This window comes from Ornithodoros turicata, unplaced genomic scaffold (assembly GCF_037126465.1).
Source record: "Ornithodoros turicata isolate Travis unplaced genomic scaffold, ASM3712646v1 ctg00001057.1, whole genome shotgun sequence".
NCBI lineage: Eukaryota > Metazoa > Arthropoda > Arachnida > Ixodida > Argasidae > Ornithodoros > Ornithodoros turicata.
This window is the reverse complement of record NW_026999453.1, coordinates 1-72,089: the sequence shown is the minus strand read 5'-3', so window position 1 is coordinate 72,089 and position 72,089 is coordinate 1. Positions and strand designations below refer to the sequence as shown.

Below are 72,089 nucleotides of genomic sequence, written 5' to 3'. Positions count from 1 at the left end.
GTTCGGTAACAAAATTTTACGAAATATACTTCAATACACTACTCAGGTTACTGTACAAGTCTAGCGGTATGCTACTTTTCGGGCGGTGTATCTACTGTGGCAGCACGTCAGTCTTTGACACGTCCTTGATGGCAGCATACAGCAATGTAGCGTGCTATATGACTATATTCCCCATTTCCGTTTGGGCATTCACACACAACACACTGCATGACAGCGTAACACTCACGCTGTATGAATGATCTCTGAATGAAGCACGTGCATTCGAACTAATACAGACGTCCAGGTATTCAAACTTAAGCACGTTTCCTACGTTCAACTTTTTTTTTTCACGTTTATTGGCACAGCCAAGATCATCACGAAAAAAAACGACACTTCTTATGTCGATATCAGAGTCGTATTCGCTGTTCTACCGCTCCGCTTCGGCCGGACGCTGCTTCCTTTACCTTTTTGGAGCGAGCACATGTCCACTCCAGCAAATGAAAGCCGTTCTTGAAACGTCACTTTTGCGTCATGCGCGGTGACCCCGCGCGCTTACAGAGCGTATATGGGAAAGGCGATCTAATATTGCTTCGGAGGAGTAACCCGCGTCCTTTAGGCGAGTTATTTGCTGATTTACCGCATGGTTGATCATATGGAAACAGGAATTTGTTGCTCAACAGTTTTACAGATACAGTATTATATTTCAGTCAATCAATTATTCTTATGTATAATCCAACATAAAACCAGTGCTAAGCCCTCTGATTGGATGACTGTAGCCCCGCCCCATTATGCTAATTCGCAGGCTTGGCTCCGCCACTTGAAGATGATTTCTCCATTCTAAGCCATGTGATCAGTGTGTGTTGTGGTCGCGCCTCTGCCCCTTTCACCAGCTCCGGTCACATTACACCTATTGGTCCAAGCCTACATGAATGGCTTTGCACCATCACACTGAGCGGTTCATTCTAAGGCTACTTATTCCTGATTGGCTCATCCTCGCCACATTTTCTAGACTTGTAGATCCTCCTGATAGGTCAACCGTAGCTCAGCCCCTGATTGCTCCGTTCTAAGGTAGTTTAATGCCCATTCACGCTGATTCCTCCTGTCTAAGCCTACTGAACACTGATTGGCTAGCCCTCACCTGTATTTATCACTCATACGCGCCTGGCGTTTCTAAGGCACTCCGACATAGACATGGCCTCACCAAATGGTACACAGGTCACTCAGCTGTGGCTTCAGATTGACGCACACAGGAGAAATTCATTTCAAACTATATTCAGTACGGAGATGGTCACTTCCGGTCAGCCCCCTGACTAACGTAATGGCTCCAGAGAAATTGATTTCACCCTTTATTCAGTACATTTTTTAGACAACCACTCGCATTCAAGCCAACTGCTTATTGGTCCAGCTAGAGAGCCTCTCATTGGTCACTTTCTATTATCGCCCTCCCAACCGCTCATTTTCCATCTTTTTGCTAGAACGCCACTCATTGGTGACTTCTGCCCATAGGTTTGTGAGCCCCCTTTCGGCCGCTTCTTGGTTGACACTTCTTGCTACAGAGCCACCGATATCGAGAATTCTAAGCTCCCTCCTACATGCTTATTCGTCCATAACCTATTGAAAAGGATCTCATACGTTACACTCTTAAAAAAAGGGTGTACTTTGGGAGTAGAAAAGGGGTAACGGCTAACTGTTACTCCCTTCTGCTTGTTACTACTCCCCTGTCAGAATTTAGGGCCTCCCTTTAGCAGACGGGGAGTTGATGAAACCCGGATTGAGGTTGCTCGGAGCAGCCTTGCGCACGCGCAGTAGTTGTATCCGACGCCCGGACACTAGCGAGTCGCGGGGCACGTGTTGTGCTACAATGCTTCTTGGTGTTGCTCTCTTCAACTTGTACTTCGGCCTTCCTGCTGCTAATGCATGTTTATATGCAAACTCAAGAACTGCGTGATGTTCTGCAAATGTTTCAAAAGGTGAGTTCACCCATATTTTTAGCTTGTCGCGCACGCTGCCACAGCTCATACAGCTACAGTTTACGGAACACGGCACTAGTGTATTTCTTCATCAGAGTGGAAGAGGTCAAGTAAGAAACGGGTGACCGGATATTCTGTCCATTTCCCTGTATGTCTGTCCGCTGCCATTTGCTGCTAGGCTGTGGCTCTAATGAAGCAATGAAACACACCGCTGTTCCGTACACTTTTGTCCAAAGCTGTAGCACAACTTCGTAGCTGGTTTGAAAGGCGCGTCTGCTAAAACCGTTACAATAATTATGTGTTCGTTTTGTTAAGTTTTGTCATTCTGTTTTTAAACAGGGGTAAGTGACCTCTGGTTTTGTAACAGCACATGTAGGTACCTTGCAGTAGTATATAGCATTTCAGACGCTTCTTATTATAATCTTGCATTGTGTCCAATGTATTTTATGTGATGATCCCGACATTACAGGACATAATCACATACTGTGCTGACAGTTGCAGATTTATTCATAGGGGAAGATGACATTGTTTACCTCCAAACCACAGTGAGTCTACGAAAAAGGCCTAGTGGGTGTCATAGCCTCCCGGAAGGAATCACCTTTTGCTGTCTTGGCTACACACGTTCTGCTCGCGCAGGTGAGTTTTCAAAGTTGCAAGTGTAATTCATAATATCCTTTTTAATGTACTCATAGTGATAGTATCGTAGCCTTTCACGTAGAGGCGTGCGAGTTCAGTGCATTATCTATAAGTATGTAGTATCATGATTCTAGTATTTACAGGATTGCTCTTAACATATGCATTGACAAGGACGAAGGAATAACCATCCCGCAAGACTCAGAGCTGCAACTCCATTGTACAGCAATATGTGCCAGGGTCTGCCAAATATTAATATTTTACTTTGTTTATTATTTCGTGGTAGCGCCCCGGAGCAACTGTGGCTGTATGCTCTGTGCTAAGAGCAACTCAATAGTAAAGAGTAAATTTGAGAGTAACTCTGAGCATTGCTTGTCAAACTTTGGCACACACGCACAAAAGAGAGAAAAAATATCACTGGTCAACAGAAAAGCATGTCTAGAGGACAGAGACCAGTGTCTTCATGACGGTCGGACACGCCTGGGCTTTACTTTGTGATGAAGTTTGTTTCATTTCTTGAAACGTATTATAGGTTGCCATCCGCATTGATCTTCTACTTCCTGTCTGACTACAATGCTAAGTACTTAGTGTGTTAAGCTCAAAGGCCTTGAGAACATTCACACTGTCTTTTCTGTGCATTACAGATTCGCAATGAGTACAAATAAATCATAAATGTGGATGCTAATGCACCAATACCGAAATTTATCAAAGTGTCTGGACACAAGACTTTAAATATGGCATACAAAGGAGATCTTGCAGAGCAGAAGTAAACTGGCTGAACATGGACAGACTCGAAGAGGAACAGGACAGGCAGGACACCTTCATATAGGACTCATGAGTGCTTGACACACGTAAGTGTTAGTTGTCGGATCAGTTAACAGACTTTATTTCATAGTTCCAAAAGTTCTTTCAGTCAAAAATATTGGAGTAATTTGACATAAATATCATATTTCACCAGTAACGGCGGAACTTTATAGGTACTGCTAATAATATCCTCCCAAATTGATTATCTTAATTCCAACACTTTCATCACTGTGCTTAACATGGTTCCTGAAGGAAAAAGTATCGTATCAATATTTGTATGTATTTTTGTATGGATATCTGTATTCTATGAATATCGGAGCTCAAGTGTTCGATTATTTACTGCTATTGTTCTTGTAAATAATTTATGTGAGGAATGAAATTTATAAATTTGATTAAACACATCAAATGGAAGTTACCACCAGCAAGCTTACCAGAGTAAGCCAATTTCCATTTTGGAAATTTGCTTTCTTTTCTTACGAGCATGTGTCTTTCATGTTGCTTATTCGATTGCGATGCAGTGATTTTTTTTAATATCTCGACTGAGTTGGAATAGTTTGTAATCCAGTACTTTTAGCTTCCAGACTATTTACTGTGAGTGTTCTGAAGTGGCTGCCAGCGCTTGTGAAGGAGAATTGGCTCTTTTGGTTCATGGAACTAGTATGAATCTGTGATGGAATTGATCACATCGCGTGTCATGGTCTATTATATCTTTTAGTTTTATCCCCTTGCACTGATAGCCTAGCCTAATCCTTACTGACATACACATGTTGTTGTGAAAAATATATTCTTCCTACCCTCTGCACTGCAAACACAATTGCTTGTCATGCAAAAAACTTGATGGCTTGTAGTCCGAGAAAAAGCCATGGGTGAGAAATCTTCCCTTTTAGATCATGAGTCGCTCAGTAAAAACTATTGTGCTTCATCTGTTACCAATTTCATGTTCTCCTGCATGCATTGCAAGAGTATGGTATAACTGACAAACACTATTGAAGAAGTGCAGCATAGTTTGAGACAAGCTTATGATTTTTGTTGTCTTTAGTGTCTATTGTACAATTTGTGTACCATCTAAATAAACAAAGGTATCACTTATTCAGTATGTCGATTGTTCCATTTGCGTATGTCTTGACTGACTTCCCCACTTCGTACATGCAGGCCTTTCCATAATCAATCTTCCATTCTGCACTGCATGTACTGCCATGTGAAGGGCTGTCCCAACGCACTGCAAATCCCCCTCAAGGTGCAGTGATACTGACTTCGTGGGAGTTACTATGCTCCTTTTTAGGAGTTGTGATACTCTTTTCATGAGTGTTACTATACTCCTCTCAAGGTGTACAGGCAGCCCTAGTAAGGGAGTGAGGAGACTCCCTAACGAGAGTATTCGTACACCCTATGGGGGAGTGCTGGTACCCCCGTTAGGATGGAGAGTAACGGTACACCCCTAAGGGAGTAGTATATGTGGCAAGGGTGTACTCCCAAAAAAGGAGTTATAGTACACCTTTTTTTTTAAGAGTGTACAGCACTGAGAGATCCTCTCAGGCTGAGGGAACCCCTCAGAATAACAGGGTCTCTCTGGGCCTCTCAGAAGCTAGTGCCTTGATGCATCATCGGAACATCAATGTCCAATCTCGGCTTCTACACTGCAGCTGTCGTCACAACGGTAGGATCACACAGTAGCAGGACACACCAGAGATAGAGACGGACAAGTGTACGTCACAAAACTTGATATATATATTGACTTATTTCGTTGGTACAGATATAATACAGGTATGCACGCTGCTATCAAATTACATAGCTGTTATTTCAAGTGGCTTGCAGCATTGTGAATATTTAATATGAGTTGAAGAGTCCCCCAAAAGAAACAACATGAAACGGTAAATAGCAGCAACATAAACTAGATTCAACGCTCACATGTCTATGAAAACGCACATTCATCATCAACAAATGCAGTCGAATTGCACAAAGTGTAAGCTCAATGGAAACAAACTCGCAATGTCCGAATAACGAACAACGACGACGAAAATTCTCGGTGGTACACTTGGGGACGCACGATGCAGCATCCAGTTTGCGTAATCTAACTTCGGTGCCATTGGGTTCTCACCACCAACTTGAGACAAATTCCTTAGACTACGCTGCCTGACACTTCGTACGAGCTCCGTCTGCAAGACATACAATTTCAAAGCGGCAGTTTAAGTCAGTGTGCCGACATCGAAATATATAACATGCCGTTTGTGTCAAACTCTAAGAAAAGAAGGAGTACTTTTACTCCTTTTGGGGACTAAATGCGTTGCCACAAAAAATAATCCCTTTCGGGAGTAAATGCATGGGAGTAAATGAATGTCACAGGGTCGAGGCTGCATTTCACGCGCTGTTGTAAGAGAACCAGGTACATAATTCGTGTGCATGCATGAAAATACTTTGAAGCAAACTGTCAATCGTGATATATCGAGTTATATAAAATTTTGCGTCATACATAGGGCACAAGATGCGCCGTTTCTTACTCTGTGTGGCTGGAAAATTGCTAATTGCTACGTTGGCTGAGTTATACAGCCTTATGCCATCAAATTGATCAAGGGCACATATTTATGTAGACTGTTGCATTCAGGAGACCATTCGCGAAGTTCAGTGTCAATTTGCAGTCCTGGGGAGTAAATGTCGGGACTAAATGGGACGTTAGGGGACTAAAATGGAGAGTAATTGCAGGGGAGTAGAAGCTGCAATTACTCCCCGTTTTACTCCTTTTTCTTTCTTAGAGTGATATCAGCACTCATAATGCATGCTACGAACAGGGGTGAAAGCATAGTGGGAACAGGAATTCCTCTCACTCACGAAAGCATATCTGACACATCGCTTACAGAGTTCGAAAGCAGCTAAAATATCGAAGATAAAACGCGAATTACTTGAGGTCCGCAGCCGGTGTCCTCAAACTTCGACGTGTCAAAAGAGACTGACTGATCCGCTGGTGACTTGCGGAAACGCTTCCACTTATGTGCAGTACAATATTGTATGGATTGCAAGAACAATATCTTCAAGGAGGAGCGGCAATTCAAGGTTCGCACGGCACGTGTACCTTGGAGAAATAATTCACAAACGTGTGACATGTGCTAACTATGTTGCAACCCGGGCGAGGTAGCATGTCCCGCGGCGTGGAAAACATGTATAGAATCTTGCTCTGGGAGTAGCAAAAAAAGCTGTGGGAAAGGTCCTCTCAAACCCCTCACGGCTACCTGGATGGTTCTGCAACACCCACCAGATTTTCTCTAAAGGTCCCAAAAAGCTCTAAAAGGCCCGCATAGGCCGGTAGACTCCAACTGATCATTGGTCCATAATTCTAGCTATAGAGCCACTTATCGGTCACTTCCAATACGTAGTTCGGTAGCGATAGTTCGGTAGCAATAGGAGGCAGCTTAGATGGATTTTTAAGCTCCTTCCCAAACACTTATTGGCTCATATTTGTAGCTAGAGAGCTGCTTCAAATAATCTCTAGATTTCTAAGCTCTCTCATAGGCCGGTAGACTCAAACTGCTATAGGTCCATGCTTCTAACTGCTAGCCACATATATTGGTCACTTCCGATAAGTAGTTGGGAAGGAGCTTATCAATCTAGAGATGTCTAGATATTTAAGCTGCCTCCCAACTGCCATTTACAACCCCCAAATCTTGCGGGACATCCACTCATTGGTAACCTCCACTCATCTTTGGATTTTTAAGCTTATCCCAACCACTTATTGGTTCATATTTGTAGCTAGAGAGCTGCTTCAAATAATCTCTAGATTTCTAAGCTCCCTCATAGGCCGGTAGACTCAAACTGCTATAGGTCCATGCTTCTAACTGCTAGCCAAATATATTTCTCACTTCCAATAAGTAGTTCGGAGGGAGCTTATAAATCTAGAGATGTCTAGATATCTAAGCTGCCTCCCAACTACTATTTACAATCCCCAAATCTTGCTGGACATCCACTCATTGGTCACTTCCACTCATCTTTCGATTTTTAAGCTCCTTCCCAACCACTTATTGGTTCATATTTGTAGCTAGAGAGCTGCTTCCACTAATCTCTAGATTTCTAAGCTCCCTCATAGGCCGGTAGACTCAAACTGCTATAGATCCATGCTTCTAACTGCTAGCCACATATATTGGTCACTTCCGATAAGTAGTTGGGAAGGAGCTTATCAATCTAGAGATGTCTAGATATTTAAGCTGCCTCCCAACTGCCATTTACAATCCCCAAATCTTGCTGGACATCCACTCATTGGTAACCTCCACTCATCTTTGGATTTTTAAGCTTATCCCAACCACTTATTGGTTCATATTTGTAGCTAGAGAGCTGCTTCAAATAATCTCTAGATATCTAAGCTCCCTCATAGGCCGGTAGACTCAAACTGCTATAGGTCCATGCTTCTAACTGCTAGCCAAATATATTTCTCACTTCCAATAAGTAGTTCGGAGGGAGCTTATAAATCTAGAGATGTCTAGATATCTAAGCTGCCTCCCAACTACTATTTACAATCCCCAAATCTTGCTGGACATCCACTCATTGGTCACTTCCACTCATCTTTCGATTTTTAAGCTCTTTCCCAACCACTTATTGGTTCATATTTGTAGCTAGAGAGCTGCTTCCACTAATCTCTAGATTTCTAAGCTCCCTCATAGGCCGGTAGACTCAAACTGCTATAGATCCATGCTTCTAACTGCTAGCCACATATATTGGTCACTTCCGATAAGTAATTGGGAAGGAGCTTATCAATCTAGAGATGTCTAGATATTTAAGCTGCCTCCCAACTGCCATTTACAATCCCCAAATCTTGCTGGACATCCACTCATTGGTAACCTCCACTCATCTTTGGATTTTTAACCTCATCCCAACCACTTATTGGTTCATATTTGTAGCTAGAGAGCTGCTTCAAATAATCTCTAGATATCTAAGCTCCCTCATAGGCCGGTAGACTCAAACTGCTATAGGTCCATGCTTCTAACTGCTAGCCACATATATTGGCCACTTCCGATAAGTAGTTGGGAAGGAGCTTATCAATCTAGAGATGTCTAGATATTTAAGCTGCCTCCTAACTGCCATTTACAATCCCCAAATCTTGCTGGACATTCACTCATTGGTAACCTCCACTCATCTTTGGATTTTTAAGCTTATCCCAACCACTTATTGGTTCATATTTGTAGCTAGAGAGCTGCTTCAAATAATCTCTAGATTTCTAAGCTCCCTCATAGGCCGGTAGACTCAAACTGCTATAGGTCCATGCTTCTAACTGCTAGCCACATATATTGGTCACTTCCGATAAGTAGTTGGGAAGGAGCTTATCAATCTAGAGATGTCTAGATATTTAAGCTGCCTCCCAACTGCCATTTACAGTCCCCAAATCTTGCTGGACGTCCACTCATTGGTCACTTCCACTCATCTTTGGATTTTTAAGCTCCTTCCCAACCACTTATTGGTTCATATTTGGAGCTAGAGAGCTGCTTCCACTAATCTCTAGATTTCTAAGCTCCCTCATAGGCCGGTAGACTCAAACTTCTATAGATCCATGCTTCTAACTGCTAGCCACATATATTGGTCACTTCCGATAATTAGTTGGGAAGGAGCTTATCAATCTAGAGATGTCTAGATATTTAAGCTGCCTCCCAACTGCCATTTACAATCCCCAAATCTTGCTGGACATCCACTCATTGGTAACCTCCACTCATCTTTGGATTTTTAAGCTTATCCCAACCACTTATTGGTTCATATTTGTAGCTAGAGAGCTGCTTCAAATAATCTCTAGATATCTAAGCTCCCTCATAGGCCGGTAGACTCAAACTGCTATAGGTCCATGCTTCTAACTGCTAGCCACATATATTGGTCACTTCCGATAAGTAGTTGGGAAGGAGCTTATCAATCTAGAGATGTCTAGATATTTAAGCTGCCTCCCAACTGCCATTTACAATCCCCAAATCTTGCTGGACATCCACTCATTGGTAACCTCCACTCATCTTTGGATTTTTAAGCTTATCCCAACCACTTATTGGTTCATATTTGTAGCTAGAGAGCTGCTTCAAATAATCTCTAGATTTCTAAGCTCCCTCATAGGCCGGTAGACTCAAACTGCTATAGGTCCATGCTTCTAACTGCTAGCCAAATATATTTCTCACTTCCAATAAGTAGTTGGGAAGGAGCTTATCAATCTAGATATGTCTAGATATTTAAGCTGCCTCCCAACTGCCATTTACAATCCCCAAATCTTGCTGGACATCCACTCGTTGGTAACCTCCACTCATCTTTGGATTTTTAACCTCATCCCAACCACTTATTGGTTCATATTTGTAGCTAGAGAGCTGCTTCAAATAATCTCTAGATTTCTAAGCTCCCTCATAGGCCGGTAGACTCAAACTGCTATAGGTCCATGCTTCTAACTGCTAGCCACATATATTGGTCACTTCCGATAAGTAGTTGGGAAGGAGCTTATCAATCTAGATATGTCTAGATATTTAAGCTGCCTCCCAACTGCCATTTACAATCCCCAAATCTTGCTGGACATCCACTCATTGGTAACCTCCACTCATCTTTGGATTTTTAACCTCATCCCAACCACTTATTGGTTCATATTTGTAGCTAGAGAGCTGCTTCAAATAATCTCTAGATTTCTAAGCTCCCTCATAGGCCGGTAGACTCAAACTGCTATAGATCCATGCTTCTAACTGCTAGCCACATATATTGGTCACTTCCGATAAGTAGTTGGGAAGGAGCTTATCAATCTAGATATGTCTAGATATTTAAGCTGCCTCCCAACTGCCATTTACAATCCCCAAATCTTGCTGGACATCCACTCATTGGTAACCTCCACTCATCTTTGGATTTTTAAGCTTATCCCAACCACTTATTGGTTCATATTTGTAGCTAGAGAGCTGCTTCAAATAATCTCTAGATTTCTAAGCTCCCTCATAGGCCGGTAGACTCAAACTGCTATAGGTCCATGCTTCTAACTGTTAGCCAAATATATTTCTCACTTCCGATAAGTAGTTCGGAGGGAGCTTATAAATCTAGAGATGTCTAGATATCTAAGCTGCCTACCAACTACTATTTACAATCCCCAAATCTTGCTGGACATCCACTCATTGGTAACCTCCACTCATCTTTGGATTTTTAACCTCATCCCAACCACTTATTGGTTCATATTTGTAGCTAGAGAGCTGCTTCAAATAATCTCTAGATTTCTAAGCTCCCTCATAGGCCGGTAGACTCAAACTGCTATAGGTCATGCTTCTAACTGATAGCCAAATATATTTCTCACTTCCGATAAGTAGTTCGGAGAGAGCTTATAAATCTAGAGATGTCTAGATATCTAAGCTGCCTCCCAACTACTATTTACAATCCCCAAATCTTGCTGGACATCCACTCATTGGTCACTTCCACTCATCTTTGGATTTTTAAGCTCCTTCCCAACCACTTATTGGTTCATATTTGTAGCTAGAGAGCTGCTTCCACTAATCTCTAGATTTCTAAGCTCCCTCATAGGCCGATAAACTCAAACTGCTATAGGTCCATGCTTCTAACTGCTAGCCAGATATTTTGGTTACTTCCAATAAGTAGTTCGAAGGGAGCTTATAAACCTAGAGATGTCTATATATTTTAGCTGCCTCCTAACTACTATTTACAATCCCCAAATCTTGCTGGACATCCACTCATTGGTCACTTCCACTCATCTTTGGAATTTTAAGCTCCTTCCCAAACACGTATTGGTTCATATTTGTAGCTCGAGAGCTGCTTCCACTAATCTCTAGATTTCTAAGCTCCCGGGAAAAACATAACCACATAACCACTAAACAACTATCCCGTTATCTTTCGGAACGCTTACCAATTCTTGCCTCTTGTCCCGTTTCGTCCCCGTGTTCGTGAACCTCCCATTCCTGTAACCGGTCTGGAGCCAAGATCCCTTCGTTCACATAATCCTCTCCACACTCAGGCTGTAGAAGCCCGTACGGACCCTTTCTTCCCTCTGGGCTAGTGACCCACAATTCGCATGAACCTTTAACACGTCACACCTAACCGTTTAAATACCATGGCAATGATGAGGACGGTGCCCAGAAGAAGAACAGTCTCTGTTTGAAATATCGGCGGCTCCTGTCCTGAGGCAACCAAAAGCACCATATTCACTGGAACTTTCCACACGATGTACAAAACGGGTAAGATTGATCTTAGTGCTATTTAATTTCTTAGTCATGAGGCTCTCGAACTATGAATAACTTGTTGCTCTACTTTGCAACGAACGTAACCGATGCCTGTTTGCGTAGCACCATACCGCGGAAAAATGAAAAATTTTGGAAGCCTTTATGTAATTCAAGAATTAGAGGAAATCTTCAGTGTCCTATAAAGTTATATTGAACACTCACATAAAACACACACACACACACACACAAAACACAAAAACTTGCCCCGAAAAGTGGATATAGCCCCCTATATATAGGCCCCTACACAGCGCAAAGAGGAAAAATCCAAATTCTAACTTGATCTTTAAGCGCACTGTGAATTTTTTGCCGTCCTCACGCGCAGCGCAATCATGCGGTGTTACCATGTTCCGGGTGTGGCAAAATCGACCATTGTAAACAGATTTTCATCTCCTGCCTTCACATGAAAACTAATTGCTATCACTTGATTACGTTTTAACTGTTTGCTTTCATAACAGTGTTAAAATAGCGTGGTGTAGATTGTGGAGCAACCAGATGTGATCGCATTTTTCACCGGACGTGAGGTAGAGGTACGATGCCACGGAGGGAATAGTGCAGTAATCGAGATGTGTTCACACGCGGTGTATAAACGGGAAGAAATAAATATTGCCGGTTGCGAAATCCTCGATCTCAAAATCACGTTCTCGAAACAAGGAATATCGACGATAATGATTGTTACTTCTTAAGATGGTATACCGCTTTTAAATACAAGACTCAGTGCACTTAATGATGCGACTTTGCGCAAGCAGTCCCTCGGGAGTTAATGCGATTAGAACCCCTCCATGGTCTCAGCAGGTCGAACCGAAGAACATCGACATTGGTCAGCAGCGCCAGTCCTGCTGTTTCGACAAGGGCCACAAAATGTACTAGCAATTAGCCTTGAGTGTGTGCGTAAGACACTGAACAACAACACTTTCATCGGTGCGATTCGGCCGCCCGAAATTATGCGACCGTAGGGAAGGAAACGCTTTAAAGAAACCTGGGAGTGACCGCGGCCCTCTCGACATACTCTGTAAAGTAAATATGGTTTTGTGGCCACGTGAACAAATATACGTCTTAAAAACATGCCAACCGGTCTGTTCTTTACGAGCTCCTATCATTTGCTATTGGCGTGTGACGTGCGGTGAAAAATGCGAGCACATCTAGCTTGCTTCACAATCTACATTCAGCGATTCTAGCAGTGTCATGAACGCAAAAGTTCGGAACGGCTTCAATTCATAGCAAATAGTCATAATCAGGAGACAGAAGCTGAAAGTCCGTTTAGAAAATTCGATTTTGCCACACGCGGAACAAGATGCACCAGCTTGATTACGCTCAGCGTATATAGGACCGGCGAAAAACTCACAGTGCGCCTACCGGTCAAGTCTGAATTTTGATTTTTCTTTTGCATGTGGCATAAGGCTCTATCTACGCCGTATCAAATATTCGAGCAAAGTGTTTGGTGGCGTTTCTTAGCCAAAGGCTTCCGAAATTCTGCATTGTTTGGAGGTATGGTGCTGATCAAAGAGTACGTTCTACAAAGCCTACGTTCCTCATGGAGTACCGCAACACATCATACGCCGTTCGAAAGCTCCATGAATCGAGCAATTAAATGCTATGAAGCACAATCTTTTACCCTAGTCAGACGGCAAACCGAAGTCCGTTAGCGGAAAGACCGTTACTTCGCCTGTATTCCAACCATAATTTCGAATGACATCGTTCTCTGCCCTGACTTGTTGAAAATGGGAGGCGTACACCTTTTTTGTTACAATTATGCAGTTCATAATTGCCGCAAAAAGGGCGTACGCCTCCCGTTTTCAACAAATCAGGGCAGAGAACGATGTCATTCGAAATGGTGGTTGAACTACAGGCGAAGTAACGGCCTTTCCGCTAAGGGACTTAGGTTTGCCGTCTGACTAGGGTATTATTCGTTCTGAACATTGTCTGGCAAGTTGCGTTGAATATAGTACTTTTTGGCGCTGTGAGCCAACTTTTATATATTTTTTTTTCAGGCAAATCAAAACCGAGACGGCACTGTCAACACAGGAGCCTCTTGTGTTTCAGGTGGTCTAAACCCAGAGGAAGTACATGTATAATGCAACAAGAAATAGCCTTGGAGGTCACGCTCAAACGCGCACGCGACAACATCGTCTTCTGAGTGGCAGTTTTTCCGTCCGCTCCTATTTGGCAAATCTTCTAGCACAGAGAATTCCGAAATTGTTAATTTGTTCTAACTCACAAATGGCTTCAACATACGCATTTCCTTTTCCCGTTCATTCGAAACGTGAAACTTACCGGCTTGTTCGATTTGAGATGGAACTCTAATGTGCACTCGACGTTTTTGCATGGCTCTGTTGTTTTGTGCAAAATGTGCAACATATTAAAAATGTTAGCGCTCCGACCGAGTAATGAAAAATCTTCCAAAGTGTTGTTTTACGCACATGACAACATTGTGTAACGTGGATTTCCGATCGATAGCTGAAGGATGCTAGACACTTCAAGACATAATCTGAGTTACATATGTTTCTAAAGTAGTTTGGTCTGCGAAAAGTCCCCAATAGACTATAGTAATGTGCCCCTAATGTATTTGGATATTTCTGATGTGCACGTGCAATGCGATTAATAATGCTACTGCTCTGAACGTGCAATGCAAAAGCTTCCAAGTTTGAGTTCTATGCACGCATTACAACATTGTACAACATGAATTTCTGGTCTATATCTGAACATTGCTAGACACCACAAGCCATCATGCGAGCTGCATATGTTCCTAACAGAGTCGGTCAGCTAAAAGTACACATATATTATTGTGGCGCTAATATATCTGTATGAATGAGCCATGATATTAATAATGTTACTGCTCCCAACGTTTGGTGCAAATCTTCCAAATCGGGGTTTGGCACGCATTACCACATTTTAGAACGTGGATTCCCGGTTAGTGTCCCACGCTGATTCCGTGCCACTACATCCAACGTGCCATTACATCCAACGCGTCGTTACATCCAAAAAACGAGCCGTTACGTCCAACATGCTGTTACATCCATTGTGCCGTTACATCCAACGAGACGTCACATCCATTTTGGCCACTACATCCACGGGTCATTACATCCAACGAGCCAGTACATCCAACATGTCATCAGATCCATCGGTCCAGTACGTCCAACGAGCCATTACATCAACGGACACAGAACACTCGCTCAATGTTCTCGTCGGTGTTCTGTGCTTGTTACGCAGCGCCTTCCATCGACCATCACAAACGCGGTTCATTCCAACATCGCTGTTCTGTACTTTTTTGTCGCACCTACGTCAGTGGCCAGCAAGTGTTGAGGTCGTTAATTCCTTAATTGTTTTCAAACTTAGGAGGAGAGCCTATAGGTGAGTGCGGTGCCCATGCGAATGTCGCTGTTCTGCACTTTTTTGCGAATGATCTCCTTCACCTTTGAGATAGCGTCCTGTGTGTGAATCACGTTGTGTGAATACCAGATAGTGTTGGGAAGCTGCACAAACCTAGTCACCTGAATCCGGGAAAAACCCACGGGTTGACCCAGAAACGGGTTATTGTTGCTGCCTGGACGATTCGACGGATAATTCGAGAACAAATCGAGAAGAATTCCTCCGGTTCAGAGTTTCCATCCCGGGCAGCGAAATGATTGTCTCGTTTGGAGATAGACCTGTTGTCCGGAGATAGTAAATGATTGTCTTGTGCGATACGAGGAGAGTGTCACCCTGTGGTGTTTGCGCTCACCAGGCGACATGACACAGCCGCCCATGAATAAACCCATGATGTAATTCGTGACACACTCCTACGGCGTTTCAGCCACTTGGGAACACTACAAAGCTCAGGTCACTGGATGTTTCACGTCGAAGTTGCAGCTATAAATGCAGCAGTGACAGTGTTCAGCGCTGTACGTGTGAATCAGCCGATAAAAATAAATGGCTGCGCCTTTCATTATGCGAAGGTGATAAATGGAAAGCGGGACGAGCTTTGCTTGAGAACCGTCTGCAGGACAATGAAGAAGTACGAGAGTGGTTCAAGGTGGTAAGGCACCTGCCCTTCCTCCCCGAACATTTCCGTCTCTCGTTCAGCGAGATTTTCATTTCCAATCCACCTCAGCAAGAATCACCTCTTCTGAGCGCTCTGCTGCAGCCCTTCATATCCTACTTCCGCAATTTTGGCTGATATACATTCCCGTCCGTGACGTATAGGACCACTTTAGCAACTCCGGAGCACGCACCACGAATGTGTTTGAGGGTTGGCACAATGAACTCGATGACCAACTCCCGAACTAGCACCCAAATCTCGCGGAACTGCTTGCATTTTTCCAGAAGGTGCAGCACGTTGCAAAGTACCAGCTGCGGCTCTTGCTGTGCGACCCTGCAGCACTGCTGGAGCTACAAACGCCACGAATCCGCGAGAGGAACGCCCGATATGCCGAAGAGATGAAACTATTTCGCCGCTATTTTTTGTGTGCCCCCGTTCAATATGAAGACGTCGCAACGTACCTGAAGCGCGTGGTAGACGTTGGGATTTTGCCATGCACATAATGTTATAGTCCGCGAATGAAGAGCTGTTTGTAACTGATGTACCAGTAAAATATAGTATGCCGCGTTGTTCAAGAAACCGTGATCTTTTGCTGTTAAGTCACTGCTATACCTTTTGTAATGGTACCGTTGCGCAACTATATAGCGAGAGCAGCACACAGATAAGATCATTAAAGACACGTTCATGCTTAATTCATTTAGTTATGTATTTTATTTTCAATGTCTGCCACATGTTTCAGCCACACGTTGTGGACGTGAGGCTGACAGGTTAAGTTAGCGCTTGAGCAGAGCTCCCGTCGTGACGGGTAATCTTATGCTTGTAGAAGCTGCATTGTATGGGCGTGTTTCTTTTCTTTTTTGAGACTGTCTGCGGTTAGGTTGTACTGGTTCACGTTTCAAGTTCGTTCGGGAAAGAATGGGGTGGAAATGAACGCCGCAATTTGATAAGTTTTGGCATCGAATTTGGATGCAGATGTCCGCGCGTCCCATGCCAGCGAGACCGGGAGAAAAGAAAGGATAGGCGGAACTAATACTATTGGTCAGCTACAGTGACGCATTATTGTTGGATATTCATGCACTATGCAATGTGGTTGAACGTACATCGCCACTGACCAGCAACCGGGGGAGGGGGGAAGGGCTGTTTATTGAAAAAGAATCGGGAAAAGGTTAGTCAGGCATGGGCCGGCTTGGTATTCCTTCCATAAAAAGAAAACAAAAAGAAAGAAATAAAAGAAACACACACACAGCAATCGCCTGCGGGTTGTAGTCGTCTTGAACACAGGCGGGTCACCGGTTCACTCCTGCTATTCCTAATCCGGGCTTCTACTCCCGTTGACCTTCTTACCTCCCATCGCCCCCATGACGACCCAGATTTTTTGGCCGTTACGTCCAGCGCGTCGTTACATCCATACCGTGCTATTACATCCAACGAGCCGTTACATCCATTGTGCCATTACGTCCACCGATAGATGTCACGACACGATGGATGTAACAGCTCGTTGGATGTAATGGCCCCGTACCTTCCACGCTGTTAGAGTGCAGTGCACAGTTCACCTTGAAGTGAGCAACCATTTCTGGGCGATGGCGTCTGTGTGATATACCTGTTGCCTCTTAGACTTAAGCTTTGGAGGAGCATGTCAACAGCACCTGGGATTCTATGACTTTGTGACATTGACTATGTACTCTACGCAATGAGGTACCAATGAGGTACCAAGCGGAGGCAGAGTGTCCTTGTGTTTAGTTATTTTAACCCATGGTCACCATACTTGCAGTCCGTTAACATGACAGTTGGCGTAGTGCAGCTGGGTTAGCGCCATATAAACTACCTTTTTCAGATACTTTTCAAAATGAAGAGGCACTTCATTTCTACATTTTTAATGTACATCTTCTACTTCGTCGATGTTGTCCTGAGAAGCTGCTTTTACTTATACCCTGCACGTGACGTGGAATAGCGCACATCATACGACGTACCACTTCCTCTGTGAGCCTTGAGTGAGCCCTGGTAGAAGATACAAAGGCACTTCCTATTTGAAAGGATATATCTACGACTCAGAATGAGTAAGCGAACTTGAAACTATGGTCTGGAAAAACTAATATCTAAGTTTTAGATTCGGAGGCCTAGTCGGTTCGAAATATCTTCCACACATTCCAGTGCTACAGTCTCATATGTCAGTGTCTGTGAGTGACGCGAGATAGCGTATTGCAATCATGTTCGTAAAAGAAGCGGTGTATGCTAATTCGCTAGTCAGGTGCTTGTTAAGACTAAGGCGGTTTGTACTCGGCATGTGCGTTGCTGGCTTTTACAAATCGAAGGACGGAATACAGAACGCAAAATATAATAAGTGTAAGAAAGCGTCTTTGAAAACGTTTTTCTATCGATCTGTAGCGTAACCTGTGGAGCGGTACATTCCATGTACGCAGACGACCCAACCTGTGCTTCCTTTAAGGCCGGCCCGCATGGTTCGTGTTTCTTTGAATATCTCGCTACGTAAAACTCTGCATTGCGACGCACCGTTAAAAAAAATACTCCTGTGAAAAGGAATGGGGCGCGAATCCAAATCACGCTGTTTGACTTGACGTGTGGTGATTGGTTGGGAAGCCCGTGAACTGACTGTTGCGTGAACTATCAAACCTTCCCTGATGCAGTGAATCACGGGCAGCTACGCCATACAAAATTTCGCGCTTGGTGTTAAAACCTTGATTTTACGCAAGAAAGACGTACCGTGCGGGTCGGACTTTGGCAAAGCTGTCTCTCGCCTGCTGCTACAGAGATTGCCTGCTACGCCTAACGTAGATGCAGGACGCGGTCCTGGCAAAGGTACAGCAGTTGATGCTCGTGCAAAGTGGTCCGCTAACGAGTTCACTGGGACAAATTAAAGTAACCATCTGAGCGGGTATGTAACACGTTTTATTGCTTGAAAGGAGAAGCGTTATTTCGCGGAAACCAAACAAAATCCAATTGCAAAAACCGATTTCGCGTCTGAATTGTATTGGACCGCTGAAATCAAAAACATTTATTAGTAGCAATAGGCGAGCAAAAAAGAGCAAATTAACAGCAATTCAGTGGCAAGATTAAACGATAGAAAATTAATTAAATAAGAATGGGCGCACGCACACCGCGCTCCCATTGCTGAAATGACAAAATGCTAGTTTACGCGATATGCTCATTTTGGAGAATTGTGCTCACTTAAACTGCGTATCCATTGGCGAGGCGAGTTGAGGCGAGTTAAGATAACCACCAGCGACAAGGCTGAATGTGCTGTCTCAAGTTTTCCGAAGTCTTTCAGGACGAATGTGAGCACAGTCCCCCTGAAGCCGACACAGGATACATACTAATCCCCATCCTTCCTGCTGTCCCCTGTCCATCTGCCCACATCTGTACGACGCTCATAGCCACCGTTGCTTCGCGGCGCAAACCGGGAAGAAATACAAAATTAAATAAGTTAGGATTACCGTTTTGAGTTTTTCACGGATCGCAGATTCTGTTCACGTAGAGCATGCGGCCATTGCTGAGATTATGTAAGACTACTTTTTCCGTTTTGCACATTTTGGAGACTGTTCAATTACACTCCGCATCCATTGCCGGGGCGAGATAAGGCTACTGTTTTTGCGTTTTTCACCTTGATCGCTCGTTCATTGCTGTGGTTGCATAAGCACATTAAGCTTGTTATGAATTAAGCTTATTCAATACGCACATTTTTGCACATTATGGAGATTGCGTTTACGGACGTTGGGCATTCTTTATTGATGTCAGATCAGGCTGTTTGCGTTTACCGCACCTTGGATATCAGAGTTCTAGCGCATCGCTCGCTGTCCTTTACGTACGCAAAGAAGATAGCGTTCGATTCACTCTGTCTCACTACTTTGTTGAGATAGACTGCGTATGCATAGTTCAAGTTTGATAAGGCTACTTACTGCGTCTTGCATGTTTTTGAGAGCGTGTTCCGTGTTCACGTACAGGTTGTGCTTCAATTGCCGTGGCCGGATCAGGCTGCTTTTTCTGTTGTGTATCCACTGTAGATTATGTTCGCCCAGATATGGATCACTCTCCGAGCTTGGACGAAAGTAATTTTTATAACATTTTGAAACCCCGCGCTTTCGTTTGCCGGTCGCTTATTTACTGCAAAGAGGGCGATGTATTCCTTGCAGAATTATCCTTCGGTTCCTGCGTCGAAGCTCGTCTGCTTCCTTCTAAAATATGGTGAACTTCGTTGAAGAACATAGCGCTACACTTCATAAGAGGTTAAATTCGCAGGCTCAATAATTCGCGAATTTCTGAGGAGCCTGGACCATGCAATCATTCACAGAACATTAAATTCACGATGCCGAGGTGCGTCGGCCCTGCATTTGGCGTCTTAGAGGCCCTACACCTTGAACTTCTAGGAAGAAGTTATCAAGGGGTTCCACAACTGAGTAGATAACCCGTTGCATTTGTCTTCATTTTGAGCCATTCCGATTGAGACCGCTGGGATTAGGGGTGCTTACTCGGCTGGTATCTGGGTCATCGCCGAATTGCCCCGTCTCCAGTCATTCTTGTAACCGCCTCGACTAGGTACGATTAAGACTCGATAAGTGATGCGGCAACTTTTACCCAACAAACAACAGACGTCCTGACGACGTCTGTAGGATATCCCATCTTGGACAATGGGATATCCCTGGGAGCAGCCTGAATATCCCATAGATATCTATGCGACATACAGGAGACCAGGATATGGGCACTGTTTGGACGTCGCAGGTATATCCCTGCGATGTCACCTCGGGATATTGGGACAAATGTGGGACGTTTTTGAACTGTTGTTCTGAATGTTAAAATTCAATATAATGTGCACTTATTTTACTTGATGCATCAGAAGTGACGACGCCACGGTTTTATAAAGGGAAAGTAGCCTACATACTTACAAAACATATGCATATGCTAATTAATGAATGTAAACATGTTAAAGGTGCTCTCACCCCAAAAATAAGAGCAGTCGTCCAATGTGCAACACAATTACAACGGAGAAGACCTGAACACATAGTGAGGCAAGGCAATGAAAAAAAAAAAAAAAACGCGAACGTAAGTTACCCAAGCGCGTTGATCAAATTTCTTCCATGTTTCGTTCGCGCATTTTTCTGTCATTGGTTCGTATATTTCGCGGAACTTTAAATACGCGAGGAAAAGAGCGCTCGCGAATTTTGCGAAAATACCTGCGCTTTTCTCATTTGCTCTCAAAAGCTCACTTTGCGACGACAGAATTTTGAAAGGAGGTTCCGCCAAATATGGTACCACATTGCATGCTAGGCTTTCCGATTGATGTCAAGAGAAAGGCATGTAGCAGAACGTGCAAGCACAAACTAGTGTAGGCTACTCAGACACAGACGGCCCTTTGGAACACCGTGTGTCACTGACTTATGTGGGAGAAATGTAATTACACCCATAACCTCGTGCATGATTGCGGCCTTCTCTCTGCGCGTTTTGGTTGCTTTTCAGAATTAAGGAACGGAAGTTTGAAGCCTCCGTGTGGCCACACTGAATGGCTTGCGGCCTTTTATAATGTACCTTGCACTCCAAGTGTCATGCTGCTCCGAGGAAGATGCCGCCTATCATTACGAGATAGGTTTTAACTATGAAGGAGTTATCAGACGTTTCTGGTTGTGAAATAATGCGCGAGAAAGTGGGACAGGTATTTTTAAAGGGAAGCAGGTTATTCCTATTAGGATGTGATAGTTTGTTTCAATATTTTCGGTTGGCGTAGTGTATGTGCAACTGGCGAAAGAGCGAGTTTCAAAATGCCGCGTAGGTAACGCATTTGCATTGCCCCCCGCCAAACGCCCGTCAATCAGATGACAAAATAACGTTGGTATTTGTCGTTCGTGGTCACTTTCCACAAAAAGTGGTATCCCAAGTTCTCACGTTATTCAGTTCTATAGCATGGCTGTGTCCCGCGCAAAAAACGGCGCATGGAAACTTTATCTGGTCACAAAATCTGTAAAACAACAACAGCAACAACAATTTTATTACAACATGATAATTCGGGAGTTTCATTGCCGGGGGCGATACTGTACTACTTTGCTGGTGGTGATACGGGGAATGAAATAATGGGCCCCTTCACAATAGGGACCCAAGTCCTATGGTATCCAGAACCGTGAAGAGAGCTATGAGGGCAGAGCTTTGGCGGGCTGGATGTGGCCAGGGACCAATCAATTTTGTGAGAGAGGGGGTCGAAAGTCTAGCTCGTTAGGGGTTCCGGGTAGTACGGTTCGAGAAGGTTTCTAGTGTGCGCAATGATGAAGAATGTGCCTTAGATCTTCTACAGTACTGCGGTGACTGCAGTGGGGAGAGTAAACTTGCCTCAAACGGCAACGCCACTGTGCTGTGAAAGCCACATCGAGGCGCATTCGATCAACTAATGCGGCATGTTGACGAGAGATATGTCGAGGCATGCGGAAAGTGAGCGCTGGATGAACTCTGCTCAGCATGGCTGGGGGACAATATCAGCGGTCCATTTGCGGGCAGCAAAAGGAGTCACGAGGCGTCGAAGTACGGACCGACGATCTCCTCTCAGCAGCGCAATACGCGTCAGTCTCCGAGACGAGAGAGCTGCTTCTATGGTGCTGCCGGTCTCTTCATTCCTTTTGACACCGCAATGGGCTGGAACCCATTGAAGAACCAGCCTGTGCCCTGCTTCATGGACAAGTTTGTAAGCCATTCACACGTTCATAATCAACCGCGCGGATGAGCCTCGGATGCCAGAATTTTCATTTGCTGGCAGTGCGCATGTTGAGTCAGTGAATACGACCCAATCCCGTGGGGTAAAGTGAACGATATGCTGCAGAAAGTTCATGGCATGGAGTTCCGCGGCTGTTGATGAGGTTTGATGCGAAGGTTGACGTCCTTCCACTGCACCTTCGGATGGGATGACATATGCCGACGTGGACTTGCAGTTTTGAGATGCGGCATCGGTGCATGCTGCGGCAGACGTAGAAAACTTCGCGTCTACCTGATCATAAAAGTGATCTCGAAGGACTTGTGGGGGAACCTGATCTCGTCGTTCCTAGAGGTCCGGAAGACGTGCACAGGTGGGTGGCACAAGCAGAGACCAGGGGACATTCGGGGTGAGACGTCCTTAGCTATGAAGTCAGTGAGAGCCCTGCGTGTCCTCTGCGCTACGCGATGGAAATCACTTTCAGGACAGTACCGAAACTTTCTGAGGAGTGGGTGACGGGGAATGTGCGCGCGCAAACGTAAGAAGTGTCGAGACGTTTTACGCTCACGAAGGACCTCCACCGGGAGTTGACCAGCTTCACCTAGGACTTGCCGTGTTACAGCAATTCTTGGAATTCCAAGGCAGCAACGAAGGCCTGGGGCAAACAGTGCCCAAAGGGTATTTAACGGCGTTGTACAAGTCATGTGTCTGATTGGAAGGCTGTAAAGCAAAGTCGCCCTCACCAAAGCCGTCTGAACAGCTAGAAGGTAGCGTTGATCACTGCCCCCATCCTAAGCCAGAAAGAGGTTGAATTGCAGGAAGCCATCGCTGCACTTTGGTTTCAAGGTGCTCCATGTGGCGAGCCCAACGCAGGTTCGCGTCCTGGACCACACCAAGGAAGCGATGGGAACGTACAGGCTCGAGGTTCTTTGCACCGACCCACTCTAGGAAATTTTCCATATCCTTGAGGCTGAAAAGGAGCTCGACGCACTTTTCGAGCGAAAGGTACATTCCAAGTCGCGAGAGGTACGAATGGAATTTAAAGCTAGCTGCAAACCGCGTTGAATGGCTGGTCGTGACTTGCCTACTGTCCAAAAGGCAACGTCATCGGTATAGATAGAGAATACTACTTTGCGAGGAATTATCGATCGGCCTTCCTGCTTCCTTGGGGTACGCCTTGATCAACAGAGCACTTGGCCGTGGGATGTGCGGACAGCGACAGTTCGGTTCGTAAGAAAATCGTGGAGTCAGCTGAAGAGTCGACTACATAGTAAAAAAAAAACGAAAATGCGTGGAGCACACAAATGTGCGAGACGATATCATATGCGCACTTGATGTCCAGGAAATCCAATAAAGAATCCGCCGATAAGCACGAGCATGCTGGACTGTAGAGACTACGTCGAGAGCTGGATCAGTGGAGCTTCGGTGGCGAGGAAATGAGGGAACACACAATTTATGAGGGAACACACCTTGTTTCTTCGAGCCACCAGTCGCGTTGATGCAAAACCATTCTCACCATCAGTTTTCCCATGGAGCTTGTCAGGCTCACATGGCGAAAGGAGGATAGAGCGTTTGAGGGATTGCCTAGTTTCAGGATAGGCACGACTAATGTCTCCTTCCAGGTAGAAGGTACGGAACCCTGTCGCCAAGACGTATTATAAACATGAAGCAGACCTTGGAGTGATCGCTCGTCAAGGTTTGGCAGTGCGGCATAGGTGATTTTCACAAGTTTCAACGCAGTCTTCAGCTCGATTATAGTAAGTCGCGGTCCATAACCTCCGGTGGCCGAGGCCTGTCTTGGTGAATTTATGTCATCATGCTCTGAACAAAACCGCCGTGTACCGCTGTCGTCGAGGCGGCCGCCGGTGTCGTCAGGACGACGGAGAAATCTGTCGGTAGCATGTTTTCGTCTACACCCTTAATGATAGCCAATGCCGCGAGAGGATTGTTTTGTGGGGGCGCATCCTTCAGAGCTCTAATTGTCCTCCAGATCTGTCCCAAGCAGTACACCATCATTGGTCTAATATCGGTCCAACATTGGCAGCCAGTACAAGTTACATTGCTCCAATATAGGCCGTACAACTCGGACAGATATTGTGCCAATGAAACTGACAATATTGGTCCAGTGTTGCAAGTTGAGCCAGTGACAAATATGAATGATCTGTACGTATAGTAACTGCCACACCAGTCTTGTTTTAACTGGCTTCAATATGTAGCACGGCAACAGGAACGCATCATATTACGGGTCATTATTTTTTCTTTCGTACAATTTGTTATATTTTTTGTGTAGATACTGCAACTTTGCCATCGGCTGCTGGCGATGGTGAAATAGTAATATCCCGCTTGGTCTGGGATCCGGGTAGTCACATAGAACAACCCATCATAGAAAACATATGCGAGCATCCCTCAGCAACCTTCATTGGGAACATCGCGGTAACAGCCAGAATCATTGGCAAAATTAGCAAATTTCACGCACAACCCGCACCTTGTCTAAAGTGGAGCGTAACTCTCCTGCAACGGTGCGAGGCATACGTCTTAGCAACTTACAATCAATCTGTAATTGATTCGAGGCGCTTAACGTACAACATCAGTATTGCAGGAAGCAAGCGCAAGCAAGTATCTAACCACATTCCATACGGGATTACCAGACTGAGTTTCAAGACGAGCAACCAATGTGAGAGCCCATGTTTGTGATGAGAACAAATAGAATGAAAACGTGACATGTATCCTTAATACAAAAATGCGACCCAAGACCTTGGTAAAGGAGGACGGTTTAGAAAAACGGCTGCGTCCGTTCGTACTTTTTTTTCTTACTATGTCTACCTGTAATTGTATTATCGAACGGGGATCACTTCAACCGATCCCACCTTAAGAATCAGGTTTACGACCATGCCCAGTTTCAACGGGTACCAGTTCAGACTGGGAGCGGTTGCAATTTGCACCAGTTGAACTGTTATCGAACAAGGACCACTCCAAGTGGTACCACTTCAACCTATTCCAGTTCAACAATCAGATTCAGATCTGGTCTGGGACAGATGTTGGCCACGCGTGGGTATACCTCATGTTCGAAGTTCCTCTCGTTGTTGTCGTCAACGTCTACTGTAAGATTATGGTGGAAATGATCACGGATGAAGACGGATTAACAATCTGAGAAGTCGGGAGCGCGGAAACATACGGCGGACGTTGGGCGTTACATTTCTAGCGCGAAAATGTGAATAAAGTATTACGGTCGATTAACATTGTAGTTATACACGGGTCTCCTAATGTGTGCAGCCACTATTCCAGGCATAGAAACAGTGAATAGCTGTATTTGCATTTGTGTTGACTGATAAACGGTAGATCCCATGGGAGAAGACATACCATTTGTGCATCGTTCTCTTCGGGAGTGTTGATGTGCTCTGTTCTAGAAGGACATCGTTTATGGTATCTCCACTCTTGAAGCACGTATGCGACACTGAAGAAAATGAACCAAAATTGCCGAACTTGTTCACAACAATTTCTCTTTTTTCGTGAATCTTTGTGCCAGACAACGGTCTCCAAACTCATTTATGTCTTCTCTTTTGCAGCTGACGCGAGTTCCATGAGTTCTTTGAGTGGAGTAGAGTCGGCGAGCGAGATGTCGCGTAAGTTCTCTTTCCCTGCCTAATGTGTTGAACGGATTCCCTTTATATGACCATTTTCTTGAACTTGCAGAAAGCACGGTCGGAGCTGCAGGAGCAGGTAACATGTTCTGTTCTGAATTCATATTGTCTAACAGATCATGCGCATCCTTTCTTTTAGAAATATATGAGATACGCGCGTTGATACATCGTTCGGACCTGACCAAGCTAATTACCGTCGGCAAAATAAGGGTTAACATCTATTTCGGATACGCACACATCCCTTGCACAGATGTAATATGCGCCGAACGACCAACTGTTAGAATACACAACATGTGAGCTGTAGTACTTTATTGGCTGCCTGTGGGGTTCGTATTTTAACGTAGTCAGTTCAAAGCAGTGGTGGCCAAGTGTCCCGCATAAGTAGTACGAAGTACCACATTACAAAGGTACTAAAGCACATAGCACAAGTATATTAAAGTAACCATTAGATGCATTACCTATTTAGTTTGCATTCAAATATATGAAGAGCGCAATACACACTTTCGTTGTTTATTTTTTTTTCGCATAAATACAGTTACATTTACTTGTGACCATTTACAAGATCGTAAAATGCATACATGAAGAGTGTGTGTGCCTTTTAGGACTGCTCTCAAGCGGTGAATCACCCCAGGCCATAGTCATGATTTATTTGTTGTTGTTGTTGTGCCTTTTAGGTATTATACTTTTACTGGATCGTGTGATACCTAAAAGCCAAGCATACGATTCCGATATCAAACGCTTAGTATCTGTCAATGAAGAAAACAATGGAAGAATTCAGTGGAATCATGTATTGGGAAGAAAAAGAAAAGCCATCGAACCGTCATAACGTGTGTAACTACAAAACACCATGAAGGTCTTTGGAAGAACTGCGGAAGACAGCGAGGGCCCAGCCTCTGGCCTGTCCTCCTCCTGCGCGACTGTTATTTTCCTTTAGTTGGCAACTCACTACCATCTCCGGAGCAATCGAGGCCACTATTAATTCACGCCCTCTGACCTATCCTTCCAATGACCCCCCGAGATTTCTCTCGCTTCCAGCTTTTTCACAGCTCCCAGATTTTTCGATGACAAACCAAAATTTCCATCAAACCCCCCTGATCGACAGAAGCGCCGTCCAGCGCCGTGAAGTTATATTTGCTCACTTCTGGCGTAGGTGGACTCGGGAGTACAGCTCCGCAATGCCATCTGCCCGCCGTTTTCAAGACCTAGGGGTCGTACCCTTTGCAGTATAGGCGAGCTAATACTCATGTCTTTTACTCATGTCGGGGAGTGGAAGAATTGTGGAAGACAACGATGCTCTTCCCCGACCACCCTCTGCTCCTTCGCGCATGTTTTATTCGTTTCGCTGGCTAGTCAACAGTCTGAGCAATAAACCTTCGTGTGTTCCAGCTGGAGTCATTCCTTCCCGGTACGTTTCCCAACAATATTGTTATTGATAACTCGGCATGTTGAGCTTGTCAACGGTGGCGTTTCACGAAAAATGCCTCTTCGAGACAGAGCAAAAAACAATCGTAATTCCCAGATTGATGACTGCTGTTAAAGTTGAATAGTTGAGTACCTCGTGGAAAAGCACGAGAGAAACGTTGATATGCACTTTTAAGGGTAGGTGCTCAGGAATGCACTTGAAGGCTTCCCTTTACGTAGAATGCTAAAAAACAAGAGACAGCCAGACGCATAAAACTACCAACAATGCTTCCCGTATTCCGAAAACGAGTGTCCAATTTTGTAATCGCTGGTCATCCATATGTTTGGGGAACACTAACGAATAAACCAATGAGCTCAATCTGTATTTGTACCAAAACTAAAGCCCGTGCGTATGACGATAGGCTAGCGCTTGCACACAAAATAACAAACGGTCACTGATGGAAGCTGCAAAACACACAAGAAAACTACGTTCGTTAACCCACACTATACCGGGTGTCTCAGGAAGCACTGTTTTACGTGCCGGGACCTTAAGCAAAAAATATTCAAAGCTAAAGATAAAAAAAAAACATCGGCACTTAGACTTTTTCGACTAATTAACCGGTTTGGGTATACATATTTCTTGCGTGGAGTAGAGCCCGGATTCGGTGTTTGGATCAGCTATCCCGCTGTTAATTTCGTGTTCATTCGCCTGGTTCGCACACCAGGCGGGGGTGTCCAATCCCCGAGATCGCAAGAGACGCTTGGTCTTCCTCTACCCGACTAGTCCACAGCTCTCGCGGTGCATACGTGATCATCCATGATAATAGCACGTTATCTCGCAAACGGAACGACAGAACCGCAAGCGCTGTTCACCAGTCACTTTGATAAGGGACAGGAAAGACACCAAAGCATCTCTGGCAGCTGTTCCTAATCTTCCGTCGCCCCCGTATGTGAACCGGATGGATGAACACGAAATTGACAGCCGGATAGCTCCTCCATAGAGCGGATCGGTGCACTGCTCTGCGAAAGAAATATGTCAACACAAGCTGATCAATTCCTAAAAAAATCGCGAACTGTCGACGTGTTTTTTTTTTTTTGCTTAGAATATTTATCGCTGAAGGTCCCCATACGTAAAACGAAGGTCCCGTAAAATTAGACATTTAAGATTTTTATATAATCAGTGAGCAAATGAGTGGCTCACTTGTCAGTTCCTGACCGATGTCCCAAGGATCTTTACCAAAAATAATTCGATGGTGCCACCTGCTTACGGATTATTCAATTTTGGTTTCAGGTACGGTTGCATTGCTACAGTGGATAATGCGTTTCAGTTAGATTTTGTGGAATATAGCGAGCTGATAGACACGAGTAACTTGTTTAAGTGCTAATCCCGCACCAAAAGGCAGGTCCCAACTATGTATGCTACCGAGAATAGTACGTTGAGATGAAGGAACGGTGGTATACAGGTGTAAATGTCGACCTTCTAGACACGCCAGTAGGATTGAAGTAACATCTTTTGAAAGCAAATCTACATATGCATTTTTTTTCGTTCTCGCCAAATTATTTATTTTACAGATAGTGTGTTGTTACCCTTTATTTAACACATCCACGCGCCTTGTGACGACATATGTAACCGGAATAGCCGGACCAGGTTATTAACCCGCGTTTCTTTGCTGTAAGCTACCGTAGAGGACAAATTAGCGATGCATCCAAAGGTTTGTACCATTAGCCATCAAAGTGACTTGCGCAGTTGCCCTGACCTACTTCTCTCTCAGCTTCCTCGACTCTCAAGTGATTAATACGCCGTTCTTTCTCGCTGACATTGCGGGAGCCCAACTTTCAATAAGTTTTCCCCTAGAAAAAGCATGATGAAATACCAGCACTGATAGGTGCTATTAACGTACGCCTCCAAATTTTATATATCACGATTGTCAGACCAGCAGACGTCATATGTAGCCAATAGTTCGTTTTATTTCACGTTTTGAATGTCTATGGTTACTAGCTCCTGAATGTTAAGAGCAGACATTGTGTGTTTGTTTCACTAGACAACCGCGATCAGAGTAAACAGCGATTATGTAAGGAAGTGTGAACGAACGATAAGTATTATGTCAGTGTGTTCTTCTTTAGTTCGAAGTCCTCCGCACTGTGCTGTCTTCTGCGTACCCCGATTACAGACTGCTAGTACTTGATGCAAGAAGAATAAGTATATGTCAGACTGGTGATCGCGTCGGTGATATAGGATTTTCCCCCAGTCGGTCATGTGTAAAATGTACCGTGCAGGAGCAGGCATGCAGTGTATGGTGACGGTTGTTGCCTGTAAACGTAGAGAAAAAGTTAAATATGTTACGTCTTACCAGAATATTTCTGGTGAGAGATAACCGCCCAACTCGTAAAAGCAACCATGTTCCATGTTCCCGATTGAGTTTCTGCTATTGATGACTATACAAAACCTCAAAAACACATTGCAGTCCTTTGAATATCTAACCTATGTCAGGTTCAAGTGAGTGAAACAGGGAGTCCGCTTGGACATCTGACGAACATTTACGGAGACAATGAGGTGCAGCAGGTGGGATGTCTTACGGACATTGCTATTATATCTCTTTTGGGTGTTTATGTATAGGGCTATTTATTGACTTGTTTATTGATGTGAGTACCTCAAGTACCCGCAAGGCCGTTACATAAAGATTCAAAAATAAATTTGAGCGCTAGTGTAGGAAAGAGAACCAAAAACTGTCCCTGTATAATTTTGGAAATACGCGTACATTTAGCATAGTTTGTTAGCAAATACGTATAATTAATAGTAACACGGGCACAAAGACAGTTTCTGCTCCGATTTCTTCTTTTGCCTTGCGTGGCTCAGCTTATTCGACAGGTGGCATTTAACACATCTAATATTTTCGCAGGAATCTTCAATCTACACACACTGTGCGAGATCAGTGTGAGACAATGTCAGCTCTTACTGAATGTTGCTTGCAACGATAAGAAACCGAATCTTCTGTAATGGTTAAGAGAAATTCTGCTTGCGGCTTAGAATCCCAGTAAACCAGAAATATCTCAGGCGCGTCGTGGGAAGTTGCGCACATCGCATATGTCCAAGACGTCTACCGGACTGCATCTGTACGTCCACAATGTGACGTTGAAAACTATCTGATACTGTGTATTCCTGGGATATGTGCAGGACGTAAAAAGAATGGACTACTAGTGTATTATTATGATCATTAGTTCATATCCCGTGCCGGCGTCATTTCTGTTCATATATTTGCAAAAAACAAGCACACTGCGTTATGTGATGTGATGTTATCTTGATCTTTCTCAAAGTCACTTCACATTGTTTCAGACCCCTCACATATTTCACAATCACGTCAACAAAGCTTAGTGAGTGGGAGGAACTACCACACATCTTATATATTTGTGACCTTATCTTCTATAAATATACTTACAAATTTGTTTGATAGGCGCTAGAAATGTACAAGTTACGGCTGGAAATGCTAGGGTATTCGCTGAGTCATCGGCCCGGGTCGGACAGCATAAAAACAGGGAAACGCAGGCCGGGTCGGGCCAAGAAAAGTCGGGTCGTGCAGAGCTCGGGTCTTCCCTACTGGCACAAAGAATATGGATAGAGGACAAGCAAGTGTGGCTTTGTGCATAAGATGGCCTAAAATTGCGGGTGGTGAGAGAGTTCCCAGCCGTTGGTAAATAACGAAATAAGTAAATACCCAAATGGCGAGAACAAATCAGTTATAACACAGAAATAGTAAAATGGGAGCAATCAAATTTTGTATGTTGATAGGTGGTACTGTTTATTCATGACCCCCCTCACACACACACATTCATTTAGGCATTACCAATAACCATCATAGTTCCTGCCCCCTAGCTTCAAGTCAAATCTTTTGTACTCCTGACAACAGTGATACCGTAAGGCTTGTGAACATGAGTCGAGTAACGACACCTACAAAAAAAAAAAAAAAAAAACCTCGTACGTGTTAGCACATTGACTTCATATGTTTATTATTGGAATTTTTAGGTCAAGAAGGGTAAGTACTGATCATTTCTCCTTTATTGAACCAAAGCAAGCAGCGTGCTCGGTATATTGTGTACCTGACGACAAACATTGAAAATGAATTTAGCTCAGTGTTTAATGAGCAAAGAAGTAAGATGAAAGAGAAATTTTGTAATTAATATTGGCCGGCCCCAATTCTTTCCCCTATGGTTTTTGGAATAAGCCCTTCTCTTGACACGGCAGGGTTGATTCGAAAGCCTTACTTTCGGGACTGTGTTGTCGCATTGAACCAGTGAACAATAGCGTTTTCACGCCCTGCTGAAACACTCTGCTCTGAAAAGAAAGCTAGTGTACATCTACATGTCCTTAAGAATTCAGTTCGGCAACAAATTACCTGGCTAGAACACCCGGGTTACCTACTGCAAGGCACTCCACGAAAGCAATTCTGTAACTGAATCATCTACCACGGCATGCACCTTGTGCAGAATTGCATAGGTATAATGACCCCGTTTTTCACGAAGTGTTACATTCCTTTGAAAAAGCAGGTTCTCCGCCCAGCTTTCAGCACACTTCCAGGGTGTAAGTCACAAACCCTCAAAGATGACATCATTCATGCTGCAGTCCTCTAGGAAAAATTGTCACCTAAAGCATTCAAAGACATTGTTCTTCAGCGCAGCAAGATTTACATTGGGGGAAGTAAATGCTGTATCACTAATCCGTTATGCGAACATTGTTCGAAAGTTGAAAAAAAAACACTATTCTTTTTTTTCGTTTTTTTTTTGTATTCTTTTTTTTTTGCTGAGACTGCCTTAGCATTTGGATCCAACGCCAGGTTATGTTAAGTGTGTTGGATTAAGTGTGAGGGATGACACAACCCGTGTCATTATGAACAAACAAGTCCGTGACTACTTTTGTATTAGTCAGCTGTCGATGAATTTACCTGCACGTACGTAGGGTCTTCTTGTAGAACATATTATAATTTTGGTGGTTTCTGTTTGTCCATTCGGGTCTGTTGGCTACGTGTTTCCTCCTTATACCCTCAGGGTAGTGCTACTTACAATGTTGTTTGCTCAGAAATCTGATTTCCTTGCAGCTCCAACAAGAGAGTGATAGCAATATCCGTTGCTGCGCTGGGCTTGCTGTTGATAGGTGGGGCTGTCATATTTGCTTTCACAGGTATGACAACTCAGTGTGAGAGGCTATAGTCGATTTCCCGCGGTGATTAGTTCAAGACATAACGTGTGTTTCATCTTGAGGAGCCATGTCCAGAAATGTGAGTGGTGCTCTTCAGGCAAGAATTAAAATGGCGTGAAATATAATCGTAAAAACCTAGTCAAATAGCATTATGAAAGAAGACAGTTAAAGCTGTATCGCTGTATCCTTTTGTTCCACAAGCTTCAGTATAATATCACCGTACCATTTACCAGACCTGTGGTGTATTTAGATTTTACGTCAGCAATGATAGGTGGCCGCATGAAAAGGAGAGAAAGCATCCCTGCTGGAAATTCAAAATAGTCCAATTGAAGGTAGACCAGAAATCTCATTCGGTTGAAGAGGATATCACGTTCACAATTCTCATTGAAAGTGATCAAAATTTCTCATTTCGTATCGATAATTTTGGACAAATACCATATTGAAAACAAGAATTTAGGAAGTATCAATTTAGGGAAATCATTGTAAATGTCAATAGGAACGAAGTTGGAACCGCGCTCGGTCGCACCCATTGGAGGCCAGCATAGTTTCCCATTGGCAAAGTCTACAGCAGCAAGGATTTCGCCATTAAAGTCACAATGAAATTCTCATTGTCTATACACTTTTTGAATGCGCAGTGAGTATTCTGTTGCATCAGAAAGCATATTTTCGCTGTAAAAATGAATTACACACAATAGTGTTCCTGCGTGAACCTATATTCTTACACATATAACAATACAGTAGACGTGAAAATACTGCAAGTAGCAGAAAGTTATTTCTCATGTTTCCCATAAGGGCGAATATTCACCAAGCGGTTGAAAATCGCTAGCAAGATATAGTAAACACCAAGAATAGAAACCTAATTGAGCACTTACATGTTGTGAAAGCATTCTGCCCGTCATCAGCACATGAAACATAAATACACAGCAATAGAGTTCATAGAGATGTATCCCCATGTCCGAACAGTGCTGAGGAAAAAAAAAAGCTCGAAGACATAATGATCTTCTGTGCTTCGTAGGAGATTTCTAATGCCCCGTCCAGCTTGCCTTTCTCGCGTGAAAATTAGGGCAATCCAGCTTCGCTGAGATTCCGTTTTGGCCACCTGCTGACAAATGCCTACGCCCCTATGCTAGCCGCGTCGTACTAGTGTAACCTTCAAGTAATAACGTTTCAGAGGATAATACAAAAGGTGCTGGAACAGCAGCATGTCAACGTAACTGAGCGCCAAAATATATTACGTACCGTTGCACGCAGGGCGGGTGGCAACACACTGACTGCACGATCCTCCCACCAACGGCCATAGTGCCTGCGAGCAGGGGTAAAAACATGCTAAGCGGCGTTCAAACAACGCGAATGCTTGACAAATCGATTCTTACCTTGGACACGGATCAAATCCTCGAAATCAAGCACGAATGACGCCAACTGCTTGTGAGCGACCACACACATCCCAACGCTCCAACATTTCGTGAGAGACTGATTAATCCGTCAGGTGGTGGTCCCGACGGTTCCGGAGAAAGCGTCCTCATACATTCATTGAATTTTGTACGGAATGCTAATAGCTTACAGTAAGAGGTGTAATACCAAGGAACCACGGCATATGTACTTTGAGTATAATATGAAACATTTGAAATAATGCGAACTATTTTCAACTCGCACGATCCACTATGTGGTGCGGCACGAAAATGTATTACAACGCGCCCTGTTGGCGACATCGCGGCCCGCGGTCTGTTCGATTCCTCATTAGGTTTGTTCGTAATAAATTTTAATTTCAAATTTTCATTCAACTTCCACTTGCGATATTTTCTATACGGTTCATGTTCTGGAATTCCAATAGTTTGAAATGGTTCGAATTAGTTCATTGTCGACACGAACGTACAGCGTGCTTTCTAATCATATATTATTACTTAATTTGAGAGAGATGATGTACTGCTGGTCACCATTACACTCGTTTCTTGAGCAACTGACCTCTCACTTCTTCTAGTGACGGCAATGCAACATGTTGGATCCCATTAAATCAATTGGAAATTAGTTTCTCATTGATACACATTAGGCCAGTTCCTCATTCCTTCTATTGACGCAGTCTGTAATACACAACATGTCGGATCTCATTAATCAATTGGAAATCAACATTTCTCATTGACGCCCACTAAACCAATTAGTTGAATTGGTTTCTTACTTCGTTGATGTGGTCTTCTCAGTAGTAGGAGGGGGGGTCCAGGCTTCGGGCGGTCCAGTTAGCAGCATGGACCTCTGGGACCTGTCCTGAGCCCTGCGCGTATTTTTTCCCGCACCCAGCAGGCGGCGCTCGGGTGGAGGCTCTTACCGGAGGGCGGAGCGTGGCCGGAGGGCTGCGTGCGCGCTTACCCGCTCACATTTTTCAGCCTGGGCCGACTTCTTTCGCCATTTTTCAATCTGTGCCGACTTCAATCACAATTTTTTCCCGCTACAACAGGTGAGCGGTTTACATGCAGAGACATGCAAAGGATAGCCATACACAAAGGTACAAGTACAAAAGTACAAGTGAAAATATATTTATTAAAGTCATTAGTGACGAGAATTATGTTATGACTCTGTGTGAAAGAGAAAAACTCAGCCAAAAAATCTGATGCAATAGCATTGAAGGGGTATCACATTTTTTATTAGTGATAATCAAGCAAGTTTTCAATTAAGCAGGAGGAGTAGCACATTTTAATCAAAGAAGATATTTTTAATCAATACGATTACAATCAAAATTAAAAGTTTTATTATAAAAAGTCTAACATGACCACCAGAGTGGAGCTTTAATTACAAGTGCCGGTACATGTAGTTAATTGTGTACAGCAGAGAACCTGGAAGACCATAGGACAGGAACACAAGACGAAATAAAATCTATAACACTACAAAGAAGATATTCTTAATCAAAACAACAGAAGGGGAGAATAATCTATTATTTCTCGTGACTTAATCTAGTTGAAACCCCATACAATTTTCTTTCTAAGAGACACTACAAACATTACTTTGTTTTATGAAACCAACACAGAAAATATATTAAAAAATAAACTTCACCGTATAGCACTCTCCTAGCCAACAACCAGCTATAATAATATCTGCCCTGATTTGTTGAAGACCGGAGGCGTACGCCTGACAGTTATGAACATTTTCGAGAGCAATAGGAAAGATAAGTTCCAACATTACACAATTAATCAATTTCTTATTAAGTAATCAGCATAGACATACGGAAATAACGAGAAACAAAACAATCAACCGCTAATAGAGAACCAAAACACATCACGTAGACAGGAGGTACATGCAGGAAAATAAATGAAAAAAGAATCTATCAAAACGATAAACATGCACGGACGAATAGCAGACAAACACTTTGAACGGCACATGATGAATAACTTAATACAGCACAGAGCTAACGCTGAATAGCAGAGAAACACTCTAAACGGCGCATGTACCAACGGTAAACAACAGACACATGCAGGAAAATAATTGAAAAAGAATCTATCAAAACAAGAAACATGCACGCATGAATAGCAGAAAAACACTATGAACGGCACACCATCAACAACGAGAACTGAGAAAAACTGAAACTGAACTGAGAACAACTGAAATAACGAGAAATACAATCAATACTAGTACAGAACCAAACATATGCACCAAAGCAAACAAGAGGTACACAGAAGAAAATAATGAAAAAAAGCAATCAATCAAAACGATAAACATGCACGGATGAATAGCACTGAAACGATTTGAACGATGCATCTGCCAACATGTAAACAACACACAGGAAAATAATAGCAAAACAAACTATCAAACACTACAATTTGAAATTGAAATAATATATCGTTTGAACTATCATAAAATCAACCTTGCGAGCTAACAATATAGAATTTTCATCCTGCTCAGGCACTATAAACATTACCTTGACAAAGCTATCCAAACACGCAGCACAGCTATACTTTACACAGTACAACCAGACTCGAGACCCGGTGGGGTCACTCTCTCCCTCTATGCAGCCCAAAGCGAGGAACCTGTTGTCAATCTGTGGGGTGGGGAAATCCTCTCTCTTTTTCACATTCTTTCCTCCAAAAGGAAATATTCTTAGGACTGGTGTGCAGAGACGATTTTTTTTTTATTGATCGCAAATATACATTGGAATTATTCGACTCTCAAGAACACAATAAGAATTCTATCAAAAAACAATAGCACGCAAAAAATCTAAGAATAGACTTTTATGTCAGTGCACACTGGTTTTAGAGAAACATTATCTAAGCAAACGAGAAAATATTATCAGCTAAAGAACTTTGATAACACACATACCGTCCACCCGTATTGCACTTCACTTTCAGTACATTGTGCTGCTTGGGTACGTCTTCGAAATGTTCATTCAATGCTTGTGGGAGAATGTAGATATCTCTGTGACAAGTCGGGAGGCGAACATCGCAGGTAGGGAGAGAGTGACCCCACCGGGTCTCGAGTCTGGTTGTACTGTGTAAAGCATAGCTGTGCTGCGTGTTTGGATAGCTTTGTCAAGGTATAGTGCCTGAGTAGGATGAAAATTCTATATTGTTAGCTCGCAAGGTTGATTTTATGATAGTTCAAAAGATATATTATTTCAATTTCAAATTGTAATGTTTAATAGTTTGTTTCACTATTATTTTCCTGTGTGTTGCTTACATGTTAGCAGATGCATCGTTCAAATCGTTTCTCTGCTATTCATCCGTGCATGTTTATCGTTTTGATTGATTGCTTTTTTTCATTATTTTCTTCTGTGTACCTCTTGTTTGCTTTGGTGCATATGTTTGGTTCTGTACTAGCTATTGATTGTATTTCTCATTATTTCATTGTTTACGTGTGGATGGTGTGCCGTTCATAGTGTTTCTCTGCTATTCATGCGTGCATGTTTCTCGTTTTGATAGATTCTTTTTCGATTATTTTCCTGCATGTGTCTGTTGTTTACCGTTGGTAGATGCGCCGTTTAGAGTGTTTCTCTGCTATTCATTCGCGTATGTTTCTCGTTTTGTTAGATTGTTCTTCAACTATTTATCCTTTGTGTACCTCTTGTTTACGTGTTGGATTTTGGCTCTCTATTAGCTGTTGTTCTTGTTTCAATAATATTTTCTTGTCTGTTGTTTACACGTTGGCAAATGCGCCGTTTAGAGTGTTTCTCTGCTATTCAGTGTTAGCTCTGTGCTGTATTAAATTATCATGTGCCTTTCAAAGTGTTTCTCTGCTATTCGTCCGTGCATGTTTATCGTTTTGATAGATTCTTTTTTCATTTATTTTCCTGCATGTACCTCTTGTCTACGTGATGTGTTTTGGTTCTCTATTAGTGGTTGATTGTTTTGTTTCTCGTTATGTCCGTATGTCTATTCTGATTACTTAATAAGAATTTGATTAATTGTGTAATGTTGGAACTTCTCTTCCCTATTGCGCTCGAAAATGTTCATAACTGTCAGGCGTACGCCTCCGGTCTTCAACAAATCAGGGCAGATATTATTATAGCTGGTTGTTGGCTAGGAGCGTGCTATACGGTGAAGTTCATTTTTTAATATATTTTCTGTGTTGGATTCATAAAACAAACTAATGTTTGTAGTGTCTCTTAGAAAGAAATTGTATGGGGTTCGACTAGATTAAGTCATGAGGATGATTTTATGACAGTTAAAATAATAGATTATTCTTCCCTTCTGTTGTTTTGATTAAGAATATCTTCTTTGTAGTGTTATAGATTTTATTTCGTCTTGTATTCCTGTCCCATGGTCTTCCAGGTTTTCTGCTGTACACAATTAACTACATCTATCGGCACTTGTAATTAAAGCTCCACTATGGTGGTCATGTTAGACTTTTTATAATACAACTTTTAATTTTGATTGCAATCGTATTGATTAAAAATATCTTCTTTGATTAGAATGTGATACTCCTCCTGCTTAATTGAAAACTTGCGTGATAATCACTAATAAAAAATGTGATACCCCTTCAATGCTATTGTTTTTCTCCTTCACACAGCGTCATAACATAATTCTCGACACTAATGACTTTAATAAATATATTTTCACTTGTACTTTTGTGTATGGCTATCCTTTGCATGTCTCTGCATGTAAACCGCTCACCTGTTGTAGCGGGAAAAAATTGTGATTGAAGTCGGCACAGATTGAAAAATGGCTGAAAAAATGTGAGCGGGTAAGCGCGCACGCAGCCCTCCGGCCACGCTCCGCCCGCCGGTAAGAGCCTCCACCCGAGCGCCGCCTGCTGGGTGTGGGAAAAAATACGCGCAGGGCTCAGGACAGGGTCCAGAGGTTCATGTTGCTAACTGGACCGCCCGAAGCCTGGACCCCCCCCCCCCTCCTACTACTCTTCTCCACACAACACGGCGGGGCAAAGTTTCGCGAAGGCAGCTTCCCTGCATAACTTCCAACTCAGTCAGTGAGAAGGAGTCGGCTTTTACACGTTGAACGAATTGGCAGTCTGGTTTCTGATGGAATCTCATTAACGAATGAGATCGTGTCTTCTATTTCCAGCAGGGATGGTGCAAGCCAAGAACAATCTTGTCGTTCACTCTTAGAAATGAACTTCAGCGTAGCTTAAAGTGGATCATCATCTGGAATGATATCGTTATCTGCCATGAATTGTTAAAAAGGGGAGGTGTATGCCTGTTTTGTGACACTTATGCTGTCCATAATTGCCACAAAAAGGTTTAAGTCTCCCGTTTTCAACGAATGAGGGCAATAACAAAAGAGGTTGGCGAGTTGGTATACGTAAGATATTCTGGAATGTACACAAACGGCAAGGATGAAGGATGGGGACATCCAGATTTTCAAAATGGAATCCCGCGATATGTATGCATCTGTCGAGTGAATAACTTCGCGTGGTGCGTTTTAGTATTCATGTTAAATGCTTGGTTTGAAAAGAATATCGTGACGGAAGCATTTTTTTGTGCTCCTTTAACAGCTTTATCCGGTGGCGACACTGGCGATGCTGGCGGCGCTGACGACTCTGCCGGTGGCAGCGACGGAGGGGTACAGTATGATCCTCCCAGTGGTGTGGCCTCCGCGGACAGCCCGTCTTCGTCTTCGTCTACGACAAGTACCACTACAACAACTACGACAAGTAAGACGTACTGAGCTGCATAGCACGACGGCTTTCCTCCAAGCTAGAAAATGCTGCAACATTATATCTAAACTTTCATTATCGTTCACCAATAGGAACTGCACTTCAAGCTCCGTCGTATATAATTTTTTAAGGAACTGCTCATAATGAGTGAACGTACATCACTTGCACTAGTTCGTTAGGTACTTATATTTGATGTTGGAAGTGCGCTTCCAACATCAGTGGAAGAACAATTCATCTGTCTTTACCCACGAGCGCTACTGGTTGCATCATATGCATCTCTCATAAATGCCTAACGGATCGCGCCTTTGTTCTCTACACAGAACGAACAACTCCAACTTCACCCGAAATGCACCTCCTCGTTCATGCAAAATGAGTTTCTCAATTTTGTCTTCCTATTACGAAAATAATGAAACCAAAACAATCGATAGACGCACCCATTTTTGTGACGAAGATTTGGAAAACCTGCCCTCCTACGTAGATAGAGTCGCTCTTCTGACTGGAAGAAAGGTGAGGGTTTCTCTGACTTTCCTGGGGGTTTCTTCAGTTGTTGGAGAAAAGTCAGTTATGGCAGCCGGCTATGATCCGGGGCGTCCCATGGCTCCGCCCGAGGTAACGCCCGTAGATAGTGGACGACGGAAACAACAACTGGAAGCTTATCTGAACAACAATTTCGACGTGAAATTGTGATTATGTGCTCGATAAATTCGGCACAAGTTCAACACTGACATTCATGTGGGCCTGTTTGCTGTTTTCAATGCAACTGCAAGAATGGAATCGTTCGTGCAACAACGTGAGATGTGGTATGCGTTCGAGCATATACCTGCAGAGGATTGGTATTCAAATGAAGGAGACCATGTGTCTTGCCAGACATCCTGCACGAGATTCATTTTCTACCGCATCGCAGCGTGACCGCAATGAATCATGCACGAATGTATCGTGACCATTCGAATTGCACTGCCTGCATGCCCAAGAATTAGGGACAAAACGTAAAGCAGGCTTCACCTAAAACAACTTCCATAGAGCCTGTGTATTCTAGAACGAAAAGCGCGTGTTACATATTCTGCTGGCAGCGCTTTGCATTCGTTCTCTAATTGCATCTTGCCTCTGCCAGGACAAAGCTTTTGAGCAATTTTTTGGGCATGAATAGTGGCATCTTCAAGGTTCCATTCGGGTTCCAAATTTTGAACCTGTAAAGGAGCCTTCCATCGCCGGACGAGAACGTTGCGGCGAAGCCTACGTTCAAGGCCACGCGCAACCACAGGTTTGGGAAATGGCTCAGCGCAGAAGAGACTAAAAGAGAAGATAAATAAGAAATAACAATACGGATTTGTGTGTAACATCACGTGGTAAGGGTATAGGATATAAAAAACTAAAAACTTGACAGCTGTTGACATCGTTGAGGTTGTTATAAAGAGCAAACGTGTGTACATTATGGCTGTTACGAAGTCTGTTGGTATCTGCTAAACTGTGAGCAATCAAACAAAACATAAAATAGAGTTGTGGTCGGAGTGAACGGCACAACAACCATAAATGATGACGATGAGATGGGGTGTTTCACCGCGGAGGTGCGTACCCTACACCACTGCTCGTGGAACGTTATGTGAAGATAATGAAGGAAGGAAGCAACTACAAGAAAGAACTAAAATGAACGGCAGAAAATAGACCAGCGACAGCTTAAGACGACATGTACTACTTCGCACAGGAAAATGTGATATCTGAGGTTCTACGATGTGCTGACGTTGTCAAACCAAGTTTATCGAGGATAGGTTCATAATTATAGACACCATTGTGTCGGTCATAGAGAATGTACAATGACTCCAAGGGCTTCGATGCTGTCATTGGGTCCATCTTTGAAAATTAGTGAAGCTAAATAAGTATACCATTTTAGTTAGCCATCGAACACTGATGCGACCGGCTAGGAGAGATATCCGAGAGGCTTCGTTTTCGTTTCTTCTTTCTCGATCGATCCTTTTTTCTTTTCTTTTTTTTTGGGGGGGGGGCTTATTAATACCTGAAGACAATTTATGATACAGCTATAGGATGTCACGCTTCCTCACAAACGCAGGAGCCTCTCTAGCGAGGAAAACGCAATTGTAAAAGGCGGCCACTTGGCCCATTTGTATTATAACACATTACTCTGCTCTCTTTTGATCACAGTAATGCTCGTTGCCTTGTCAATGTCATCTGCATTTTTTAGATAATGTAGATTTGTCGTTCACCTCGAAACTACAACAACAAAAAACTTAAGAGATCACGACTTTCTGTTGTTTGAGTTTGAGTTTGATTTGCGATTTCTTGCGACTTTCTGTTGTTCCCATCTCTCAAAATGTATCTATCAAAATCCATCAAAGTAAGCAACAATTTCAGACCACGAAAAAAAAAAAGGAAAATGTTGTCCTGCGTTCCTGTCTTTTATCTTCCATACTTAATACAGCTAACGCCGTAGTGGATCAAATCTATCCCTATTGCAGCCTAATACTGCGTGTTTTTCGACAGCCGTACTCTTGGCTTTTCTTTTCGTCTGTGGAGAGTGTGCTAGCAGGTGTGCTGTCTTATCAGCGTTCTTCTGAAGATTTACAATATTGATCCAGCCGTACATGCTCGCGCTTTCAGCATAGAACTGCTTGGGACTGTGTTGTTCGCCATCGCGTCTTTTTTCATTCGTACATCTTTGTTTCTGTAGGTGAGAAGAAAAGTTTATTGACTGGTTGATAAGCAACTGCGTGCACCACGTAAAAGTCAATCGTGTAGCACCGATTGCTAGTACGTATGAGTCGAATAAGTACGAATGAAGCACGATCAACATTTTATTTACACATCAGAGTCTTCATGTTGGGAAAAACTTCGCATGGCTGCATATGCGATCACAATGTCCTCCTTTTAACGTTGAAGCCAAAATAAACGGGGGCATTTCAAACCACCTTACTCAAACTGTGACACAACATTTGCGTCAGCTGGATCGAGTCGTCTGGATCGGGTCGTCTGGATATTTGGACGTCGTTCCCGATTTCCGTTCTTAGCTCACCTCTCGTCAAAGAGTCCACATCTAACACGCGTGACACGCGCTGTTCGAGTTCGAGTTCGACACTTAAACGTGGCCTCTTTCCTCTTGTCTCTTGGATGCCACCTTCTTCCCAGTACGTGACGTCACGTTTCTGATATCTCCTAGCCTGTAGCGCTGATGAATTTCCTTCTATCCTTTAACATATCCTATGTTGCGTCCCATTTGTTTGCTCGCCGATTATGTAGGTTCTCTAAGGCACAGTTTTTCTTTTCTAGTCCTTGGCTAGAAAACCGTCCTTGTCAGCACTGCTGCATGTGGCTCATCGCGGCGTGATGCAAAAAAAACATGCGTATACGGGGTCACGCTCTCCTGTCCGTACCCCTTGCATTTGGTTCCCAGATCTAGAAACACAGTTAGTACGTTTAACGTCTCCTGACGCAGATATTTCCCTGCAGTATCTTGCTCAAATTCTTTTACCACACCTCTGAAAATATCCTATAACTGTGCTCGATCATCTCTGCTGTCCGATGAGAGGACTAGGGTCACAAGGCGTGGTAGATTCTCAAGAAGTAAATCGACATTCTTTCCTGTTAACGATGTGAATTTAGCAACTTCGGTTTTGCTGTCAGTGAGCAGTCTGACGTTCGCACCAGATCCCCTTTATAATGTCCACCAGTTTTCTCACAGATGTGTAATATATTCCTTGCATATTCTCATACAGATTATGGATTACCGTTCTTGCAATTATTCGTTCTACGGCGTACAGGCAGTCTGAAGACATATAGGAAAGCCCATCTGTTCGTACTCCAGTCGCAGACTCCCAGAATTCTCAGCCGCAGAGCTATACGGGCACAAAAGCTCTTGCATACAAGAACAATAGCAAGAACGCGCGCAGAGTGAATAAGCTTTGGCAACGTCCTAGCATACTTCCTACTCAAGACAAGACCGCAGTGCTTTCAGCTCCAGTAGATATCTTGATGAACAAGGAATGATTTCATTGGATGAAGTATGGAAGGAAAAAGAAATCACTAAAATCAAACAAAACAATATGATAAGTCGTAACTTTTGTGCACGGGTTTCGTTGATAGCTGCTGTAATCGCCCTCGCCTTTCTGTCTGTCATGTGGTTAACGCAGAAGCCGTGATGAAGCGGGCAACTCTACAAGATCCAGATAAAATAATTCCGGGCTTGATGCTCCGTACAAGTACTGCTTGCGACATACTTGTTTGATATCTCCAGCCCCCGTAAAAGCGGGTTACCGAACCAAGTTGCTGTGCTACCGTCGCCTTCGCCTCACTTCCGTTCCCCTGGTGGCGGCGGTAAAGTCCCTCGATCGCTCTTTGAGAAGTAGCGACAACCCTTGGCGCGCCGACAGGGAGCGTTCGTTGGTCGAAGGTGCTCACGTGGTAGTTTGCGCCACTTCCGCCGTGTCGCTTGCTTCCGTCCGCCATGATCTTCCCAAGTTCGCTCCTCGCTCAGTTCGTGCGTTCGTGCTCTTTGCGCGTAGTTTTTGAAGGCCGAACTATCGCGTTGAATCGCCTATCATAACCGACTAAAAATGACTGGCTGCTGTGCCTTCGGGTGTATAGTCGTCCTGAAACAGGACAGGCAATGTTTGCCGTTCCAATGGGAAAAGCAGTAGTAGCAAGGCGGAAGGCGGTGGCTGCACAAGATTGGAGGAAAAAACTTCAAGTCAACGAAAAGCACAAGTGTCATAGTCTTCATCCTTGTGACCCAAGCCGCCGTCTCTACTTCTCTGCTGACGTTCCCCACGTGTTAAAGAATTCGAGAAACCATTTATCACACGGCCAACAGATATATACAGGGTTGTCCCAGAAAACGTGTCATTGAAATTATGATAAAAAAACTACACCACCTAGAGTCATGCGGTCAACAGCATTTGTTCTTATTAGGTTTTTGTCACCTCCTAATGTGAATGTCATGTAAGTTTAATTATGTAAATATTTGTGAACTGAACTCGGAAATTTGCCAAGTAAAGGTCACCTTTTTAACTCACCAATATGAAGGGCGTGCCAAATTCACTCCAAATCATGATAATTCACAGTGATATTCACGAGCTATCCCATCGGAACAAATAGCCGAATATCATGCTTTTCGGAGCACCGGACCATAGCGCACGATGGCTTTTTGAGCGCAATCGCTCTGAGTGCGACGAAAGGAGGTTCCGAAGCCAGCCCACAGAGTGATAGTAGAAAAAGTAACAGTTCCTAAAATTGGGAGAGGGAAAGCATTATCCCAGCGAAAGTCGGACGTGATAAGCTGTGCCTGTTAATTTGACTAAAATAGACACGCCTCTTCACATTGGTGGGTAAAAAAGTGACCTTTACTAGGCAAATTTCCGACGTAAGCTCGCAAAAATTTACATAATTAAACTAACGTTACACGACATTCACATGATGAGGTGGCAAAAACCTAATAAGAACACCTATAGATGGTTAAGATTACCTATGAAGACACCCGATTGTGACACCTGACAAGAACAACCTGACATGACAACACGCGCTGAAAAAAATACCCTTTTCAGGGCCGTTCCAATTAGTCAGCATGAGGCTTGCAGCAGGAAATCCAAATTGTGTGTTTTTTCCCTTATACTTGAGGGTGGGAAAATTATAGTAGCCAGGCATAGGGACATTAGTGGGAAAAATTACGGTAAACCGAGGCATTACTTGGAACAGCTACCTCCTTACAAGACGCTGTGCAGAAAATGAAAAAAGTTTGGTGTAGTTGAGGTTGAAGTTTGTTTGATTCTGGAAAAAAAAAAAAGAAACGAACGAAAAGGCTAAGTTGCAATTCCCTAGCAGATGCATTACAGAGAGTCACTAACGGTCATGCTTGTCCAGATGTTTTGTCTTTTATCTTCCTAACAAGCAAACGGAGTCGTGCAGGACTGGCAAACAGCACTTCCGAGAAATAGATGAGAAGTCTTCCTTCGAAGACGTTTTCGTTTGGTTTTCATTCAAGCGTTTCACTGCACAGCCGAATGGTTCTTCGTCATGCTGTAACACTAAGCGGCATGCTCCTACTTCTGATTTGGGAGTTCAAAAACAAGTCAAGGACGTTTAGCATTCGAAACGCACCCACATACACAAAATTTCGGTCTGCTGAAGTGAAATTAGCATGTGGCAAGCAAGACAATGTATCGGCGAACCGAACCGGCGTCGATACCTGGGAAGAACATGGCGGGCGGAGGAGTGAAAGGGAGAAAAATTAAAGAGGGCGAGGGAAGGGTTGTCCTACTTCCCAAAGAGCGATCGAGTGACTTTGGCGGCGGGGCTGCGCAGCGCCACCAGACGGGAGAGATGGCGATCCGATAACCGCGCGTCGTCCTGCTAGCTCCAAATGCCGTCGACGGGGCAGCGCTTTCCTGCCGAATGCGGAGTGGGCGAATGCATGGACCAGTGAATGGGTCAGAACGACCTCAGGAAAAAACACATACGGTAACAATCGGAGAAAGTGTTGATAAGCTTTATCACACTTTCTAGATTGTTCCTAAGGTGTTGTTCCGCCCTCTACGCTTCTCCTGCCCAGGCGAATGTGCGCAGTGATTGAGAGTGGAGGGGCACCACCGCGTTACTGAGGTCCCGTGTTCCACAGCGTTTCTTTTCCTCATTTTGTATAAATTTATTATTTCTTTTTTTTATCCTAGCCAGCAAGCAAGGCTTGCTTGCTTCACATAACACCAGTAAATAAAATGAGGTAGTCCCTCGCTTGTGCCAGTTTCACGGTGCAGCCGTGGTCCCTTGCATTACTGTGACACCTTTTACAAAAAGTCCTGACGACCGCAGGAACTGCTCAAATGTGGCCTAATTTCGGTGTACTTATGTTTTAAAATCAGTAAACAGGAACAAAAGGAAACAAGGAAACAATTCCCATTCCACTCCGCATTCCGAGGAAAGCGCTGCCCCGTCGACGCATTTGGAGCTAGCAGACGACGCGTGGTTATCGGATCGTCATCTCTCCCGTCTGGTGGCGCTGCGCAGCCCCGCCGCCACCAGGGGAGCGGAAGTGAGGCGAAGGCGACGGTAGCACAGCAACTTGGTTCGGTAACCCGCTTTTACGGGGGCTGGAGATATCAAACAAGTATGTCGCAAGCAGTACATCATGAGCCGTGCAGCAGTGGCCGGTGAGCGGCCACTGTAAGAAAAAAATAAATAAGGAAACAGAGAGAGAGGAAACTTCAGTAGTTGCGTGGCATCGGCGAGTCCCGCAAAAGAAGCTGATTTATCGCTCTCAAAGAATTTGTACGCGGAAGGTGGACGGTTGTTGTGCTGTAAGACCTACAGACTAATTTATTTATTTACCCTCGCGGCCATGAGGCAATACAAACGGGAGGTTAACACTTGGTAGAACAATGTTAACAAAGCAGCATGCAACATTTACAACCACATCAAAAAATTGCGCAGATACGTGGAGGTAAATAAACAAGTACATGAAACAGTTTGGTCAACTAGAGCAAACAATGACAACACGTACGACGTGGAAATTGAAAAATGACTATGAAGCGCAACAGTCATGTCAGCCAGACGCGTGAGCTTTCCACTTCATGTCCCCCTCTTCGTCCCTTCACCGAGCAAAGTGCCGCCAGTGTAGGCAGGCAGATCGCTCGAATTCCTACGTCACCCCACTCCCCCCCAGCGGTCGCATAAACGTTTCTTAAATCGTTTGGCATCGGTAATGGAATGCATATAAGCTCTTAGGATTAACGATCCTCTTAGGAATTATTATGATAATCAATTTTGTGAAACAAACACTCACAAGTTATTATTCGGCGAGTAGAAAGCCGACGCAGATTGAGGTTATGTATGGTAACATGAAAAACTTAGTGCGGCATCCCCCATTGTTCTTCATAGAACCCCGCTTCATTGTCCCTGATGTTTTGCACATGAAGGTGCGAATAGTCGAGCGGCTTCTTGAAAACCTGCTCTTGGAAATGCAGGACGTATACAGCTATACACTGCTAATAAGTGTGCCACCCGAAAGGAAAAGACACGTTCGTGAGAAAGCTGGTGGACATTATAAATGGATCTGGTGCGAATGTCAGACTGATCGCGGACAGCAAAACGGAAGTTCCTTAATTCACATCATTAACAGGAAGAATGCCGATTTACTTCTTGAGAATCTACCACGCCTTGTGACCCTAGTCCTCCCTCGGACACCAGAGATGAACGAGCACAGTTATGCATGGGCGCCGTCAGGGGGGGGGGCACTTGCCCATCCCTGACTCATGATTTTTCTTTTTTTTCGTTTTGTGACTTTGCCAGAGCCCTGCCTACGTGGCGAAGGCTGCACATCTCTGAAAGTTCCCGCCGTATTTCTCATACTTTTCTTTTTCGCAGCACACGACCTCTCCCAAATGTGCTGCGGTGTCCAAGCACTGAAAGCTCCAGCCACATAATAAGGCATGCGTTGCGTTATCATTAATAAATTTATGAGAATAAATTGCTGATGGCACTGGTGGTACTCGGAATAATTGCTCAAGAGAGCTGTCGAACGGCACCCATCCCGGGGGACTGTGCAGAGGCGATCGGGCCCGAGATTTTTGCCCCTCCCTGAAAAATTGCCTAGCGGCGCCCCTGCAGTTATGGGATCTTTTCAGAGGTGTGGTAAAAGAATTTAAGCAAGATACTGCAGGGAAAGATCTGCGTCAGAAGACGTTAAACGCCCTAACTAAGTTTCTAGATCTGGAACCAAATGCAAGGGGTACGGACAGGAGAGCTTGACCCCGTATATACATGTTTTTTTCGCATCACGCCGCGATGAGCCACATGCAGCAGCGCTGACTAGGATGGTTTTCTAGCCAAGGACTAGAAAAGAAAAACTGTGTCTTAGAGAACCTACATAGTCGGCGAACAAACTAATGGGACGCAACATGGGATAGGCTAAAATATATGTTAAAGGATAGAAGAAAATTCATCAGCGCTACAGGCTAGGAGATATCAGAAACGTGACGTCACGTACTGGGAAGAAGGTGGCATCCAAGAGACAAGAGGAAAGAGGCCACGTTTAAGTGTCGAACACGAACTCGAACAGCGCGTGTCACGCATGTTAGATGTGGACTCTATGACGCGAGGTGAGCTAAGAACGGAAATCGGGAACGACGTCCAAAGGTCCAGACGACGACAAGCTGAGGCAAATGTTGCGTCACAGTTTGAGTAAGGTGGTTTGAAGTGCCCCGGTTTATTTTGGCTTCAAAGCTAAAGGAGGACATTGTGATCGCATATGCAGCCATGCGAAGTTTTTCCCAACATGAAGACTCTGATGTGTAAATCAAATGTTCATCGTGCTTCATTCGTATTTATTCGAGTCATATGTACTAGCAACCGATGCTACACAACTGACTTTTACGTGGTGCACGCAGTAGCTTATGAAGCATTCAATATACTGTTCTTCACACCTACAGAAACTGCTGAAAGCGCGATCTGAAACCGCAGTACCGCTGAAAGCGCGATCATGTACGGCTGGATCAAGATTGTAAATCTTCAGAAGAACGCTGATAAGACAGCACACCTGCTAGCACCCTCTCCACAGACGAAACGAAAAGCCAGGAGTACGGCTCTCGAAAAACACGCGGCATTAGGCTGCAAGAGATTTGATCCACTACGGCGTTAGCTGTATTAAGTATGGATAATAAAAGACAGGAACGCAGACACGAAATTTTTTCTTTTTTTCGTTGTCTGAAATTGCGCTTATTATGATGGACTTTGATAGATACATTTTGAGAGGTCACAGCAACGGAAAGTCGTCAGATAATCTCAAATCAAACTCGGACTCAAACAGAAAGTCGTGATTTCTTACGTTTTTTTTTGTTGTTGTTGTTGTAGCTTCGAGGTGAACGACAAATCTACATTATCTAAAAAATGCAGATGACATTGACAAAGCAACAAGGATTATTGTGACCAAAAGAGAGCAGAGTAATGTGTTATAATACGAATGGGCCAAGTGTCCCCCTTTTACAATCGCGTTTTCCTCGCTAGAGAGGCTCCTGCGTTCGCGAGGAAGCGTGACATCCTATAGCTGTATCATAAATTGTCTTCAGGTATTAATAAGCCCTCCCCCTCCCCCTCCCCCCAAAAAAAGAAGAGAAAAGGAGAGAGCGAGAAAGAAGAAACGAAAACGAAGCCTCTCGGATATCTCTCCTAGCCGGTCGTATCAGTGTTCGATGGCCAACTAAAATGGTATACTTAATTAATGATGAAAGATGGAAGTCACTGAAAAGGTTAGCCACCTGTAGGGATCGAACCCACATCTTCTGGATTACCGGTCCAGGCTCTACCAATTGAGCTAAGCTAACACGCCTCCCAGCGACTTTCGGGGTGCGTCATCTGAAGGACGACAAACCAGCCACTCACTCTCACTCCTTTCACTCTTACATTTTTTGCTCACTCATACACACATTCATACGACGGAAATCGACGCAAGCGGCACCTGTTGAACGAGAGAGAGAAACTGATGTTCTGAGGCTGGAACAACATGGAAGGGACAGATACAAACAAAGCCTCAAATTGCCTAAGAAATCAACGATGAAAGATGAAAGTCACGGAAAAGGTTAGCCAGCTGTAGGGATCGAACCCACATCTTCTGGATTGCCGGTCCAGGGCTTTACAAATTGAGCTAAGCTAACACGCTTCCCAGCGACTTCCAGGGTGCGTCATCTGAAGGGCAAGCCAGCAACTCTCTCTCACTCGTCCTCCTTTCACTCTTCATTTCACTCACACACCTCACTCACATGCCGTTGATAAGGTTATCGTGCCTATCGGAACCAATCGCACTAGTGCGTGACTTAGAATCTCATCCACTGATTGGTTCCGGTTGACACGAGTCGACGCAAGCCACGTTACTTGAGTGCGGCCAACAACGGCAAGCTACCTCGACCCCCCCCCCCACCACCACCACCACCACCACGATACCAACGTTACCAGCGGCCTGCTACAACTCTCTGTTGTCTGCCTAAACGTGGACGAATGACTGATTCTTGCCACTAATCTTGTAGTAGATCACCGCTCCAATGCCTATCGAAAGTGCATCCTCCGCCAAGTAGACGGTCTTGCTGGGGTCCAAGTGTGTCGAAGGATCGGTAGGCGGGACATAGCGCCTATTATCCTGAAGCACTTTAGCGAATTTAAGTGAAAGGAAATCTCTTAATTCCTCAAAAACACAATCAAAGCTGAGCACAGATTCGGAAACGTCTTCACAGTACTCTTCACTATCCGAAGTACCCAACAAAACAAATGGACGCCCAGAGCTCGGTCACGGTTTCCGGGGCTGGCATATTAGCAAAAGTCAAGGCGATCTGCGGTGATGGGTGAAACCTCTTTGCCTGTGCGACTTGTTCTACATGTTCGACCTCTACTGACGCCTTTGAAGCCGTTGAAGAGCGTTTCAAGTTGCAGAGTTGATGAACTAGAGTCTGCTACTTCCACCAAACCCTCACATTTCAACGGCATCCAATGATTAGGAAGTGACTTTGTTGAGAGTTATTGAGCAGTGGGATCTAGGCTCAGCTTTCCCAGCTTAAGTCATATATCCCTCCATTATATTACACAGTAATAGTGTGTCGACCATTAGTCGAACCTCTGTCGCGGTGGCGTTTATGCCAATACTTGATCCTCATCTCGAAAAGTCGTCACAGTGTTCGCAACGGATGGACCAATAGAATCTCCGAATCCTCGATTCCCAGTGCCCAAAACGGCGAATAGGAGCATTTCGATCCACGAAGCACATTTATTTGTATATTTTTAAAGGTTGCGCCTCCGGTGTCCACAGAAAACCAAATAGATCTGTGTGGTGTGTGGTTGAATTGTTCTGGACTGAAGGAGTTCAGGAAGGAACTCTCCCATTACACGCTTAAAGGCAATATGATTTCGGTTTTGATCGTTTGTTACTTTTATTGAAACAATGTATACTCGGGAGTTTCTCCTGCAGTCGATGAAACAACGTCATAGTTTACATTTACGAAGTAGATTCTAGAATCGTAGGCGTCGCAGAACCGTCTTTGGATTCGGATTGGTAAAATTGTGGATTCGTCCTGCTTCTAGTCCTTACCTGTCGACGGCCATATAACGCATGAGAAGTTCCCTTCTGCACACGCGTTGGCTATGTACCATTTAGAAACCAACTGTACAGCTCCTTTGTGAAACTACAGGAACACTCGACAATGGAACATTTCTTGTGTTCCCGAATATCGGCACTTGGCACTTTACTTACATGTGTTGATGTGGGTGTTGTTCGCGTTGACGAGGCTCTCGTTCTGCCTGGAGAAAGGCTTCGGCGATACGTAAGGCATTATTGATACCAACGACACTTGTTGAGCTGCGAGCTTGAGTCGCTGATCCTGTAAAGTGGTAATGAAAGCCGTGAAAAGCAAGAACGTGCAAGAGTCTTATTTTTGTATTCGCTTAATGTTACGCCGGACCGCTGCATGCAAAGACATTGGCGTTTCGTCTTCAAAGTTTTACACGTTTTTTTAATGCCCGGTTACGTCTGTTGGAAATATTCGATGGGACTTCTCTCATCACTTGCGACGGATCAACGAGACTCGAACCGTGACATCTGTGCTCCCTAGAATCGCTACGAATTGTCCAATCGACAACTGGCGTGTTTCCAAAAATGAAGGAGGCACACGTGAAGGCATCTCTTCCGGCTAAAGGCCAAAAGTCCGTTGCACAAAGAGCCTCGAAGTCCCAGCAGATGCTTGCACAGACTGAGTAGCACACGAACGTCTGCAGTAGCAGATGAAGCAAGGAACTTTGACTGATAGTATTCATTAAAATGAAGTTATTCGCAGTGCGGTTCCAAACTCGAAAACCTCAGTCGTACTGACTCGTGTCAGATGTAGATGTTCAGCATTGCCCCGCTTTTAGTCTTTGTCATCTAACTCATCATGTAAATCTGTTATCCTGGATCATCTCATTGCTCATAATTGTAGATAGCTTTTAACTGCCGCACTCACTTGTTATCGTCATCCTCCCCTCTCTCTCTCTTATCCTCATCTCTCACACACTCACCATAGTTATGCACTCTTTTCCCTTTACCGCTTTCGTGCCACTACACCCATACTGTCTCTCTCTTTGACGTGCGCGGGTTGGGAACGCGCACCATTCAGTATCGCCGGCTAGCACCACTCCACCCGTTATGCGCCTTTAGACGCAAAACATACCGATCACTTGGTAAGACGATGGCAAAAAGTGAATGAACTGAAAAATTACTATTTGGCAATAGAAATGATATCGATTAGCTGTAGTCCGTTCCATCAAATTAACTCATCAATGTAACTCATACCAAATTTTATTTTAACTCATAATTCACTTCCGTTCATAAAAATCCTAATATCTGCATAAGAACGAATCCTGCACCAATGGCGGGAGAGTACAAATGTTGTCCTGCTGTACAACTGTTTATGCACGTTGGCCCCACACAGTTCCATTGAATCCATTTCACGAGGCGCACTTAACCTTCAACATGCAAACAAATAGGAGCTAGAGTAACACGTAAATATGAGCAGAGTGCCACTGATTTTCATATTCAATTACAGCTACGAGGCGTCCCCTGACCGACGAAGAACTCACTGAACTGGCTGAAACGCGTCCGATCACAGTCCTCTTCGTCGGTGACCACAGCTACAGTACGATATCGAAGGAACAATTCCTGATATATGCACAAAGCCAGCTTAATATGGTAAGTGTGAAATAGATGTACGTACTGCGTATGGTGGGAATGTGTAGAGAGAGGGTATGTTTCTCACATTGTGGGAGAGGTTGTCTTCATGATAGAGCTTGCTGTGAAAGCTATAGAACTCTGTACTTTTTTTAAGCAAATGGATACGAAATACTTCATTGAGTCCACTTCCTGAGGTTCACCGGACCCCAAACTCAACAAAATGAACTTGTCCGAATTCATCAACTAGGATGCATTCTACTTGCTGGGTGATTGTCCTGCTTGTCCTACCGTTTCAGGAAAACAACTGATTTGATCATGATGATGATGGTGATTACCCAGCCAAATACGCGCCTCCTTATGCAAAAAAACACCAGAGTACCTAAAGTCAGGTGTAGCAGGTATGCGTCTGCTCTACGGGTGTTTAACGAAAGGACCTCGGCTGAATAATTCGTAAACAGGTGGTACCAAAGCGGACCTTTCTTTTTGGTTAAGACATCTGCCGTGAACTGAGTTGTGAGCGGTTCATTTGCATACTCTCACGAATAAAATACACATCCCATTTTTCAATTTTATTTCACACACCTACGGTATATCTGTTTTATGTATGGGGACCTTCAGCGAGAAAAATTCGTAAAAAAAAAATTCGTCGACGCATAGGACTTTTTCGAGCAATTAATCGGTTTCGGTTTACATATTTCTTGCGCGGAGTAGTGCACCAATGTGCTCTTTCAATCAGCTATCCGGCTGTCTATGTCGTGTTCATCCGATTAGTACATAACACGGGGCGACGGAAGATTAGGAACAGCAGCAAGATACGCATCGCTATGCTTGGCATTCTATATGAACGTGACACGTTTGTTTTTTGTTTCTTTGAATATGTTTCGCTGAAGGTGCCGATACGGGAAACAGTTGTCTTGAATGCGTGCCAAGTAAACTTTAAAAATTAGGATGATTGACTACTTAGTGAGCATGTCCATATGATCCGCTCACGACTCAGTTGATGACCCATGTCCCAAGCATGTTTACGAAAAAGAAATTTCTTCGATGGCCCCACCTCTTTACGAACTATCCAGCCTGGAGACCTTCGTGAAACAACCGGTATATGCCGCACTGCAAGAATGCCGTCTACTCTACACCCTTTCTCCTGTAGGCGATATATGTGCAACTGACTTCCCGCTGTCTTAATGACCGGTTTCCTGACCATAAACGAAGCGAGAAATGCAGAAACTCCGATGTCTACCTTCATCATCTAAGTTTCCGGTCATGTAGACTAACACGAGTACTGTTTGCCATGAGACCACCGACAAACAAACAAAACCTCTTGCATTTAATAAGTTCTTTGCTTCTGTATTTACGCGTGAGGACGCGTCTTCTGTGCCGTCTCTCCCTACTCTTACTCATGAAATGATGCCACCCGTCGTGATTAATGCTGATGGAATAGTGAATATCATTGACAGATTAAAGCCCCCTTGCCGCAGGTATTGACGACATTAACGCAAAAGTACTCAACAGCATTAAAAACCCCTGCAGTATTCCTGTCCCTCATTTTCTCCCAATCATTACTAACTGGAGCCGTGCCCAGCGACTGCAAGGTAGGCAAGCTCGCCCGATCTTTAAATCTGGCGAACGTAACCAGCTGACGAACTATCGTCCCATTCGCCTTACTAATGTCTGTTCAAAAATAATGAAACACGTCCTATTTTCAAACCTAATATCATTCTTGGAAACTAATAACCTTCTCTCACCATTCCAACACGGATTCCGCAAAAATTACTCGTGTGAGACACAATTATCTAGCTTTTCTAATGATCTACTTTCCAACATGGATAATAACTGCCTAACTGACGCAATTTTTATAGACTTTTTCAAGGTCTTTGATCGTGTGCCTCATGAACGATTACTTTACACGTTAGCCCGCCTACGTATAAACCCGCCGTCGTTGCTTGGATTCGCGATTTCCATGACAGACATGAATACACATCTGTCAATAATTGCTCTTCCCCTGGGTCACGCGTTATCTCAGGCGTCCCACTGAACTGTCTTGGGCCCACTCCTCTTTTTGATCTTCCTTAACGATCTACCTGATGGTCTGTCTATTTGCCGACGACTGTGTCATTTACAGAAAAATATCTTCTCCTCCGATCAATCACTGCTTCAGGACGACCTTCGCCGCTTTCAGAACTGGTGTTCCGGATGGCAAATGAAACTAAACAGCTCGAAGTGCAAGGTCGTTCATTTTACGAGAAAACGTTCCTAGCTTTGCTTATTACATTAACGACCTCCCCATTGAGTCCGTAACCTCCTTAACTTATCTTGGAATCACCTTCATCTCTGATATGTCCTGGAAGGAACACATAACCAAGCTCACCGCCAACGCTAACAGAACCCTCGGCGATCTCAGGCGCAATCTGAAACATGCTCCCATCACAGTAAAGAAAGTGGCTTACGAATCACTCATCCTCAGTAAGTTAGAATATGCCTCATCCATCTGGAACCCTCACCAAGACTATCTTTCGCGTGAGCTCGAGAGCGTTCAAAACCATGCCTGTCGCTTCATATGCTCTAATTATTCTCGTCATTCCAGCATAACAGAAATGAAATCTAGTCTTTAGTTACTTCTACTTAACATCCGTCGCAAGGTCGCACGTCTCACACTACTACACAGAATTTACCATCACCTTCCATTCCTTAAGGACATCCTCATAACACCGCTTGACTACGTGTCATCTCGCATTGATCATCCATACAAAATAAGACGTCCTCAATGCAGAACATTAGCTTACTCTAACTCATTTCTGTCTCTCGCAATAAGCGAATGGAATGGTCAGTAGTATGGGATCAGCTCAAGTATCCGGAAACTCACATCTTCGTCTGGACGCCATTAATTAGCAATTAGAGCTAATTGGGACCCCCCACATTAATCAGGACCCTCCAGAGAGTCATTACACTAATTGGGGACCATGTAAGACACGTCCAGACCACTATGTGAGTTTCCGGCTACTTGAGCTGATAAAAATAAAAAAATAGGTAGAAAATAAAATAAAAGATAGAGATAGAGTGGAGACAAGGAGTTAGTTGAAGATCAACGACGCCATCTTGTAGAAAGCGGTCCGGAACGGCCGCTGACTGTCGCCGGGCGCCGGAGCACGGAGGCAGGTTGCAAAGCATCGCAGCACCCAGTTCCGGACATCCTATGATGTCAGCTGTGACGTCATCATGGCATGTCTGGGCAAGTTAGGACAGCTCTGGACATGCAGGAGAAAAACACTTGAATACAGAGGGATGGTCTCGTCGACAGCCAGGGATCAAGTGACGACGGATGCGAACGACCACACGTCTTCTCCCAACGAGAGCCAGAGGTGGACTGACGTAAGCGCCACTCTACTACGGGTGCTACGCATGCGCGCCCTCTGCGCGCTCCTACCGCCACCTGCGAGAGGCTAAGAGAGATAGCATTCCTGCGCCCTCCTTCCCTCGTTGCTCATTGGTCCGTGAGGCTAAGTGAGAAGAGCATTCCTGCGCCCCCTGCTGGCCGTTCTCATTGGTCGGTACGTCATCCTATTGTCTCAGGGCTACACTGTTTTTTTCCACTAATGCTCCTTTGGTCAATCTACAATGAAGCCCACAGTATGACGTCATCATGCAGCTGCGTGGCTCAAGCACGCGTACGCTCTAGACAGGGGACTATTATTTATTGAATCACTATCCCAAGATTATTTCCTTTAATTATTCTATAACAACTGAATAGGAAACTATTGCAGAAGAGCACCATGCATGAAAGCTGATCGTAGGAATTCCAAAGTCTTACTAAATGAGACTTGCAAAGAACAAAATATCCTAACACGTAACTCCATCAACGGCAAATAAGAGGACTAGGTACTCAACAAATCAACACAGAGTACGGGGTAAACAGGAGCGCAGAACTCAGGGCAGCACTATCGCCAAGACAACAATGTTCCTTGTCAAAAGAGAAAATTACAAAATGTCAACACAGGAAAGCATGCATATCGGGGCATGTCAGAACACGTCAGCACAAATTGTACGACTGCTGGGCAACAGAGGAAAACAAACACTTGAACAGAGTGAAAAAGACACTCACCATCATTTTTCCCGTTCACAGCATTCCCTCATTGTAAATCCGCTCGTCACAAAATCCACCTGCATCGTCGTACACCATTCACCAGTGACGAACCACACATCCGCACCCCTCAGAGGCAGACAGAACCCCACCGAAGCTACGCTCTTCCACTGACGGCCAACGCCAGGAGCAGAATTTGCGTGTCGAGACCCGTCAGTGTCCAAGAGAGAAGTGAATCCTTGCGCCCCCTGCAGGCCGTTCTCATTGGTCGTGACGTCATCCTATTGTCTCAGGGCTACACAGTTTTTTTCCACTAATGCTCCTCTAGACAAGGTCAACCTGAAACAAATAGTCTCTCGGTATGCGGTCTTCATGCAGGTGCGTGGCTCAAGGACGCGTACGCTCTAGACAGGGCAACCTGTTATTTATTGAATCACTATCCCAAGATTATTTCCTTTATTCTACTATAATGATTGCGTAGGGAACTATTGCAGAAAAAACACCATAGACAAGAGGAGATTGTAGCATTTCATTCCCAAAGTCTTACTGTACAGGAAAAAAAATGGTTCAGCAAGACATAAAGTCACACACCTGTCCCCCTCGCGGTTACTCTCTGAACTAAATGAATCGCAAAATTATTAAGAATAGCTCTACTCCCATTCAAGGCAGCACTATCGTCAAGAATATGCCTTGTACAAAAAGAAAAAAACTACATGCAGAAGGAAAGCATGTCAGAACAAGCCCAGACATGGTCAGCACATGTTTGTCAGACAAGGGGGAAAAAGCGAAAAGAAACAAAGAAGGAAACCAGCATCAAACTATTTCTTCTTATTCAAAAACAGTGCTCATCATAAATCTGCCCAGGACAATACACCCCATTTTTCTATTGCCACACTTTTTTCCAGTAACGGTCAATGCATTGCTACAGACTGCATGACGTCATCACATCCTGTCTGAAGAAGAAGACACCGGCAAAGACTCCTATCATTCATTGAATCGCAAGATTATTTCCTTTGTCCTACTCTTAATGAGATTGATTCTCTCATTAAAATTCAAACAAAAAAGCACCCCGCATATTAACGATTTTCACCCCAAAGGCTCATCATGGTCATTAGAATTACAGTAAACTGCCACTGCTCTTTTAAATAATAAGTGAGATCACTCAACATCACCTCCAGGCTTATGTAATACATGACCCTTTCTATGCTCATACATTCGTTGTCTGAGGCTACACCTGCGAGCAAAAAAGGCGCGAAAGCCGGGGGCAAAGTTCCATTCGCGCACGCCAAAGCAAAAGACAGAACGCCTTTACGGGAACACGATAGCATTCCTATACTATATTAAATGATATTGCATTGCAGTTTAGAAAAATTACTACAAAACTATAATCTTAGGAGCCCAACTTTCTATGGAAACTATAATTGCCCTATTACTTGGATCGCTATTAATGAAGCGCTCCAATTTTTTCTCTGTTCCATTTCAGCCTTGTCATGCAGTGAAGCAGACTCACATCCAAAATAATTAATTTACACTGAGGGTGCCGTGCTTCAGGAATACCTATCCTGCGCTCAGATGCATGCATTTCTTTACCGGATACAGCTGACTTCTCAACATACCGAGCTCCTAACAACATCTAACAAACAATAAGAGAAACCCTCTTCTCAGCTGTACCATGCGACTTTCTTCTGCGTAAAATCGGTGATTTGAGGAAGAGAGCAGCGAAAAATTGCGCGCACTTGTGCTTGACTTCAAAAACCTGAAGCATATGCCAATAAACCAAGAAAAAGACACTCATGTCTGCTATCTGATAGTGCCACATACACAGGACGCATTGTCGCAAAGAAAGCACAGGACAGGGATACACAACTTTCCTTAGGTGAGCAGGGAAAAGGCTTAAGACCTCAGGGATAATAGCAGAGTCACTGGACATCGCTACGCGGCTAACACAAATAATAAGATAATAGCGGCGGGTAAAATTGCAACACTGCTAAACAAGCCCCAACATGTCATCATGACGTCGCAAACCAGGAAAAAGAAGCACGCGCGCACACACAGCAGCTCAGGAATGCACAAGGAGAGGTGCTTTATAGGAATTTCTACTCCACACACTCAGATACCAGCATTTCTGCACAAATACCTATAACGGCTGACTTCCTCAACATATCGAGGAAAGCGAATACTGACACTCAACATATAACAAAAAACAAACAAATTCCATTCTCATGAACTCTCCTCTGCCGAGCGGCTTTCTCCTGCTCTACCTGGATGCTGACTGTTTCCCCTCATCTACATTCTGAGTAAAAGCCGTGAAAGGAGAAAAGAACCGCGAAAAATTACGCATTTGTGCTCCAATAGCTGTAACTGCAAGAAACCGTAGCGCACGCCAATACACTGAGAAAAAGACACCCATTTCTGCCACCAGATAATTCTTGCATAATGCCACATACACAGCCGCATTACCCTTGCGTAAAGAAAGCAGAGGACAAGGATACACAAATTTCCATAAGTGAGCAGTCGAACCGCTCACAAATAACCGGAGAATCAACGCTTATCGCAACGAAACTCGACGGCTAGCACAACATGTCACCAACAACATACTAGCAGCGGGTAAAATTGCAACACTGCTAAACAAGTCCAGACATGCCACGATGACGTCACAAATCAGGAAAAAAAGCACACGCATGCACGCACAGAGGACAACGCATTAAACACACGGAGCGCTCAGGAATAATCGTAGCGTTACCGCACATCGCTACGAAGCTCAACGTCTAACCCAAGACGACAGCAACAAGATATTAGCGAAGAGTAAAAATTGCAACACTACTGAACAAGTCTAGACATGCGACATCGCATACAAAACACTGGTGATCGGGGAAAAGGCCTAAGCCTGCGGCGGATCATCATAGAGCATACACAACTTCATTTTTCTATTTTGCCTAAACTAAACGCGGTCTGCTTGGAAAACGACGTACAAATTTTCTTAAGGAGCAGAGAAATATAGAAATTTCTACTCCGTGCTCAGATACCAGCATTTCTGCTCAAAAACCTGCAAAATTAAGCACTGATTACTTCGTCAAGATATCGAACACCCAACAAAATCAAACAAACAACCGCACTTCCACTGGTAGAACACTATTCAGCTTTTACGCCGGAGGCTTTCTTCTACATAAGAGTAGAGAAAATAAGAAAAAGAGCAGCGAAATATTACACGCACTTTTGCTTGACTTAAAAAACCTGAAGCATATGCCAATAAACCAAGAAAAAGACACTCATGTCTGGTATATGATAGTGCCACATACACAGACGCATTACCCTTGCGTAAAGAAAGCACAGGACAGGGATACACAAATTTCCTTCAGTGAGCAGGGAAAAGGCTTAAGCCGTACCGCCTAGGAATAATCGGAGAATCACCGCTTATCGCTACGCGGCTAGCACAACATGACAGCAACAAGATATCAGCGAAGGGTAAAAATTGCAACACTACTGAACAAGTCTAGACATGCGACATCGAATGCCAAAACACTGGTGATCGGGGAAAAGGGCTAAGCCTGCGGCGGATCATCATAGAGCATACATAAGTTCATTTCGCGTAAACTAAACGCGGTCTGCTTGGAAAACGACGCACAAATTTTCTTAGGGAGCAGAGAAATATAGAAATTTGTACTCCGTGCTCAGATACCAGCATTTCTGCTCAAAAACCTGCAAATTAAGCACTGCTTACTTCGTCAAGATATCGAACACCCAACAAAATCAAACAAACAACCCCACTTCCACTGGTAGAACACTATTCAGCTTTTACGCAGGAGGCTTTCTTCTACATAAAAAGTAGAGAAAATAAGAAAAGAGCAGCGAAATATTACACGCACTTTTGCTCGCATAGCTATAAGAGAAAAAATAAATAAAAGAACGACGCACACGCTAATAAACTGTGACAAAGACACCCATTTCTGCTATCAGATAATTATTGCATAATGCTAAATACTCATTTGCATTGGCCCTGCGTGAAGAAAGCACAGGACAGGGATACACAATCTATCTTAAGCGAGCACGGAAAGTCACTTCTACTCGAACAGCTTAATACCATAAAGTCTTAATTTTTTCAAAGAAAATAAAGCTTGAACAACGCTACGAAGGTGACAGACACATACTAACAAAAAACAAACAAATTCCATTCTCATGAACTCTCCTCTGCCGAGCGGCTTTCTCCTGCTCTACCTGGATGCTGACTTTTTCCCCCCCTCACCTACATTCTGAGTAAAAGCAGTGACAGAAGAAAAGAACCGCGAAAATTACACGCATTTGTGTCACAGGACAGGGATACACAAATTTCCTTAAGTGAGCAGGGAAAAGGCTTAAGTCGTACCGCTCAGGAATAATCGGAGAATCACCGCTTATCGCTACGCGGCTAGCGCCTGAACAGCGCTACGAACGTGACAGATACATACTAACAAACAAACAAACAACAGCAGGACCGGCGTCGGGCACTCATAAAATACCCTGCCCAAAACAAAGACTTCACCAGGTTCGCGAGGCAATTCCATTAAAAACGCTCGTCCTATCCTACAGATAGCAATGCAAACGCGACTGCCCTTATTTTTAAAAACCACTATTTCACGCAATAGTACATAAATGTATCACTCGTGTCACACGAAAAGGCAAACACTTACCTGTCAAGTGGGGTCCCAGCGCGTGCGCGCGCGCACACACACTAACATTTTCACACTCACAAACACAAAGTCTATTTTCACAACCACATAAATCCATATTATTTATCAGGTCAATAATTATCCTACCATCGCCAAAAGACGGTACAGACATGTATGCTTACGCAAGACAATCGGTCCTCGTTCCGGATGTAATAGGATATCGCCACTCGGCCGGCGCGAACCAATAAAGAAAGAAAGGAATGCATGTTCGCTACGAAGAAAACGGTGCCGTGCTTCTACGCAGCGATCATTATACAGACGCGTAAATGTGAACATCATTCGCTACACACTGTAGCTCTCATCATTTTAAACCAAACCAAACCGTGTTCATAGGTCTTCACTAAATAGGTGAGCCGATAATGACTCCAAATAAAATCAAATAAAATAATCATTCCAGCATCGCTGGCTGCAAGCTTGGGTACCCAACAGAGCAGCGCGCTCCCATCAACACGCCTTGGGCTGACCTTACACACCCGAAGCATTTTCTGAATACATTCTGCAGGCGCTGGAATAAAAGATTTATCGCGAGGGTACTACGATGTCAGCTCTGTTGCTGTTTAAGTGATAAAACAGTGCGCCCGAACCGCGAAGCGCGCGTCCAAACCGCGAGAACGGGTCCGCGTTGCGCTCGCGCCGCGGGGAATCGCGCGCGTCGCGAGTCCAAACCGCGAGACCGGGTCCGCGCGCGCGCGCGTCGCGAGTCCAAACCGCGAGACCGGGCCCGCGCGCGCTTCGCGTTCGGGCGCACTGTTTTATCACTTAAACAGCAACAGAGCTGACATCGTAGTACCCTCGCGATAAATCTTTTATTCCAGCGCCTGCAGAATGTATTCAGAAAATGCTTCGGGTGTGTAAGGTCAGCCCAAGGCGTGTTGATGGGAGCGCGCTGCTCTGTTGGGTACCCAAGCTTGCAGCCAGCGATGCTGGAATGATTATTTTATTTGATTTTATTTGGAGTCATTATCGGCTCACCTATTTAGTGAAGACCTATGAACACGGTTTGGTTTGGTTTAAAAATGATGAGAGCTACAGTGTGTAGCGAATGATGTTCACATTTACGCGTCTGTATAATGATCGCTGCGTAGAAGCACGGCACCGTTTTCTTCGTAGCGAACATGCATTCCTTTCTTTCTTTATTGGTTCGCGCCGGCCGAGTGGCGATATCCTATTACATCCGGAACGAGGACCGATTGTCTTGCGTAAGCATACATGTCTGTACCGTCTTTTGGCGATGGTAGGATAATTATTGACCTGATAAATAATATGGATTTATGTGGTTGTGAAAATAGACTTTGTGTTTGTGAGTGTGAAAATGTTAGTGTGTGTGCGCGCGCGCACGCGCTGGGACCCCACTTGACAGGTAAGTGTTTGCCTTTTCGTGTGACACGAGTGATACATTTATGTACTATTGCGTGAAATAGTGGTTTTTAAAAATAAGGGCAGTCGCGTTTGCATTGCTATCTGTAGGATAGGACGAGCGTTTTTAATGAATTGCCTCGCGAACCTGGTGAAGTCTTTGTTTTGGGCAGGGTATTTTATGAGTGCCCGACGCCGGTCCTGCTGTTGTTTGTTTGTTTGTTAGTATGTATCTGTCACGTTCGTAGCGCTGTTCAGGCGCTAGCCGCGTAGCGATAAGCGGTGATTCTCCGATTATTCCTGAGCGGTACGACTTAAGCCTTTTCCCTGCTCACTTAAGGAAATTTGTGTATCCCTGTCCTGTGACACAAATGCGTGTAATTTTCGCGGTTCTTTTCTTCTGTCACTGCTTTTACTCAGAATGTAGGTGAGGGGGGGAAAAAGTCAGCATCCAGGTAGAGCAGGAGAAAGCCGCTCGGCAGAGGAGAGTTCATGAGAATGGAATTTGTTTGTTTTTTGTTAGTATGTGTCTGTCACCTTCGTAGCGTTGTTCAAGCTTTATTTTCTTTGCAAAAATTCAGACTTTATGGTATTAAGCTGTTCGAGTAGAAGTGACTTTCCGTGCTCGCTTAAGATAGATTGTGTATCCCTGTCCTGTGCTTTCTTCACGCAGGGCCAATGCAAATGAGTATTTAGCATTATGCAATAATTATCTGATAGCAGAAATGGGTGTCTTTGTCACAGTTTATTAGCGTGTGCGTCGTTCTTTTATTTATTTTTTTCTCTTATAGCTATGCGAGCAAAAGTGCGTGTAATATTTCGCTGCTCTTTTCTTATTTTCTCTACTTTTTATGTAGAAGAAAGCCTCCTGCGTAAAAGCTGAATAGTGTTCTACCAGTGGAAGTGGGGTTGTTTGTTTGATTTTGTTGGGTGTTCGATATCTTGACGAAGTAAGCAGTGCTTAATTTTGCAGGTTTTTGAGCAGAAATGCTGGTATCTGAGCACGGAGTACAAATTTCTATATTTCTCTGCTCCCTAAGAAAATTTGTGCGTCGTTTTCCAAGCAGACCGCGTTTAGTTTACGCGAAATGAACTTATGTATGCTCTATGATGATCCGCCGCAGGCTTAGCCCTTTTCCCCGATCACCAGTGTTTTGGCATTCGATGTCGCATGTCTAGACTTGTTCAGTAGTGTTGCAATTTTACCCTTCGCTGATATCTTGTTGCTGTCATGTTGTGCTAGCGCGTAGCGATAAGCGGTGATTCTCCGATTATTCCTAGGCGGTACGGCTTAAGCCTTTTCCCTGCTCACTGAAGGAAATTTGTGTATCCCTGTCCTGTGCTTTCTTTACGCAAGGGTAATGCGTCTGTGTATGTGGCACTATCATATACCAGACATGAGTGTCTTTTTCTTGGTTTATTGGCATATGCTTCAGGTTTTTTAAGTCAAGCAAAAGTGCGTGTAATATTTCGCTGCTCTTTTTCTTATTTTCTCTACTCTTATGTAGAAGAAAGCCTCCGGCGTAAAAGCTGAATAGTGTTCTACCAGTGGAAGTGCGGTTGTTTGTTTGATTTTGTTGGGTGTTCGATATCTTGACGAAGTAATCAGTGCTTAATTTTGCAGGTTTTTGAGCAGAAATGCTGGTATCTGAGCACGGAGTAGAAATTTCTATATTTCTCTGCTCCTTAAGAAAATTTGTACGTCGTTTTCCAAGCAGACCGCGTTTAGTTTAGGCAAAATAGAAAAATGAAGTTGTGTATGCTCTATGATGATCCGCCGCAGGCTTAGGCCTTTTCCCCGATCACCAGTGTTTTGTATGCGATGTCGCATGTCTAGACTTGTTCAGTAGTGTTGCAATTTTTACTCTTCGCTAATATCTTGTTGCTGTCGTCTTGGGTTAGACGTTGAGCTTCGTAGCGATGTGCGGTAACGCTACGATTATTCCTGAGCGCTCCGTGTGTTTAATGCGTTGTCCTCTGTGCGTGCATGCGTGTGCTTTTTTTCCCGATTTGTGACGTCATCGTGGCATGTCTGGACTTGTTTAGCAGTGTTGCAATTTTACCCGCTGCTAGTATGTTGTTGGTGACATGTTGTGCTAGCCGTCGAGTTTCGTTGCGATAAGCGTTGATTCTCCGGTTATTTGTGAGCGGTTCGACTGCTCACTTATGGAAATTTGTGTATCCTTGTCCTGTGCTTTCTTTACGCAAGGGTAATGCGGCTGTGTATGTGGCATTATGCAAGAATTATCTGGTGGCAGAAATGGGTGTCTTTTTCTCAGTGTATTGGCGTGCGCTACGGTTTCTTGCAGTTACAGCTATTGGAGCACAAATGCGTAATTTTTCGCGGTTCTTTTCTCCTTTCACGGCTTTTACTCAGAATGTAGATGAGGGGAAACAGTCAGCATCCAGGTAGAGCAGGAGAAAGCCGCTCGGCACAGGAGAGTTCATGAGAATGGAATTTGTTTGTTTTTTGTTATATGTTGAGTGTCAGTATTCGCTTTCCTCGATATGTTGAGGAAGTCAGCCGTTATAGGTATTTGTGCAGAAATGCTGGTATCTGAGTGTGTGGAGTAGAAATTCCTATAAAGCACCTCTCCTTGTGCATTCCTGAGCTGCTGTGTGTGCGCGCGTGCTTCTTTTTCCTGGTTTGTGACGTCATGATGACATGTTGGGGCTTGTTTAGCAGTGTTGCAATTTTACCCGCCGCTATTATCTTATTATTTGTGTTAGCCGCGTAGCGATGTCCAGTGACTCTGCTATTATCCCTGAGGTCTTAAGCCTTTTCCCTGCTCACCTAAGGAAAGTTGTGTATCCCTGTCCTGTGCTTTCTTTGCGACAATGCGTCTGTGTATGTGGCACTATCAGATAGCAGACATGAGTGTCTTTTTCTTGGTTTATTGGCATATGCTTCAGGTTTTTGAAGTCAAGCACAAGTGCGCGCAATTTTTCGCTGCTCTCTTCCTCAAATCACCGATTTTACGCAGAAGAAAGTCGCATGGTACAGCTGAGAAGAGGGTTTCTCTTATTGTTTGTTAGATGTTGTTAGGAGCTCGGTATGTTGAGGAAGTCAGCTGTATCCGTAAAGAAATGCTTGCATCTGAGCGCAGGATAGGTATTCCTGAAGCACGGCACCCTCAGTGTAAATTAATTATTTTGGATGTGAGTCTGCTTCACTGCATGACAAGGCTGAAATGGGAACAGAGAAAAAATTGGAGCGCTTCATTAATAGCGATCCAAGTAATAGGGCAATTATAGTTTCCATAGAAAGTTGGGCTCCTAAGATTATAGTTTTGTAGTAGTTTTTCTAAACTGCAATGCAATAATCATTAATATAGTATAGGAATGCTATCGTGTTCCCGTAAAGGCGTTCTGTCTTTTGCTTTGGCGTGCGCGAATGGAACTTTGCCCCCGGCTTTCGCGCCTTTTTTGCTCGCAGGTGTAGCCTCAGACAACGAATGTATGAGCATAGAAAGGGTCATGTATTACATAAGCCTGGAGGTGATGTTGAGTGATCTCACTTATTATTTTAAAAGAGCAGTGGCAGTTTACTGTAATTCTAATGACCATGATGAGCCTTTGGGGTGAAAATCGTTAATATGCGGGGTGCTTTTTTGTTGAATTTTAATGAGAGAATCAATGTCATTAAGAGTAGGACAAAGGAAATAATCTTGCGATTCAATGAATGATAGGAGTCTTTGCCGGTGTCTTCTTCTTCAGACAGGATGTGATGACGTCATGCAGTCTGTAGCAATGCATTGACCGTTACTGGAAAAAAGTGTGGCAATAGAAAAATGGTGTGTATTGTCCTGGGCAGATTTATGATGAGCACTGTTTTTGAATAAGAAGAAATAGTTTGATGCTGGTTTCCTTCTTTGTTTCTTTTCGCTTTTTCCCCCCTTGTCTGACAAACATGTGCTGACCATGTCTGGGCTTGTTCTGACATGCTTTCCTTCTGCATGTAGTTTTTTTCTTTTTGTACAAGGCATATTCTTGACGATAGTGCTGCCTTGAATGGGAGTAGAGCTATTCTTAATAATTTTGCGATTCATTTAGTTCAGAGAGTAACCGCGAGGGGGACAGGTGTGTGACTTTATGTCTTGCTGAACCATTTTTTTTCCTGTACAGTAAGACTTTGGGAATGAAATGCTACAATCTCCTCTTGTCTATGGTGTTTTTCTGCAATAGTTCCCTACGCAATCATTATAGTAGAATAAAGGAAATAATCTTGGGATAGTGATTCAATAAATAACAGGTGCCCTGTCTAGAGCGTACGCGTCCTTGAGCCACGCACCTGCATGATGACCGCATACCGAGAGACTATTGTTTCAGGTTGACCTTGTCTAGAGGAGCATTAGTGGAAAAAAACTGTGTAGCCCTGAGACAATAGGATGACGTCACGACCAATGAGAACGGCCTGCAGGGGGGCGCAAGGATTCACTTCTCTCTTGGACACTGACGGGTCTCGACACGCAAATTCTGCTCCTGGCGTTGGCCGTCAGTGGAAGAGCGTAGCTTCGGTGGGGTTCTGTCTGCCTCTGATGGGGTGCGGATGTGTGGTTCGTCACTGGTGAATGGTGTACGACGATGCAGGTGGATTTTGTGACGAGCGGATTTACAATGAGGGAATGCTGTGAACGGGAAAAATGATGGTGAGTGTCTTTTTCACTCTGTTCAAGTGTTTGTTTTCCTCTGTTGCCCAGCAGTCGTACAATTTGTGCTGACGTGTTCTGACATGCCCCGATATGCATGCTTTCCTGTGTTGACATTTTGTAATTTTTCTCTTTTGACAAGGAACATTGTTGTCTTGACGATAGTGCTGCCCTGAGTTCTGCGCTCCTGTTTACCCGTACTCTGTGTTGATTTGTTGAGTACCTAGTCCTCTTATTTGCCGTTGATGGAGTTACGTGTTAGGATATTTTGTTCTTTTGCAAGTCTCATTTAGTAAGACTTTGGAATTCCTACGATCAGCTTTCATGCATGGTGCTCTTCTGCAATAGTTTCCTATTCAGTTGTTATAGAATAATAAAGGAAATAATCTTGGGATAGTGATTCAAAAAATAATAGGTCCCCTGTCTAGAGCGTACGCGTCCTTGAGCCACGCAGCTGCATGATGACGTCATACTGTGGCTTCATTGTAGATTGACCAAAGGAGCATTAGTGGAAAAAAACAGTGTAGCCCTGAGACAATAGGATGACGTACCGACCAATGAGAACGGCCAGCAGGGGGCGCAGGAATGCTCTTCTCACTTAGCCTCACGACCAATGAGCAACGAGAGACGAGGGCGCAGGAATGCTCTTCTCTCTTAGCCTCTCGCAGGTGGCGGTAGGAGCGCGCAGAGGGCGCGCATGCGTAGCACCCGTAGAGTGGCGCTTACGTCAGTCCACCTCTGGCTCTCGTTGGGAGAAGACGTGTGGTCGTTCGCTCCGTCGTCACTTGATCCCTGGCTGTCGACGAGAGCAGTCGCATCGGTCTGCGCTCCTACTGTGGTGAGGTGATTTGTTGTGTAACTAATGCTTTCGCCAACTTTGTTCCCGCTTTGTTTGCGATTTTCGTGCCCGTGCACGTCGGGTGCTGGTTGCTGTTGTCCGGGCATTCCCGCCATTTTCTATCGTCTTCTGCCTTGGGACCGGGAGTAGCGCTGGCGTGATTCTTAATAATTTTGTTGTGAGATTAGTTGAGAAAGTAACCGCTAGGGGGTGCAGCTGCGGGGTTTATACAGGACAAAAACCATTACGAGTCAGTTTCTGCCTGCCTCTCGGATGGAGCAGTCGCATGGTTCTGCGCTCCTGTTGTGGTGGGCCCATTTGTTGTGTAACTAATTGTTTTTTCTTGTTAGCTATTGATGGTTTGCATACTCTTGCTTTCCCAGCCTCTGTATTACAAGTGTTTTTCTCCTTGCATGTCCAGAGCTGTCCTAACTTGCCCAGACATGCCATGATGACGTCACAGCTGACATCATAGGATGTCCGGAACTGGTGCTGCGATGCTTTGCAACCTGCCTCCGTGCTCCGTCGCCCGGCGACAGTCAGCGGCCGTTCCGGACCGCTTTCTACAAGATGGCGTCGTTGATCTTCAACTAAACTCCTTGTCTCCACTCTATCTCTATCTTTTTATTTTATTTTCTACCTATTTTTTTATTTTTATCAGCTCAAGTAGCCGGAAACTCACACAGTGGTCTGGACGTGTCTTAGATGGTCCCCAATTAGTGTAATGACTCTCTGGAGGGTCCTGATTAATGTGGGGGTCCCAATTAGCTCTAATTGCTAATTAATGGCGTCCAGACGAAGATGTGAGTTTCCGGATACTTGAGCTGATCCCATACTACTACGGTCTACCCGAATCACTATTAAACATATCAGGACAGTGCTTCATTTGGCTCACAGTTGTCATCATATCTCCTTTGCTAATGTGTTTTTACTACGATGTTCACTTTTGTATTCATATTTTTTTGCATTAATGGCTTATTATGTACGGTGTACTTTTTGTGGCTCTCATTTATTTTGAATTATTATTTTTCTTTTTTCATGTAAATTCAGGTTTGCATCATGTTTGTAAATGTTCATATTTTGTCAATTTATCCACTCCCTTATGTAAAGCCTGCATGGGCATTTAAGGTGAAATAAATGAAATGAAATGAAAAAAAAATTCCGCATAGCATTGGCGATTGTGTCGACGGCAGGTTGTGTCAGGCAGGTTGTGTCAGTCTCTCTGTGGTCCTCGCCCCGGGTGCTTCGCGACTTCGTTTGTCTTTTTATTCTGTCCTAATTGAATGTTTCGCAGATTTCCCTCTCTGCACTAGATTATTCTTTCTACTTCAACATTCGGGGAATAACTGTACCATAAGGGAAGCGAAAAACAAAACCGTAAAACAACCTTGTCTGCCACGGAGTTTTCTTCCGTGTTTTGTTCATTTCTAACAGCTCAATGAATCACCATATCCGGCGACATATTCTCTTCTGAAGAGCTGTCTATGCGACTTCCTCTCCCCGCTCCATATCTCTTGACCTTATATATTTGCAAGGGTGTGATTTCTGAGCCGATTGCGCATTTTTGCGCCGGGCGATGTCCTGCTACATTCTGTTAAAAAAAGTCAAAATATTTAATTTCCTGCGCCGCTGTGCACCAATTATCCCCCCCCCCCCATATTGAACAGCAACAATACTAAAACAGAAGTGCGTGCTTGCACTTGCGATAGCCTAGCTCACGCGTCCACCTAACAATAGTGGCTTTGTCGACTATCGAGACAGTTCAAGCCATACTACGCTATTTATCTAATCCAATCCGAGTCCACATGGTTCCGGTTGTGCTTCTGGTGATACACGGTCTGCGGGCGCGCTCAAACACGTATTGCGGTACCTACATGGCTTTGGTATTGTCGAAAGTAACAGGTAACACAGCCCTCGAAGCTGATATTACAGTCGTACCCACTGGAGAGAGACTCCTTCATTAACACATGCCGTTGATCTTCACCCGCCATCCTCTCGGTTCTCTGAGAAATATTTCTACTTCTAACGAATCGTGTACGTAATACGTTTCTAACAAACGCTAGAGAGTCGTTGAGAACGCTGAAGGTCATACAACAATCCGGCTCACAGGTGCAGCGGCACAGTGAACTACGCAATGGCCAGACTGGGCCGACCGAACCCCAAGCGCATGCTCTCTTAATCTGTCATTCACCCACCTCGCAGCGGGCCAATATAGCATCATCCACACTACAGTTGTATCTAATACACTACTCCTGTTCTGCACTAAACAAAATCCCCTGCATGCTTCTTCCCGCAACACGGGCGTTAAAAACTCGACACCGTCTATGAAGCCTGCACCACTGACGCATCCTGCTCCTGACTAATCTTCTTAGGTTGATGGGATAACGCATGCACTACGGTAACCCTACCATCTCCTCTCCCAGGCTCACGCTACGCTCTCCTCCCTTCCCTTAACAGATTGTAGTAAGCTCTCGCTCACACAATTCAAAAATTCATGAGTGTCAGCCGAACGAGACATGTCCTTCTGTCGAATAAAATAAAAAGGAATAAGGTGCAAAAAGTGCTGCAAAGTTTTACAGGACGGGCAGCAAGGAGTCACACAGAAACAAGCGCCAAGTGATGTTTTCAGTGTTATTCTCTTCCGAAGCGAAAAACAGATCCTATTAATTGCTTAGAACTCGACCAACCGTAAATTCGAGTGCCTGCTCGCCTGCGACACAAAACAAGGGTGAGCTGTACATGTTTCTTTCGATTACGAAAATAAAAAAGAAATACTCCAAGCGAGGAATTGATCGAAGTATTAGCTCTGGATCACTATGTCTATGTTTCTTGCAGTGCAACATAACCGCGCGTTGCTGTCCTTTCCACGAGAAATACTCCATGTATCCTCAGTCATCCTTTTTGAAGCCAGAGGGTTGTACGTTGGAATACTCTTTATTTAAGAGAAATGTCTACCATGTCTCAGGATCGGCCGGAAAAAGCAAAACAGAACAAATGTGTTAGGGAGTCTGAGCATGTAAATTAAACGAAGTATCATTACTCGCCCCGCTATCCATCTATAGGGGCGGGCACAGGACGAATCTGAATTACTCTTCAAGAACAGTCCACGAGCGTTATCCATAGGACGTTCTGGGGATACAGCTCGATACATGATGACACT

The 72,089-nt window shown here is 44.1% G+C and overlaps 1 protein-coding gene across 1 annotated transcript; it reads left to right on the top strand.

The window, feature by feature from the left end:
- Window positions 1–17,557: 17,557 nt before the first annotated feature.
- On the top strand, window positions 17,558–69,814 carry LOC135376214 (merozoite surface protein 2-like). The gene is made up of 6 exons (XM_064608812.1): window positions 17,558–17,668; window positions 25,863–25,919; window positions 25,990–26,016; window positions 39,460–39,618; window positions 53,178–53,320; window positions 69,351–69,814. The coding sequence occupies exons 1-6, from the start codon at window positions 17,665–17,667 to the stop codon at window positions 69,402–69,404; spliced, it is 444 nt and encodes a 147-aa protein (XP_064464882.1). The 5' UTR covers window positions 17,558–17,664; the 3' UTR covers window positions 69,405–69,814.
- The last annotated feature ends 2,275 nt before the right edge of the window (window positions 69,815–72,089 follow it).

Excerpts from the sequence above, each read along its gene's own strand:
- LOC135376214 (XM_064608812.1), top strand. Across the intron at positions 26,017-39,459 it reads GGTCGGAGCTGCAGGAGCAG|CTTTATCCGGTGGCGACACT; the intron begins GTAACATGTTCT and ends CTCCTTTAACAG. Across the intron at positions 53,321-69,350 it reads CACAAAGCCAGCTTAATATG|AGCTGTCCTAACTTGCCCAG; the intron begins GTAAGTGTGAAA and ends TTGCATGTCCAG.